Below are 72,089 nucleotides of genomic sequence, written 5' to 3'. Positions count from 1 at the left end.
CTGAAGGTTCTATAGGAAGTATTGTAACTTTCTGTTATTCACTGTATTCCTTCTTTGTTGAAAGAAGTAGACCTCTGAGAAAGAGGGTATTGCCCTTCTCTGTTGAGAGAAGAAGACCTCTGTGAAAGAGGGTGTTGTCCTTCTCTGTTGAGAGAAGAAGACCTCTGTGGAAGAGGGTGTGCCCCTTCTCTGTTGAGAGAAGAAGACCTCTGAGGAAGAGGGTGTTGTACTATTTATCCGGTGACTCGGATGTTATAGTGGAAAGCTCAAGTGGTTTGCTTGGGGACTGGATGTAGGTCAGGGTTTTGACCGAACCAGTATATATTTTGTGTTTATGTGTTGTGCCTTTATTGCATCATTTTTTTAATTTATCGATCTGTTTAGTAATTCCCTATTCACCCTGCCCCCCTCTAGTGGAATTTCAAATCGTGATGACATTGTGAGTCAAACTATTACATAAATGTGCAGTGCAGGAAACAGGAAACTCTTACGCAATAGATTTTGACATCCAAAATGGTTTAATCGATCCCAAATATTGCTATCATAGAGGATGGACCTAAACGCAGATGTCATATACTTGTGTCTGAAAGCTCGGTGAATCTAGATGGTAGTGGTGAATGAAGGTTATGAAACTGATAGGGAGGTAGCAAATGGGCGAGACATGATATTCACTGACATGGGCTTCAGATCACGTAAATGACACCCCTATTTCCAGAACCCGCAATCATGGAAGTTAAATTCGACCCAAAAAAAATGTAAGATCACTTTATTTGCACAACGACGCTCTTAAAAAGAATGAACTCCTTCTTGGTGTGGCCCATTGGCAATCACAGGACCGGACATTAATATTTAATCAGATGAAAAGAAAACAATAAAGATAAAAAAAAAGGATAATGCATCAATGATACTACAAACTAGGTTTACATAATGGACTTAAAGGGGGGCTCACGGCTCTACTGCAGGATCGATTGCAGAGGAAGTAGCCATTCCTCCAAGTATATGCGATGAAAATGGGATTGAAATAAAGGAAATAAACTGAACAAATATTATAAACAAGAATGAAATAAAGAAAATAATGAGAATTATTGGAAGATAATGTCATCCAATTGAATTTCACATAAATGGAGATAAAATCCAGATATGCTATCAGGTATGGGTGAACCATGATTGTGCAGTATATAAACCGATCATTATGGCAGATTAGAGGATTTCAGACAGGAAGGGGGGGGGGGGGGGGGTTACAAGGGACAGGGTTCAACTTGAAATCGGATGCTATGATCAATAAACATAATACTGTTAGATGTTATCCTAGAATGCATAAATAAACCCAAATCAAAATTTACACAAATCGTATGGGATTTGGTAATACAAACAAAATAACGAAAATAGCAAGTTAATTACAGGAAATGAAAGAAGATGTTGGAACATAAATGTTCCTTTTCATATTGCACACTGATAGGTTGATTTGCCATAGGCAAATCAAACACTACCAAAAGTTCTTGAAGGAGATCGAAACAGAGATTTAAGAGGAAAATTTAAAGAAAATCAAACAGAGAGGTTTTATCGTGGTTTCGTGGAAATCCTGAAGGATGGAGAAGAGGGCTTTCTTTAGGAGCTTCAAGGGGAAGGTTGAAGACGATGAGCAATTGTAAGTGTGTTCGGCCTTCAGTTGCTTGGTAAAAAAAAATAGAAAACACCAGGTAAAAACTGAAAGGGGAAGAAGAAGGAGAAGAGAGAAGTGGGAATGATGCGCATGGGAGGGTAGGAGATGGATCTCTTCTCCCCTCTGCGTGCTCCTCTTTTAAAGAGTGAAAAGGGAGATTGAGAGAGGGAGGTGGTTGAAGATGGAGGGAGGAAAATCCATGGGTTTGTTGAAGATTGGAGGTGGAAATAGGGGGGAAGGTGCGCGGGAGATGGCCGTTCGCCCTTTCTCAAATTTCCAAAAGAAGGATTCCCTCTTTTTTTGTAAAATGGCTCAAGATGAGGTTTTTGGCAAAATCTTTAAAAACTACTTATTTTCCTTGTAGTTTTTCTGATTTTTTTAATTTTTTGCAAGAATTTTTCCATTTTTTGTACTTTTGGAACAAAAATCTAAGTTTTTATACAAAAACAAAGATTAAACAAAAATTTTTTTTTTCTGAAAAATACTTACAAAAGTATCTTTTTGAGAATTTCAGAACATTTCTGGAAAATTTCTTCAGAAGAATGGGTTCGGACCCGAGTTTTGAGAAAATGTTCGAGTGTTAACACTCGAATCGAGAAATACAACGTGATGGATCCAAACGAATGTCGGATGGACTGTTCGAGCTATTTAAAGACTATTTTTGATATTTTCTGTAATTTTAATTGAAAATTTGGACAATGAAACTCAGATTTGGATCTGGACAATGGATCCAGATCCGAAATTGAGTCAAACATATGAAACGAATTTAATTTCAGTAAAACTTGAGAAATGAACTGGAATTTAGATTTAAAAGTGGCCCAATTTCTCAGAAAATGATATCAGGGGCAAAAAGGGAATATTTAAAAGATTTTGAAAATTTTGGGGTGTTCACAGTCATTAAGCCCTAAGTATGAGATGATCTTTCCCTATGTTTTTTAAAAAAAAAAAAGGGAAAGGGAAAGGCATTAGACGGCTGCCCCTTTTCACACCTCTCTCTCTCTCTCACTCTCTCCACTCTCTTGGTTCCCCTTTGGCTCTAGCTACAGCCATCATAGCCACCGTTGTTGCCATCACCTCTCAGCCCCCAAATGCTCCTCCAACCAGCAGCTGCAATCATCATCTCCAACAAGTCCAGCCATCATCTCCGGCAAGACCTCCATTGTTGCAGCTGATACTTCATTTGCAGTCGTCCTTATCCTCCATCTCCTTCAACAAAGTAGTAGCATCACCATCTTCAAATCGGCGCTACAACCACCTCAACGTAGCATCCTCTTTGCAGCCGGATCAAGTGCAAGCCTAAACCCAAGGTAAGACCCCTTTGACTTATTAAACTCTTGTTTATTTTTCCTTTTTGATCTTGATAAGGTTATCGGATGAGAAATTTCATCCGTTCCATGGATGAAGTTTCTCGTCCATGGCCAACATTGAATAAAATAGTTCATGACTCCCTGATTTTTCTTTTTCATCTCTTTTATTTGGATTTATTTTCTAGTTTTACAGCTGCATTAATCATTTAGTTTAGTGTTATTAATATTTAATGTTCAGTTTGTAATTTGTTTTATTTATACATACAATACCATTGTTATTTTATGTGCTAATTTTTGTTCATAAATTGCAAAAATTTTAGTTTAATTAGGTTCACTTGTTGTTGATGTCATGCCGAAAATTCGAACTGATTCGAATTCTTAAATTCCATAAATTAAATCAAATCCTAAATCGGGTTCTAAACCCTCCAGAAATTTCAATTTTTGTCTTAGCAGACAAGAACCTATGGGATCCCCTAGATGAAAGATCTGAATCCTCTCCTAAAAATTACAATAGATTCATGGTGAAATCTACTAATTTTTTGAAAATTTTAAGATCTGTTAAAGTAGATTTACTTTCTGCCAAAAATTAATTTGCCCAGCCCCATGGGAAAATCTCGATTTTCCGTTGTCAGGGTATAGACAGACCCTAATGCACTGAGTCCGCTCAACCCATAGCTTTTCTGCAAACACTTTCAACATGAAAGTTGTTCATGACATATTTTTTTGTCATTTCCCAAAATTTGGGAATTTTTGGAATTGTCTCAGTATTTTTCCCAAAAATGTCTTTTTTGTCTAACAGATTCCAATATTTAAAAATTCCAGAGATTCGGGTCTCTGATAACAGTGTAACCTTTTCCAAACCGTAATCCGAATCCCAATGATGTGAAAATATCAAATCTTCCTTTGTCTGTCAGAGACAGTTTTCAACATTTTTACCCATTTCTCCATTTATCTGCTATTTTTCCCTCATTTTCTCCCGAAACCTGTCTGTTTCCCCCAAATCCTAGAGTCGCCGGATTCCGATCCGACTTGCCGGAGCTGTATAGCTCCGACCATAGGTCAAAACCAGAAAATGTAAAAGGAAAAAATCTTTTCCTAACTGTCCTCTGTCACTCCATAAAATTTGGGAATTTTTTATGGAAGTTTGATATCCGAAATCCCATTTAGGATCAACATTTTAGGCAAAATTTTGATTTTCTTAGGATTTTAGCTGTTTTCTATATTACGAAAATATAAAAAAAATAGATTTTCGAGCTCCATTCTGTTTTTAGGGTTAGTTTAGGTATCCATGACAAATTTGGCTCAATTCCAAGTTCATTTGATTTACATGTTAGTTTATCTTTAAATTCAGAAGCGAAAATCAAGCGAAAATCAAGTTAGAATTGATATTTTATGATATTTTTATCATTTTAGGGTTTTATTCATGTAAATAAGCATATAGAATCATATTAAGATTAATTTCAATATCATTTGCATTTCATATTTTCCATTTTTGCAAAATTTATTTCAAAAAAACCTGGTTTCAAGGCCATAGTCTTGTTATCAGGGGTATTTTGGTCATTTTGTCCTAAATTTTGAATTTCCAATTTTTAATTTCATGAATTTTCATGCATATCATCATATTTCATCATATTATGTTTGATTTATTTCATTTGATTTTCAAAAATTCCAAAATTTACAAAATTTCTTTCAGAAAACCCTGATTTCAAGGTCATCAGGGGCATTTTGGTCATTTTGAACCCAATTTCAAATTTCCAAGTTTATTTTCAAAATTTATTCATTATTTATCATATTTATATCAAAGGGGGTATGATTCTGGGTTTATATCTGAATAATATTCGATAATTTCTAATATTTTCGGATAAATTCAGAAGAAACCTATATTTCTGTGCTAACATGTTTTCTAGTTTTGCAGGAACATTCAAGAAGAAGATTTTATTTATTATTTTATTTTAAGTTCAATGTAATATCAAATGTAATCATTTGGAATAAGAGTTACATTTTCTGCTTAGAATAGGACTGCATTGTATATAGTTTAATTTCAGCAAAATTTCAATATCTGATGTATGATTCAAGTGCATTTATTTCAAATTCACTATGGTTGACACAAATGGCACGTGCACAAGCTTTTATGGAGTTTATAAACTTGGTGGAATTTGTATTTTTGGCCATAGTCAGAATACGAATGAAACCTAGATTTATGATCTTCGTATTAGCCACATTAAGCCTACACTCTTAGGCTAACTTAAAAAATGCACTGCATTTCTCAAAGTTTCACAAGGATTTCCCAATTACTCAATTAAAATTCTCTTTCAAATTCGTATTCATTCATTCATCTCATTCAAATTGCATTATTTTCAAATTCATTTTCCAATTTCAATTTCAGATAAATCAATTTTCCCAAAAATTTCCAAGTTTTTCTTAGGATTGGATTTTCTCAAAATTCTAAGTTTTCAAATGAAATTTCAAAGCATTTCCCTAGTTCAAATCAAGATTTTCCAATGTTTTTAACATTCTCAAATTTCAAAATCTCAAGTTTTCAGAAATCGATTTTCTCAGATTTCCCATTTTCCTGAAAATCTATTTTCTATTTCAAAAAATCATTTTCTAGTGAACTTTCTGACGTTCTCAAGATTCTCAAATCCATTTTCTCAGAAAAGCAATTCCAAATCTCAAAATCAATTTTCCAAGATTCAAGTTTTCCTGAAAATTCATTTTCCAATCCAATTTTTGATTTCCAATGAAATTCAATGATTTTTCCAGGAATTCCATTTTCAAGCACTTTTTCAATCATTTTCCAAGTACATCTTTAATTTTCCAAAGCAAACATTCATGTTTCTCAAACTTGCATTATTTTCAAAATTCCATAGCACATGCCTGATTCTTTATGCATTATAGGAAAATAGAGCATGATTTAGATAATTCAACTTAGTCAAAGCACACATTTGATTTTTGGTTCGATTACCCCTGGTAAAGGCTCCAGGAACGGTCGAACCTCGTACCGACAGGCGGATCCCATTCCATAGAATTTTCCCGCAAAATTTCAAAACGGAGGCAAGTAATTTTCAAAACTAATTTTCAAAACTTTGGTCCAGTTTGACTCGCGAAATTCGTTTCTCTGTCGCAAGAGAAGGGAAAAATTTTGCGATGATAACAGGTTTGGCGACCGTGATGGGACCTGTCTTCGTCTGATCAATTGTGTGTTTGACTTAGTTCAAATTTATGAATCATGTTTTATGAACTGTCAGCTTTTATTTTCTGATATCATGTAAACCTAGGAGCCTAGACTTCAACCCAGCTGACATGAATTGCATGTAGACTAGGCATGGTTTGGTAGGACCAATTGAGGAGAACTATTCATGCTCACTTAGACTTAGGTCTGAAATACAACACTCCTCAATCTAGGATTTGTATGAAAACAATGTTTGCTTCTTCAAAAAAATTCAAAATCTCTATCTATTTAGGTTTTAGAGCCTCTGTTTGCTTGCATGTGCTCATGTTTTTAAAAACCACCCCACCTATGTCTACCCGGTCTTCACGTTGCTGGGCTCTCTTCCAGAACCATAGTTCGAGACAGAGCCTCACAACTGGGCCACTTATTTGGGCTAACGCCCCCTGCCACGTACCAAGGGTCATAGTCCAATGTATATCGGTAGGCGCTCAAGGATGTTGGGAAAACACAAGCCTAGAACCGGAGATGAATTTTATGCCACGTACATCGAGCATCGACTCGAGTATATCAGCATAGCATGATTAGACACAGCTGATCTGAGTCTAGAGTCAGGATTAGGGTCCTAAAGCTCTTTCAAAATTGATGCATTTAGAGTCAGCTTCTTAGGGAATGTTGTATGTGCATAATTGTTTGTGATTGAATGTATGATATTCATTTCCATCTTATTTTCTCATATTTTCCTCAGTTTTTTCAAAATACTGGATAATTTTCCAAAATACTTCATTTTCCCATTTATGAAGCATTTCTTTGTAAACCCTGGACGATTTTTCCAAATTATCCACTTTTTCTTCAAAACTCCAGGTGATTTTTCATTCTTTCATTCCTCTGGACTTTGAATTTTCAGCATTTCACTTTATTCTGCATGCAATTTTCAAAATTCTTGTATTTTTCCAAAGTCTAATTCCAATCTTCCTATCTTTCAGTCTAATGGCATTCATTCAGTTCGATTTTGTCTTTCCTAAAGGTCACATCTCCTACGAGGTGCAGTAAAGTCTTCCCGAGCATCGAGCTCTCAGCACCGGACCCTTCTTCCCCCGGTGGTACTACATTTGGTTCAAAAACTTCTCTCATATGTTTCCGGACCACTTGAGCGATTGCGGGTTGGAACTGGCATCCGCAGTGGAAAAGTTGATAGTCAACGACAATCTGATCCATTCACTGGCAGAGCGGTGGAATCCGCGCACTTGCATGTTCTGGTTCCCGTGGGGCGAGATGACCCTGCTGATGGACGAATTTTCAGAGATCATGGGACTGCTCGAGCCAGCCGGTCAGCCTAGAGATCCATTGGAGCAGCAATTTCTGATCAATGTCAAGGGTCTGGACCCTAAAGATGCTTTAGCTCGCATGACAGAGCGTAAGTCTTGGCCACTGATTGAGGAAAATGGAAATGAATATGTGAAACTGATCGAGATCTACTGACAGTATGGGGCATTTGCAGAAGTCAGCTCATTATCCAGAACAACTCAAGAAAGAATTCAATATGCGATGGTTGTATGCACTGAAGGGCTCATTTTTTTTCTAGATATACATATGTGTATGGCAAGCAGTTCAAGCTACTTGGCCCATTTTCCTATACCTACTACTATCCAGAATGATGCGTCAGGCAATTTTCTCAGAGACAGAAGTGTGTAGAAGCTCGACTACTATCAGAGGTTATGTCAGAGTTCAACCTTGCATCAGCGTAGTGGTATGGAACATACCATTCTGCCAGATGTGGTTGGGATTCTTTCATCATTCTCACTCTTTTCTCCAGTCCTCGTGTCTCTGCTGATTATAAAGAGTGGTGGCAAATTGTCTGTCCGCCCTCTCTTTTTCAAGTTTATTATTAATGCAATCATATTTTTCTTTCAATAAAGAAAAAAATCCTTCAATTTTCATTCTATCATGGTTTAACGACCTCGCCTAGGTGACAAGGCATATTTGCAGTTGTTCATTCTCCTCGCAAAGAATGGCAACACAATTGTCGTGACTCCAGCGGCGACCCAATCCCTAGTAATGGGATGTTCTTTCAATTATCTACCAAATTCTTATCAAATATTGTTCCTATATTCATTTCTATCATGAATCTTCATCATCAAAATATAATCATCCATCTCATTCTGCGGAGAATATCGGTATTTCCCAGTGGTTCAGATCTATTCAAGCAAGAAGACACCACTATGTTAGTACATCAGTGATTTTAGAAGCAGGCAAGAAGAAATGGATTCTCCAAGATCTTCCAGAAGACAGAGTCTGAATGATAGGGATGACATTGATCCTTCTACATATCTGATGTTCAAGAAAATGATGATTAGGATGATGTCTGAGCAAGCTGAAGACAGTCTCAGAAAGGCTCCCATCAAGGAAAAGACATCTGTCTCCTTCTCTCAGAATATCTCTGGCAAGAGCAACAAGTGATTTGACACGTGTCTGCCCGATATTTTATTCTCGCCGATGTCCTCTATCATCGTGAATTCAGTTCTGAATATTCCAGATTTCTAGACGAAGATGAAGCCAAAGAAGTCGTGCAGGAGGTACACGAAGGCATTTGCGGTGGTCACGTCGGCTACCAAACTCTTATCAAGCAAATCATCCGGGCAGGATATTATTGGAAGACTATGCAGCAAGATTGCTATCATTTTGTGAAGAAGTGTGTTCTATGCCAGATACATGCACCTTCTATTCATGCGCCAGTAACATATTTGCAAACTGCTATCTCTCCATGGCTATTTTCTATGTGGGCCTTTGATGTGGTAGGCCCTATCACTCCTTCTGCTTCAAATGACCACAAATAATTTCTTGCCGCAACAGAATATTTCACCAAATGGGTAGAAACAGTCACTCTACGCACAGTAGAAGGTCGACACGTGGTCTCATTCCTCCACAAGAATATTCTATGTTGTTTCGGCATACCGCATGATATTGTGTCAGACAATGACAGTCATTTCAAGAATGAGAGAATGAGGACATTTTGCTCAAAGTTCAGAATCCATCATCATTTTTTTGCTCCTTATTATCCTCAAGGGAATGGTCAAGCAGAGGCCACCAATAAAATTCTGACTAGAATCCTAGAGCGAACTTTGGAAACAGGCCGTGACTAGCATGAGAAGATCCATGATGCATTTTGAGCATACAGAGCCACCATTCGAACTCCAACTAATGCTACTCTGTCAGAACTTGTCTACAGAATTGAAGTAGTACTACCTTTACATATTCAAAAACCTGCTCTGAAACTTTCATCACTTCTAGAGCCGCCACTTGATCAGTATCAGCAACAGCGGCTAGTATAGCTTGATTTGCTTGATGAAAGGAGGCTCAGAGCAGCAGAGCACGCTCAATCATATCGGTAGAGGGTAGCCAGACAATATGCAAAATTTGTCATTGAAAGGAAATTCTGAGTCAATGATCTAGGGCACAGATCAACGGCCTATCTCAAGCACCGCCTGGGTGGCCAATGGTTGCCGAATTGAGAAGGGCCCTATGTTGTCGAGGAAGCATTACCCTGCAATTCATATCTGCTCATCAATGCCGATGGTGTGGAATTATCAGACCCTATCAATGCTCAACATTTGAAAATTTTCTATACTTAAATTCTCTATTCCATCCTTTGTAATTCCTTAATATATTTTCTTCAATAATTGTCAAATTCTTCTTTCCCAGTTACACTAGGGCATTATTTTGAAAATTATCTTCAAAATGTCCTGTATGCAGGCAGGATCACACAAATCTCTTATTTTGCATGCATGTGCACCCATTTACAGCATTTGCATGCATTCATTCGCATTCATCTGCATCAATTTGCATTTACATCAAACTTCCCCTTCAGGTTAAGGGATAAACCTGAGTTTCCCATTCAGGATAAGGGATAATCTTGAGACATCGACAAATTCGTCCAAAAGTCATCACAAAGATGAAGATTGAAAATCTCCTATCATGACCAACAAACACTTTTCAAAACATCAATTTTTTTAAAAAAAAAATTGACCTACGAGTCAAGTCCTTTATCAAAACCATTTTTGTCAATCTTGTCAAAATCAACCTTCGGGTTAAGCCTTCCAAACCCAGTTTAACACCTGGTCCTTCCAAACCCAGTTTAACACATGGTCCTTCCAAACCTAGTTTAACACCTGGTCCTTCTAAACCCAGTCTAGCACCTGGTCAATCCAAACCCGATTTAGCATCGGTCCTTCCCAAAGTCCAATCTTTGAATTGGTCCTTCTAAACCCAGTTTAGCACCTGGTCCTTCCAAAACCCAATTTAGCATCGGTCCTTCCCAAAAACCAATCTTCGAATTGGTCCTTCCAAAATCCGATTTAGCATCGGTCCTTCCCAAAAACCAATCTTTGAATTGGTCCTTCCAAACCCAGTTTAGCACCTGGTCCTTCTAAACCCAGTCTAGCACCTGGTCCTTCCAAACCCGATTTAGCATCGGTCCTTCCCAAAGTCCAATCTTTGAATTGGTCCTTCTAAACCCAGTCTAGCACCTGGTCCTTCCAAAATCCGATTTAGCATCGGTCCTTCCCAAAAACCAATCTTTGAATTGGTCCTTCTAAAACCCGATTTAGCATCGGTCCTTCCCAAAAATCAATCTTTGAATTGGTTCTTCCAAACCCAGTTTAGCACCTGGTCCTTTTAAACCCAGTCTAGCACCTGGTCCTTCCAAACCCGATTTAGCATCAGTCATTCCCAAAGTTCAATCTTTGAATTGGTCCTTCTAAACCCAGTTTAGCACCTGTTTCTTCCAAAACCCGATTTAGCATCGGTCCTTCCCAAAAACCAATCTTTGAATTGGTCCTTCCAAGACCCGATTTAGCATCGGTCCTTCCCAAAAACCAATCTTTAAATTGGTCCTTCCAAACCCAGTTTAGCATCTGATCCTTCTAAACCCAGTCTAGAACCTGGTCCTTCCAAACCCGATTTAGCATCGGTCCTTCCCAAAGTCCAATCTTTGAATTGGTCCTATTAAACCCAGTTTAGCACCTGGTCCTTCTAAACCCAGTTTAGCACCTGGTCCTTCAAAACCCGATTTAGCATCAGTCCTTCCCAAAAACCAATCTTTGAATTGGTTGTTCCAAACCCAGTTTAGCACCTGGTCCTTCTAAACCCAGTTTAGCACCTGGTCCTTCCAAAACCCGATTTAGCATCGGTCCTTCCCAAAAAATCAATCTTCGAATTGGTCCTTCCAACACCCGATTTAGCATCGGTCCTTCCCAAAAACCAATCTTTAAATTGGTCCTTCCAAACTGAGTTTAGCACCTGGTCCTTTTAAACCCAGTTTAGCACTTGGTCCTTCCAAACCCGATTTAGCATCGGTCCTTCCCAAAGTCCAATCTTTGAATTGGTCCTTCTAAACCCAGTTTAGCACCTGGTCCTTCCAAAACCCGATTTAGCATCGGTCCTTCCCAAAAAATCAATCTTCGAATTGGTCCTTCTAAAACCCGATTTAGTATCGATCCTTTCCAAAACCAATCATTGAATTGTCCCTTCCAAAAACCCAGTGTTCGTGCTGGTAATTTTTCAAAAAACCAGTGATCGTGCTGGTAATCTTTCAAAAACCAATGTTCGTGCTGGTAATTTAAAAAAAAAAAAAAACAAACCAGTTTTGGTAATTCTTCAAAACCCAGTGTTCGTGCTGGTAGTTTTCCAAAACCCAGTGTTCGTGCAGGTAATCTTTTAAAAACCAGTGTTCATGCTGGTAATTTTTCAAAAAATCCAGTGTTCATGCTGGTAAAGTTTCAAAACCCAGTGTTCGTGCTGGTAAAATTTCAAAAATCCAGTGTTCGTGCTGGTAAAATTTCAAAAATCCAGTGTTCGTGCTGGTAAAATTTGAAAAATCCAGTGTTCGTGCTGGTAAAATTTCAAAAATCCAGTGTTCATGCTGGTAAAATTTCAAAAATTTAGTGTTCGTGTTGGTAAAATTTCAAAACCCAGTGTTCGTGCTGGTAAAATTTCAAAAATCCAGTGTTCGTGCTGGTAAAATTTCGAAAATCCAGTGTTCGTGCTGGTAAAATTTAAAAAAAAAAAACTCAGTGATTATGTTGATAATTTTTCAAAAAACCAATGTTCGTGCTGGTAATTTTCCAAAACCCAGTATTCGTACTGGTAATTTTTCAAAACATAATGTGTGCACTGGTACATTTTCAAAATCCGGTGCTCACAATGGTACACTTTAAAATTCAGTGTCCAAATTGATCTATTTTTCATTTAGGATTCGAGTTCCGACTCAAATTTCTTTTCCTTCCAAATTGATCTACTTTTCCTTCAGGATTCGAGTTCCGACTTAAATTTTTTTTTCTTCCACAATGGATCTAGTTTTCCTTCGAAGATTCGAGTTCTGACCCAAGTTTTCTTTTCCTTCTGAGTTGGTCTAGAAAATTAGAGTTCTGACTCAAATTTTCTTCTAAATCCAATTCAAATGTTTAGAATCGGTCTAGAAAATTACAGTTTCAACTCAAATTTTCTTTCAAATCCAATTCAAATGTCTAGAATCGGTCCAGAAGATTAGAGTTTCGACTCAAATTTTCTCCCAAATCCGATTCACTTAGCTTTTCTTTAAAGGTTTGAACTCCTACTCAAACTTTTCTGCAATTTAGTAATTTGTCTAGAAGATCCAAGTTCCGACTCAAATTTTCTTTCAAAACCCAATTCATTTAGTTTTCCCTTGAAGATTTGAAATCCGATTTGAATCTTCCTTCAAAACCCAGTTTAGCACCTGGTTCATTTAAAGCCCACAAGTTGAAGCCTTCCTTCTTAAACTACGGTCCCTAGGTTAAATCCATATGGAATTGATAGTTTGTAGGCTGAATCTCTGCTAAACCAATGTGATTTGCAGGTTGAACGCCTGTCAAACCAATATGGTTCTTAGGTTTAATCCCTTTGGAACCAATCTCATTCTCAAAAATTTGATCTGTGGGTTGAATTCCTACTTATCCCTGGTTCTTAGGTTGAACCCCTTCGGAACTAATCCCACTGCCAAAAATTTGATCTGTAGGTTGAAGTCCTCCTGATCCAATATTCTTTACAGTCCTTAGGTCGAACCCCTTTTGGATTGGTATTTTTCAGAAATGTGATTTGTAGGTTGAAGTCCTTCTGATCCAAGTTCTTTGGTTGAATCCCTATTGAACCCATGTCGTTCCTAGTGAACCAATATCATTCTCAATTGAACCAATGTCGTTCTTAGGCTGAATCCCTATTGAACCCATGTCATTCCCAGTAAACTAATTTCTAATTTTGACCTTCGGGTCAATCAATTTCCAAATTCAAGCCTTTGGGTTACAATCTTACCAACATCAGTCATTTTCCTGCCTTCGGGTTACAACTTTATCAATATCTATCACTTTCTAAGCCTTTGGGTTACAACTTCATCAATGTCAATCAATTTCAAATCATCAAATTCAATCTTTCAATCAAAATCCTGCTTTCGAGCTGGTCGGTCAACAAAATCCTGCTTTCGAGCTGGTCGGTCAACAAATCCTGCTTTCAAGCTGGTAAGTCAAAACAAAACCTAACTTTCGAGTTGATCTTTTATTGAGTCTTTTCAGGACTTAATTTGGTCAGGGATTGTCAATTAAACCTCAAGCAATTTCTTTCACCAAGGATTTCAAGAACATTTTGTCAATTTGTCATTAAATATTTGTTGATTTCAAAATCTTTATTGCACAAAAATATTACCTCTGAATACCTTCAGTATTACTTCTGAAAAGACAAAGCTTTCGCGAAAAAGGATTCAAAATTCAAAATCTTTTTATTGGCCAACCAAAAGGATGAAGAATAGATCCTCGATATGGCCAACAAAGAAAATTCAATGTTGTTGCAAAGCCATAAGTGATCGGTATTGATCGCAGTCAATAGGACATTTTTAAAGATCATTCTTGGAAAATAAGGTAGTCGAAATATCCTGGGAGACACAGAAAAATCCATTCAATTTCCATATCTCCTCCATCACTTAAGCTACAATTAAATATCTGCAAAAGGGATCTCTCAATTGTCGTGAAGATGAAGACGAATTATGCGAGTTAGACCCCTGGGGCCAAAGAAGATTTGGATCATCTCCGAGATGAAGAAGTTTGTGACGGATCCTTCCAGAGAAAGTTCAGATCACCGTCAAGATGAAGGCGATTGCGATGAGCCTCCCGACAAACCCTAAAGGATATTTAATTTCTGCTATCATCAAGAGATTTCCCAACCAAAGAGCCAATGACCGTCAATATAATCCCTGAGAGAAAAGAAGGATCGAAGCATCTCTGAGATGAAGAAGTTTGTGATGTACCCTTCCAAAAAAAAAAGAGAGAGAAAAGTCAGGACATCTCCAAAATAAAGGATGATGTAATAAATTTCCTAAAAACCCAAGAGAGCTCTAATTCTGCCAGAAAGAAAAAAAAAAGTGGGCAGAAAAATCATCATGAGAAAAGAATCCCAGGATATCAGACTGCCGAATCTGCCAAAGAATCCTCTTTAAATTTTGTAAAATTCTATTATCAATATTCTTTCACCAATTGCTTTCACAATATCAATAATACTCTCTTTTCTGTTCATATCAAGGAAATTGATAGCTTCCTTGAAAGAAAGTCAATTGCAAGCAATTTGAATTCGAATTTTGATTCTATGGAGTTAAGCCCAATCGGAGGTAATACTTCAGGTATAAAAGAGGGAATATTTTCGCACCAATGTGTATCACTTTCAATTATTTTGAATCAACAATAAGTTTTAACATTTTGACAATATTTTCTAGTTGTCCTAGCATGAAGCGAGAGCTTGAGGTTCATCTTCGGCACATCCTGACACCATTTGTTATCCCTTTTAGGACTTGATAACGGGAGTTTTCAAGATTCTTTCCCTTATGTTGGTATAATTTGAGCGCCTGGGTTCTCAGATTCGCACATTTCCCTATGTCCCCACTGTCCCACCATAGACAGTCCAATTTTGGCTTGAGGTTAAGCCACCAATCATTTTCTCGCAAAAGGTCATCAATTTCAAAAGTTATTTAGTCTCAGCAATGAGGCGCTCAAAATCAAACCCCTTTTCAAGCTTTAAAGACCCCAATTTCATCCTTTTGTAAAACCCCTATCGGATTCATTGTGCGGAAGTCCGAAGGTTCCATCATGGGTTCTTCTTTCGAGAATCCCATCATTTCATTACCCGATCAGGTTAAGGGTATAAACCTGAGCCTCATTTTGATCAGGTATTTCATTTTCTACCTGATCAGGTTAAGCTTATAAACCTGAGCCTCATTTTGATCAGGTATTTCATTTCTCGGTCAGGTTAAGGGATCAAACCTGAGCCTCATTTTGATGAGGTATTTCATTTCTCGGTCAGGTTAAGGGATTAAACCTGAGCCTTATTTTGATGAGGTATTTCATTCCTGGTCAGGTTAAGGGTTAAACCTGAGCCTCATTCTGATGAGATATTTCATTTCCCGGTCAGGTTAAGGGTCAAACCTGAGCTTCATTTTTACACGAGGTATTTCCCGTCCCATCCAGGTTAAGGGCAAAACCTGAACATCACTTCTTTGAAGTAAAATTTTCTTCTTCATTCTTCACTTCATATCTACTATTCTCATCAGGACTAATCTTCATAACCAGTCAGATCCTTCTAACTGGGGTACTTTTATATTCCAAATTGGTGTGTTTTTCTTTGCCACTAAGCTCGTTCTCAAGCCGCCTTAGTAGCAAAGAGGGGCATCTGTAAACACCCCAAATTTTCTACACTCATTTCAGACAACCCTCCTCGTGCAGTACCAACCCTGTTAGGTCAGTATAGGAGTCAAGCCTCGAGTCAGTTTCAGAAAACTATCACTTTACCCATTTTCACTAGAAAAATCACCATTTTACCCTTAGGTCATCCCGAACCCCAATCAGTTAGAGTCAACCAAGCTCATTGGTCAGTTCAGGACAATTAGAATATCAGTCATTTCAAGCTCATCTGAGCTCACAATAAACAAACCATTTCATTTCTGACAATTCCTGCCAAAATGGGATCATTTCTTCAGAAATGAGCTCATTTCTCACTCAAATCCAAGCTAATTGTCTCTAAATCAGTCATTCTCAGTCAGTCATATTCTCCTGAGTCTAGCTTGAGCTCACCAGAAGTTCAAGTGCTTTGGTTTCAGTTCAAAACCATTTTCAAGTGTCTAGGAGCCCATTTTAGCCCATTTCAGCTCTTTCAGCTGAAATTGAGCTGAGTTCAGTCAATTGAACTAGTGTTCGAGCTTCGATTTTAGCTTATCTCAGTATTACTGACCTTTGTTCTAGCTCAAACTTAGCTCAGATTCGTAATTCACTTCACTCCAGTGATCATTCCGTACCATTTCTCTAAAAATGGCAACTTTTCTTGAAAATTTAGTCGGAGAGTTCAGTTGAGTTCTGAAACTCTAGAATTCAGCTCAATTCAACTCATTTTAGTTCAATTCAGCTCAAACCCCGATTTTCAATGTCACTCTAATCCAGTAGAGTCCAAAAAACCATTTCTCCAGCCAAATTTTATCAGTTTTTATGCTTTTTAAACTGGCACAGCTGCCAATCGGGGTCTAACATCCAAAATTCTTCATTCAAGGTCTGTATTTTGCATGTCATTTCTCATCATTTCATATCATTTCTCAGCATTTCATAACATTTCATTCCATTTTCGAAGTCCAGAACTCTAGTTTTATAAATTTTAATCTAGATAGAGTTTTAAAAGCTTTCAAAAATCAATTTCAAACCCTGGGTTTCCAAAATTGACATTTTTTTACCCCAAAATTCTAAATTTGAAAATATTTTCTCGAGAAAAATAATCTGGATTTCTTTCAAAATTAAATTTTCAAATTCTACACTAGATTTGCTTCGCAACGAGGTATTAAACTTCAAAATTCAAGCTTGTTTCAAAAATTGCCAAAAATAGCTCGTTTCGTCTGAGAATTTTTCTAAAAAGACTATTCTATCCCTAAGATTCTCAAAACGAATTTCAAATTTGAAAAATAAGCCCACTCTGAGATGGTTTATTCATTTACATTTCCCTTTTATTAAAAAAAAATGTGTTTCTTTTCAATTTTCTTTTTATTTGTTTGTTTTTATTTTTTATTTTATTTTGTGAGGTGGGACCCACCAAGGTGGTCAACCAAACCTCCAGCCCCCTCTCCCTTCCTTTCTTTCCTTTTTCATTTTCCCATTCTCTTTCCCTTTCTTCTTCATTTCTTTCCTTTTCTTTTTCTTCTTTCTTTCCTTTCTTTTCTTCCCTTTCTTTCTTTCTTCCCTTTCTTCCTTCCTTCCTTTCCCTCTTTCCCAGCCATTCACGTAAAGGGGCTCCCCTTTTTCATTGTGTCATTAAGCCCTAAGTATGAGATGATCTTTCTCTAAGTTTAAAAAGAAAAAAAAAACGGGAAGGGAAAGGCATTAGACGGCTGCCCCTTTTCTCTCTCTCTCTCTCTCTCTCTCTCTCTCTCTCTCTCTCTCTCTCTCTCTTGGTTCCCCTTTGGCTCTAGCTACAGCCATCATAGCCACCGTTGCTGCCATCACCTCTCAGCCCCAAAAACTCCTCCAACCAGCAGCTGCAACCATCATCTCCAGCAAGTCCAACCATCATCTCCGGCAAGACCTCCATTGTTGCAACAGATACTTCATTTGCAGTCATCCTTATCCTCCATCTCCTTCAACAAAGTAGTAGCATCACCATCTTCAAATCGGTGCTACAACCACCTCAACATAGCATCCTCTTTGCAGCCGGATCAAGTGCAAGCCTAAACCCAAGGTAAGACCCCTTTGACTTATTAAACTCTTGTTTATTTTTCCTTTTTGATCTTGATAAGGCTATCAGATGAGAAATTTCATCTGTTCCATGGATGAAGTTTCTCGTCCATGGCCAACATTGAATAAAATAGTTCATGACTCCCTGATTTTTTCTTTTTCATCTCTTTTTTTTGGATTTATTTTCTAGTTTTACAGCCGCATTAATCATTTAGTTTAGTGTTATTAATATTTAATGTTCAGTTCGTAATTTGTTTTATTTATGCATACAATATCATTGTTATTTTATGTGTTAATTTTCATTCATAAATCACAAAAAAATTAGTTTTATTAGGTTCACTTGTTATTGATGTCATGCCAAAAATTTGAACTGATTCGAATTCTTAAACTCCATAAATTAAATCAAATCCTAAATCGGGTTCTAAACCCTCCAGAAATTTCAATTTCTGTCTTAGCAGACAAGAACCTATGGGATCCCCTAGATGAAAGATTTGAATCTTTTCCTAAAAATTACAGTAGATTCATGGTGGAATCTACTAATTATCTGAAAATTTTGAGATCTGTACAAGTAGATTTATTCTCTGCCAAAAATCGATTTTCCATCCCTTTGGGAAAATCTCAATTTTCCTTTGTCAGGGTATAGACAGACCCTAATGCACTGAGTCCGCTCAACCTGTAGCTCGTTTGCAAACACTTTCAACACAAAAGTTATTCATGACATATTTTCCTGTCATTTTTCAAAATTTGGGAATTTTTAGAATTGTCTCAGTATTTTTCCCAAAAATGTCTTTTCTGTCTGACAGATTCCAATATCCAGAAATTCCAGAGATTTGGGTCTCTGATAACAGTGTGCCCTTTTCCAAACCGTAACCCGAATCTCAATGATATGAAAAGATCAAATCTTATTATGTCTGTCATAAACATTTTCTCATATTTTCAGCCATTTTTCCATCTGTCTTATATTTTTCCTATATTTTCTCCCGAAACCTGTCTGTTTTCCCAAATCCTAGAGTCGCCGGATTCCGATCCGACTTGCCAGAGCTGTAAAACTCCGACCATAGGTCAAAACTAGAAAGTGTAAAAGGAAAAAATCTTTTCCTAACTGTTCTTTGTCACTCCATAAAATTTAGGAAATTTTTATGGAAGTTTGATATTCAAAATCCCATTTAGAATCAACATTTTAGGGAAATTTTTGATTTTCTTAGGATTTTAGAAATTTTTCATATTATGAAAATACAAAAAAAATAGATTTTCGAGCTCCATTCTGTTTTTAGGGTTAGTTTAGGTACCCATGCCAAATTTGGCTCAATTTCAAGTTCATTTGATTTACATGTTAGTTTTTTTTTAAATTCAGAAGCAAAAATCAGGCGAAAATCAAGTTAAAATTGATATTTTATGATATTTTCGCCATTTTAGGGTTTTATTCATGTAAATAAGCATATATAATCATATTAGGATTAATTTCAATATCATTTGCATTTCATATTTTCCATTTTTGCACAATTTATTTCAAAAAACCCTGGTTTCAAGGCCATAGTCTTGTTATCAGGGGTATTTTGGTCATTTTGACCTAAATTTTGAAATTCCAATTTTTAATTCCATAAATTTTCATGCATATCATCATATTTCATTATATTATGTTTGATTTATTTCATTTGATTTTCAAAAATTCCAAAATTTATAAAATTTCTTTTAGAAAACCCTGATTTCAAGATCATCAGGGGCATTTTGGTCATTTCGACCCCAATTTTGAATTTCCAAGTTTATTTTCGAAATCTATTCATTATTTATCATATTTATATCAAAGGGGGTATGATTCTAGGTTTATATCTGAATAATATTCGATAATTTCCAATATTTTCGAATAAATTCAGAAGAAACCTATATTTTTGTGCTAACATGTTTTCTAGTTTTGCAGGAACATTCAAGAAGAAGATTTTATTTTCTTATTTATTTTAAGTTCAATGTAATATCAAATGTAATCATTTGTAATAAGAGTTACATTTTCTGCTTAGAATAGGACTGCATTGCATATAGTTTAATTTCAGCAAAATTTCAATATCTGATGCATGATTCAAGTGCGTTTATTTCAAATTCACTATGGTTGACACAAATGGCACATGCACAAGCTCTTATGGAGTTTATAAACTTGGTGGAATTTGTATTTTTGGCCATAGTCAGAATACGAATGAAACCTAGATTTATGATCTTCGTATTAGCCACATTCAGCCTACACTCTTAGGCTAACTTCAAAAATGCACTGCATTTCTCAAAGTTTCACAAGGATTTCCCAATTACTCAATTGAAATTCCCTTTCAAATTCATTCATTCATCTCATTCAAATTGCATTATTTTCCAATTCATTTTCCAATTTCAATTTCAGATAAATCAATTTTCCCAAAAAAATCTAAGTTTTTCTTAGGATTGGATTTTCTCAGAATTCTAAGTTTTCAAATGACATTTCAAAGCATTTTCCAAGTTCAAATCAAGATTTTCTAATGTTTTTAACATTCTCAAATTTCAAAATCTCAAGTTTTCAGAAATCGATTTTCTCAGATTTCCCATTTTCCTGAAAATCTATTTCCCATTTCAAAAAATCATTTTCCAGTGAACTTCCTGACTTTTTCAAGATTTTCAAATCCATTTTCTCAGAAAAGTAATTCCAAATCTCAAAAATCGATTTTCCAAGATTCAAGTTTAGCTGAGAATTCATTTTCCAATCCAATTTCTGTTTTCCAATGAAATTCACTGATTTTTCTAGGAATTCCATTTTCAAGCACTTTTCTAATCATTTTCCAAGTACATCTTCAATTTTCCAAAGCAAACATCATGTTTCTCAAACTTGCATTATTTTCAAAATTTCATAGCACATGCCTGATTCTTTGTGCATTCTAGGAAAATAGAGCATGATTTAGATAATTTAACTTAGTCAAAGCGCACATTTGATCCTTGGTTTGATTACCCCTCGTAAAGGCGCCAGGAACGGTCGAACCTCGTTCCGACAGGCGGATCTCATTCCACGGAATTTTCCTGCAAATTTTCAAAATGGAGGGGAGTAATTTTCAAAACTTTGGTCGAGTTTGACTCGCGAAATTTGTTTCTCTCTCGCAAGAGAGGGGAAAAATTTTGCGATGATAACAACCATCCACCCTCTCCAAGGTGAACCGTTTGTGATTGGGGCGAAGCATGTTTATCTTTCTTAGGCTCATTATTTAGTCATACCTCTTAACGAGGATTTTATGCCTCGTGGTTCCCACGGGGTACGCAAAACGAGGACTTAGCCTGCCCATCCACGTGCTCAGCCTCACACGGCCAACAAGAGCACATCGCTCGTGAAAGCGATCATAACACTATATTATTTCTTTTCTAAATTAGGGTATAGTCACATGTGAGTCCACTCACGACAAAAGGGCCTTTGCCCAGAGACTCCAATCGAGTCCAAACACAAATCATATTCATTCATACCCTATGGTGTTTAAGTTTCAGCCTTTTCATTTCATGAAGTAAGTGCACCTTGTGCACTCACCAATGTCTAAAGCAATGTACCAGTCGAGGTATGCACTACTCAGTACAAGTGTCAGGATGTGCCACGTGCAAAGTGTAATAATACCACATGCTTTTTATCATTTGCACAAACATAAGGAACAGAGGCATTATGCAATTTCATTTCTGAGAGACAAGAAAATGTGCAAGCAAGTATACAGTTTCATGCATATGAAATTTCATCAATTTTCATCACTCAAGTAGTTGACACTAAATCATTAATATTGGCACTTTGTATAACATGAAATTATTCTCGTAGGGAAAATTCATGATTTGGTGTACTTAAGTGTTGAGATTGAATTTAACAATATTCCCATACGTATGGGAATTACATTCGCATTCCAAGCTGGATCGTCGTTCTTGCAGGAGAAAAGATGCAATCGCGACACGAAAGACCATCATACTTGATTCAACACAATTATGTGTTACTGAGGGAATCTGGGATATTCTCAACTTATGGGAATAACATTAGCATTTCCACGGTTTGGGGTGTCGCGCCTGCGGACGCAAAACAAAACATTTGACAAGACGATTGTAAAATAAACACTATGCAACTCATACCATTTCGAAGTGTAAAAATATTTGTGGAAACACTTGGATGGGACACAAGAGTGCCACGTGTCCATTCGGTCGCACCAAAACACTCAACTATGTGCATTAACTTATATATATATATATATATATATAAAAGTTATGAGGCTCACCTTATCGATATATATATATATATATAAAAGATTACCCGAAACTGGTGCATCCCAAGGCATGTGTGCGCATGCCAAATACCCTAACCGAATTGCGAAAGGGTGTGGGGCAAGACAAAACATGTGTCTGGACCAACACAGGTCCGGCTAGGGGTATGGTTTTTGTGCTGAAGAAAATGAAAAGGTCATTAGTACGGACAACTGACTAGATGGGGTAACGAGGCTGCAGGGATTCTGGCAATGGAATCGCGTACACGCTGCCAATGCGGGCCTACAGAAAAGTGCAGGTCTGGTCCTCCGGACCAGACTGCTGAATCCACCAAGGCCACTTGTGATCATGCAAAACTTTTCCTCTCGTTCCTCTTTTCTTTCTCTTCGCCTTTCTAGCCTCTATTCCCTTTTTAAAGGGGAATAAAAGATAGAAAAGAAGAGAGAAAAGAAAAGGAAGAAGAGAGAGGAACTCTTTTGCAGGGTCTCATCTGACCAAAATTTCGAAAAATGTTTTAAAATCACTAGCCTCTGATTTGAAAATCTGCGGAAAAAATGGAGAGACGGGATTCGCTCGTCGGTACGAGGTTCGATCGTTCCTGGCGCCTTTACCAGGGATAATCAAACCAAGGATCGAATTTATGCCTTTTGCTTTGCTAAAATATCATTTAAGAATTTATCCTAAGTCTAGATGCACAAAGAATCATGCTTGTGTGAATGCAAAGATGTATGCTCTTTTGAGAAAGATGATTTTGGAAATTTCCAAGTGTTTCTGAGATGAAATGGAGTGAAGAAATAGTTTTTGAATCTAACTTAGAACTTTGAGATAGATCTTGGGAAGATTTTTGGAGTTCTAAGCTTTGAAATAATCAGAGTTGGAGAAATAAATCTTAATTTTAATGAAGAAAAGGGGGATTTTTAAAGCTGAGATAAAAAAGGAAAAATGAAGCTTCAAAGTCAAAAATGGGTTTTGAATTTGAATTTTGAATCTGGAATGCTAGATGGATTTGGATCTGAAGTATGAAAATGGAACTTGGATCCGAAGTCTGGAATCCAAAATGGAATTGAATCCGGGATCTGAAATCCTAAATAGAATTGGATCTGAGGTCTGGGATCCGAAAATGGAGTTGAATTCGAAATCTGAATCCTAAATTAAACTGGATCCAAAGTCTGGAATCCAAAATGAAGTTGAATTCTAGAATCCTAAGTGGAATTGGATCCGAAGTCTGGAATCCAAAATAGAGTTGAATTTGATATCTGGAATCTGAAATGGACTCTGGATCCGAAGTCTGAGATCCAAGATAGGGTTGGATTTGAAATCTGAAATCCTAAATTGAATTGGATTCGGAGTGTGGAAAAATGAAGTTGAATTCTGAAATTTTAAATGGAATTGGACCCGAAGTCTGGGATCCAAAATGGAGACTGAATTTGGAGATCTGGATCCAAAAGTGGAATTGGATTCTAAACTTAAAACCCAAGGTGGAATTTTGATCTTTTGAAGATCCGAAATGGAACTTTTGAAGAGGGATCGGGTTTTTGAAAACCCAGATTGAATTTAAAACTTAGGAAAAATCAAATTTTGAGACTTTTAGAATCAATCTCAAAACTTTGATTTTAAATTAAGAATCAAGACTCAATCTTTAGGTATGACTTTGCAGATGAAGAATAAGTTTGATTTTGAAGTTTGAATTTAGAAGATGAATCAGGAATTTCAAAGTTAAATTGAACTTTGAAATTTGATTTGAATTCAGAAATGGAATTTTGAATATAAAAAATGAATTTGAAATTTCAAAGTCAAATTGGACTTTGAAATTGAAATTTTGAATCTTTGAAATAAGATAGAAGAATGAATTGAAATAGAAATTGAAGATTTGATATCCAAGATCACTTGGATTTTTGAAAAAGAAATTTGAAAATATGATGCAATTCTTTCCTAAATGATGAATGAATTTAAAAAGTTTGAAATTGGGTTTGAAAAAAAGCATATTTCATTCTTTTAGTGAATTAAAATAAGATTAAAAATATAATACATCCTTGACTATGGTCATTGAATGTATTATATAATAATCATATTTGAATTTAGGTGAAGAATAAAACATATTTTGGTGCTTTTATAGAGTTTTAAAATGAAATTAACTCTCAATATATCCTGACTATGGCCATTGATATATATTTTGAGTAAATTTCAAGTTAAACTCTGATAAAAGAAGAAAATATTTAAAATATGATGATTTTTGAAGAGAATACAGTGTGAATTCAGTGTTATTCCATAAAAGATGAAAATCCAAAGTTTTGTTCACACCCTGACTATGGCCATTGATGCAAATCATCAACTTAAGATTTAATCACCTCCTATTAGAATGATGTGTGTGCCATTCGTGTTCCCACTTGTGAAATTTTGCAATAAAAGATAAAAGGATATGAAATAAGCATTTCTAGAAAGTGTACATGCTCATACATTCTAATCTAGCGCAAGAAATATAAATTCTCATTATATCTAGCTATTACATCATTGGATGGAATTCTGACAATCAAGATTTCTAATGAAGAAGAGAAGCATGGATTATCCATGCGTTCCTACAAAAGGGTTAATATAGGGCAAAAGACTATATGTAGAAAGGAACGTAAATGCATATGAATATATCTATCCTAATGTGAAATACATATATGAAATATTCTAAAAATTGTATGTATATATATATACCTAGATATGATGCCTATGTTAGTGAAATGATGCCTATACACTTGTAATAATACATTGGACAAATACTCCTTTATAAGAGGTATATTGTTTTACAGCGGACAGGAAGAATGCGAAGGCAGCTGAATATGGAAGGTAATGAGATGTGTTGTGTAAGGCAGTGAGTATGCAGCAGGGTCTGTTGGCCTGCAATATGGGTAGCAAGAGTGAATAGTGCCTATTGTATGCATGCGTATAGTAGAAAACAGAAAAATGAGAATAAGACCATAACATAGCATAATGATTTCAAAATTTTGGAATGCTGATAAGAATGAGGAACATAAAATGGAATATACATATTTGAAATGTGAGATACTACAGCTAATGGGGTATTGATGCGGGTGGCAATAGTGTAGGGAATCATAATAGTAGTAGAGATGGCAGCTGCTGCGTTAGTAGGCAGATGTCACAGTAATTATACCAATGCATTGCCATCATACAAAGCATCTAATAAATACATCAGGTGGCAATGTGGATATGCGTCAGTGAACCGATGTGCTGAAGATGGGCAATGTACAAGTAATCTTTTTAATGTGGCTATGTACAAATGTTGCTAGATGCTAGTGAAATGAAGTATATGCTAGTATGGAATGTACATATATGATTAAATACAAAATACAGAAGATACATGTGCAAAAAAAGGGGGGGGGGCTGTGAAAATGTGATGAAATACATATATGTGCAGAAGAGATGATGTTGTTGTAGATAGTGACCAACAAAATGAGGTTTGTACACCAGCCGTAAAAATGTACCTATACAGAAGATGGCGGGTACTGTTGTGCAGCAAGTGGTTGGAGCTAGGTGGGCATTGCCATGCCTGAATGAAGGGTGATAATGCAAGGCTAGGCTAGCTATGATTGAAGTAGCAATGTGTGGTAGCTGGTAGGAAATGTACCTAGGTGCAGCTACTGTGGGTTGCAAAAGGGGTTCATGAATATTGCTTTCAAAGGAATTGATTCTTCTATTTAACAGGAGTAAGAGTCTTTTTGCTTGCTGAAAAATGGACATAGGGAATATCAGATTTTTAGCCAACTATGGCTTGTGGCCTAGTTGCAGTAGATGTCCTCAAGGAGCAACCTCAGAAGTATCATTCAGCCTAATTTTTGTGATAACCATGCTTTTCCTGTAACCATCTCCCTTGCTAATGGATTAGATCAACCAGAGTGGAGACTTAAACAGTCTGGATACATATATTCCATCAAACACACAGTATATGAAATTCTTGGCAGTATAAGTTTAACTTGTAACAATTTGTAGAAAAGCACAAACCTGATATAAAATAAAACAGTAGTTCATCAAGGAAACCCAGTCATGTTAAATTTGACAATGTATTTTCATCTACAACAGGTGGATATTGCTGAAATATGAACATTCAGTCCAATATGAGATGCAAGTATTAATGGATGGATAATGATCTGTATCTGCAGATCAATCAATCAATTAGGTGACAAATCGGCTTCAACAAAGCTGGATCCACTTAATACTTCGAGTTCTCGAATCACAGTTTCAGCAATATGATAAACCATCTCTAATTATGACCAATCAAACTGCAACAGGACAGGTTTCAGCCAGACTTTGGTGATTCGAACCCACACAGCATATATATATATATATATATATATATATATATATATATATATATATATATATATATATATATGTGTGTGTGTGTGTGTATATACATATATATGTTTTGTTTTGTTTTTTTTTTGTCTTTTTTTTTAACTTGAGGAACAAAACTGATATCAGTTTAACACAGAAAGTGGGTAACAAATTGATTTCACAAGCTTGAATATGGAGTGGCAGGTTGGACCTGCAAAACAAATCTATTAGTAACTCGACTTCAATAGATTAATCAGGCCAAATGATTACTTATAGCGTGACATGGTCGAGTAGCGAATTGGCTCCTCCAAAAATATTTCCCATGGTAGTTACACATTGTACTGCAAACTGATTTTCAGAAAGCCTTGGGACATTTCACAGTGAATCAAGATAACTCTACATCCAGTTAAAGTGATCTTTGTATAACCAAATGATGAACCATACTTGACCATGGCAAAGCAATTCATATGTTCACTCACTAAGAGAGTCAAGTGATCAAATCCGGTAAATTACTGAGCCTGTTTGGAGATGATATTGCACTGGTGACATACATTATAATCATGAATCGATGAAATATAAGCTAACAGATGAAAAAGCAGAATATACAGTGGGCAAGGAATGTTGCCTATGCTACCTTATTCCCTAAAAAAAATGACAATGCCTTCATCAATCACGATTTTCTTGTAGGCAAGCTTTCAAAACTCAACTTGTGAACTTCCCAATACTTCAAACACTATAAAGCATTAAAACTCCTAAACAGAAAATGTAGTCCCGGCTACAAACTCGAACTTTATTTGTAAAGAAAACCCAAAGAAACCGTGGGTATTACTCAAGCTTGGTAGATGTGAGGTGACAAAATCCTATGCATATTGAATGAAATAAGGACAAGGAGTGGATATATAAGGGACATCATCATGAAAGGTAAAAAAAAAATGATGTTATGCCTCTGCTATCGAATTCTTCTTTCAATGCAGAGTTGGGAAAGCACGAATTCGCAGACCTATGGTCATCTGATTAACTCTTAATGGACCATGAGTTCACCCAATATACAAGATCTGATATGCACAATTGTAAGGACATTATATCAAATGTCAGAGGGTTACAAACTTAATTTATGAATTGACCTTCATATGAACTTGGTTCCTATAAGAGTTTAATGCTGATGCTTATATCAGGCAGTAGACATGCGATGCAAGAGGATTGATCTAAAAGATGATGTGATAATGAATATTTCGGCAGACTATGAAATAATCACAAACACTTAGCAATGTAATGGAATCGAATGAACTTCGATTTTAAGAAACGAGGTATGATGCTGGAAGGACACTGAGCTAAAACAAGAAATAACGAAAAAAAAGAGAAAAAAAGAAAAAGAAAATGAACAAGATGCAATGAAAAATAACCCAGCGCCAAGGAGTTGAAATGCCCTCCTGAGTAAATTGGATGCTTAATCTTTAAACCAGATCTTCTTCTTTTGCAGGGAATCAGGAATCCCATATACACTTATCAAACAACTCTAGATCATCACCTGCTAAAGTGATCACACAATGACAATGGCTTTGCAATGGACTGAGCTACCTCTAATTTAATACATGTTTGCGCGACATCAACTGATTCATTGACATACCATCGGCATCAGGGATTTTCATATCCGATCTAGGACCATTCATTCGTTGGTGATTCTCCGAAACAAGAAATCGAGACTGAAGCATAATTAGAACAGGAATTTGGAGAAGATGATTAAAGCGGAAATCAGTCATCGAGAGGTAATAAATAAAAAAAAATGAGAAAATAATCAATGGAATAATAAACAAAAAAACAGAAGGAGATGTTGGAATATAAACTATTCCATTGATGTTGCAATTGGTAGATCGGTCCCGCTATATGCGGATTGATCTCACCATGGGTGCATTAAAAGAAAGAGAAAAAAAAATAAAGAAAAGCCGAAATCAAAGTAAGGAGGTATTTATAGGGAATCCAAAAATGGTAGAGGAATTCTTACCTAGTTTTCGCAGGGGTCTTGAAACGAAAATGAGAAGCTCCCCTTCGTTCTACCGTGAAGATCTTCTATTCGTATTTGAAAGAAGGATCTGGCTTGCAGAAGTTCTGAAGAAGGGCGTTCTCCTTTTTGGTTTGGTCTTCTATTGAAATTTTGAAGGATGGGTAAAGAGGTGAAGAGCGGCTGAGCAGAAGAAGAAGAAGATGGAGAGATTGAAAATGGATTCAAAGGAATAATAGCACGAAGATGGATGATCCTCAGGGCTCCTCCCTGCGTCCTTTTTATAGAAGGAGAGGAGGGGATGATAGTTGGGGATCAAGGGTGGATGAAGGAAGATGAGGCGATCGGAGGGTTGAGGAAGGATGGGGATTTTGTTGGAGATGAAGGGTGGATGGATGGACCGATCGATCGGGGGAAGGCGCGATAGAGAAGCTTCCAGAGGGAGGGTGAGATAGAGAGAGGGCCGAATTCCCTGATTTTTCAAAAACAATGCGTTAAGAAAAGGTTTTCTTTTAAAAAGGGTTTTTAAACTTTACCTTTTTGAAATTTTCTTTAAATTTTAAAATTTTTGTTCTTTTTTGTTGTATTTTTTCTATTTTTTTTGTTATTTTGGGAATAAAATCCTAAAATCTAGGCAAGATCTAAAAGTAATTTTTTGTATTTTTTTTAGGAATATTTTACAAAAAGAGGAGTTTTCTGAGAAAGTTTTTGAAATTTTCTCAAACAACGGGTTTGAATCCAAAATTTGCAGAGATATTCGAGTTTTTGGACCTCGAGTTGAGAAATATGAGACATTGGATCCAAATGGATACCGGATCGACTGTCTGAGCCCTTTTAGAAATTATTTTTGGTATTTCTATAAATTTAATTTAAAATTTGGATAACAAGGCTCAGATTTGGATTTAACACTGGATCCGGATCCGAAATTGAGTTAGATACAGAAAATGGATTTTGATTCTAGTAAATCCGAAGAATAACTGAAATTTAGATTAAAATTCACTTATTTTCCTCAGAAAAATGGGGCCAAGGGCAAAAAGAAAATATTTGCAAAATTTTGAAAAATTTGGGGTGTTCACAGATGCCCCTCTTTGCTACTAAGCCGGTTGAAGGCCGAGCTTAGGGGCAAAGAAAACACTCCAAATTTTGAAAAATGCCCCAATTAGCAGGTCTGAACTGGGTGTGGATGATTTTGCTTTTGAAAAGACATGGTTTCTCAGGCTTAATACCTTATCCTGAATGGTTTTGGGGAGACGAAATCCTCAAAAATGATATGACTGAATAACAGAAATGAGAAAATCGTGATGGGACTTTGGGTAAAGGTCCCAAAATGGTGGAGAATCAGAAATTTGATCAAGTCTTATGGGTGAGACAAAATCAACTTTTTGGAACGAGTCAGGTTTAGCCCTTAACCTGGATGGGACAAAGATATATCAAGGTGAATTTTAGGCTCTACCCTTACCTGAATGGGAAAGGAATACATGAAGATCTTGATGGGACATTTCTGAGAAAAATGCCTCATGAGATGAAGCTCAAGCATGATCCTTTCTAGATGGATATAGAAAGCATGGATTCCTTTGTGGAGAAAACCATGATGGGATTGGGAGGACTGCCTCATCGAAATGAGGCTCAGTTTTAACCTAAACCTGAACTGAAGGTACCTCGTGGAGCGAGATTCATGCTTAACCCTTATCCTGAAAGGGACGACCCTACAGAATCCTTGAACGAAGAAACCATGATGGGACAAAAAGAAATGCATCGCCAAAATGAGATTCAGGTTGTAACCCTTGACCTGAGTGGGGGACCGTACGAAATCCTGGGATGAAGAAACCGTGGTGGGACTAGAAAGGATATCGAGTCGAAACGGGGTTTAGGTTTAATCCTAACCTGAATGAAAAAATACCTCGTGGGGCGAGGTTCAGGCTTAACCCTTAATCTGAAAGAGACGACCATACAGAATCCTCGGATGAAGAAACCATGATGGGACCTTCGGAGTTTGGAAGAACAAAACCGAAAGGGGTTTGCGAGAAGAGGAAAATGGGGTTCCCTAAAGCTTGGAAAAGAGATGATCTTTGGCGCCTCATTGCTGAGACTGAAATCAGCTTTTAAAAGACAGACGACCTCTCGCAGAAGGTTTGGGTGATACCTCGAGGAGCGAGGTAACAGGTTCAATCCTTAGCCTGAATGAATACAGAATTATCGAGGAGTGAGGAAACTGTGATGGGACCTCTAGACTTCGCACAACAAGTCCAAGAAGGGTTTGCAAAAGGATGAAAATGGGGTCCCTAAAGCTTGAAAAGGGGTTGATCTTGGGCGCCTCATTGCTGAGACTGAAAATAGCTTTTGACAATAACAGACCTTTTGCAGAAAGTTTAGGTTTTTCCCTTATCCTGAGCGAGAACTGTCTATGGCGGGACAGTGGGGAACACAGGGAAGTGTACAGATCTGAGAGCGCTCAGATCAGACAGAAGGAAAGGACTTTTCAGTCCTAAGGAGGGATGACGTCAGGATACGTCAAAACGAACATCAAGTTCTTACTTCATGTTGGGATAACGAGAGAACATTGTCAATAAGATGTCAAAAATTGTAGTTGATTTAGAATAATTGAATTGTGCTCATATGTGTAAGAATATCACCTCTTTCTACCTAGAGTATTAACTCCAATTGGGCAAACTCCGTAGAATCAAGAATCAAATTCAAATTTGTTGCCATTGAGTTTTTTCAAGAAAGACAACAATTTCCTTGATATGAAAAGAGAGGAAATATTCTTAGCTTCATAAAATCAATTGAGTGAAAAGATATTGATAAAATAATTTCACATAGATAAAGATGATTCCTGGCAGTTTCGGGCAGTTTGATATCCTGGGGTTTTCCCATGATGATCTTTTTGCACTCTTTCGAATCATGGAGCTTTCTTGGGCTTTTACATCATCCTTCATTTTGGAGATGTCCTGACTTTTCTCTCCTTTTCGAGGAAGGGTACGTCACAAACTCCTTCATCTTGGAGATGCTCCGATCCTTCTTTTTCTTTCTCAGGAATTATGTTTGATGATATTGGCTCATTGGTTGAAACTTTCTAGATGATAGCAGAAATCAAATATCTTTTAGGGTTTGTCGGGAAGTTCATTGCAGTCGCCTTCATCTTGGCGGTGATCTGAACGTTCCCTAGAAGGATTCGTCACAAACTCTTTCATCTCGGAGATGATCTAAATCTTCTTTGGCCTCAGAGATCTAGCTCGCATATTCGTCTTCAACTTGACGACAATTGAGAGATCCCTTTTGCGGATATTTGATTGCAGCTCAGATGACTTAGGAGATATGGATTGGGTAGGTTCTTTTACTGCCCAGGATATTTTCACTGTCTTACTGCCAAAAGAATGACCTTTAAGAATGTGCCATAGCTATGATCAATATCAATTCACTCATGGCTTTTTAACATCATCGATTTTTTCCTTTTGTTGGTTATATCGAAGATTTTTTTTCCATCCTTTTGGTTGACCAACAGAAAAAGCTTGAATTCAGTTCTTATTTTGCAAAAGTCTTGTTCTTTTGGAGATAATACTGACGGTAGTTTAAGGTAATTCTTCGTGTGATGAAAGCTTTGAGATCAACAATGGATTTTTATAGCAAATTGGCAAAGTATTCTAGAAATCCTTGATGAAAGAAATTGCTTGATATCGAATCAACACGTCCGTGACAAAATTCTCCTCTCTTTTTCCCCAAAAAGAGAGACTCAGGCTTAACCCTTACCTGAATGGGAAGTTGAAAATACTCCTCTCTTTCCCAAAGAGGAGATGTTTGCAAAACGGAACTTTCGAAGAGAAATTAAGTTTTCGTCAAAACTCCCTATCTCTAGGCTTCTCTTATAGAAAGGCGACCGAAAACAAAGTTTAAGAAAGTATCACAGAGGAACGAGTCCATCACACTCTCCCTAGAAGAGGGTCTTCTGTGAAGGGGTTGGCCAAAGATGAGAAAAACGGGGGCCACAAAAGAAACGAGCTTTCGTCGAAGCTCTCCCTGGAAAAAGGGTTCTTTTGTGTAAAGTTGGTTGTTGTTTTGCAAACTATTCGCGAAGAAAGTGAGTCCCTTTAAACTCTCCCTGGAAGAGGGTCCTTGCGAACGAAAGATGGTTGCATGCGAAAGGAACGAGCTCCCTCGAACTCTCCCTAAAGAGGGTCCTTCGGAAGAGAAAAAAGATTGATTTTTGATAGAATGGTAACTCGAAGGCTGAAATCAAGATTTTAGAGCTTGAATTGTTGATGATTGGTTAGTACAAAGACTGAACTTGGAGGGCTAACTGATCAGTCAGCCAAACACTAGCACGAGCGCTAGATGTACCAGTACGAGTACTAGATTTTGAAGATGTACCAGTACGAGCACTGGGTTTTGAAAAACACACTAGTACGAGCACTGAATTTCAAAAATGCCCCAGTACGAGCACTGGGTTTTGCAAATGCACACTAGTACGAGCACTGGGTTTTCAAAAGTGCACACCAGTACGAGTACTGGGTTTTGAAAATGCCCCAGTATGAGCGCTGGGTTTCAAAAATGCACACCAGCACGAGCACTAAGTCTTTCAACGGAGAGTTGAAAGAGAGATCGACGTTCTAAGATACTTGAGAATTGAGCAAGAATGATTGTCGGTGTTTCAGGATTATCCCTTATCCTGAAAGGGAAGTTCAGGTTTGTCCCTTAACCTGAAAGGGGATGCAAGAAAAAACTTTGGTCCAATAAAAGCATTGGAAAAACGGGAAATCCGAGTCAGAACTCGAAATCGCGAAAATGAAAGATAAAGAGGAAAACCCAAGTCGGAACCCGGTTTTTCAAAAGTAAAAGAATGAATGAAAAAAATCAAGTTTTGAGAACTCGAATTTTCAAAGGAACGATCGGTTACAACACAAGCGTTGAATTCGATAGGAAGTCCGAGTCGGAACTCGGAACTCCGAAAATAAGAAATATATACAAAAGGGGAAAACCCGAGTTAGAACCCGTTTTTTCAAAATAAAGATAAAAGAGAAAATCGAGTTTTTGAAAACTCAAATTTTCAAAGGAACAATCGGCTCCAACACTAGCGTTGAATCTGATAGGAAGTCTGAGTCGGAACTCTTAACTTTAAACGAAAAGATAAAAGGGAAAACCCGATTCGGAACTCGGATTTTGAAAAATAAAGATAAAATGGAAAATCTGAGTGTGAAAACTCGAATCTTCAAAGGAACGATCGGTTCCAACATGAGCGTTGAATCTGATAGGAAGTCTGAGTCGGAACTCGTAACTTCGAAAATAAGACTATATACAAAAAGGGAAAACCCGAGTCGGAACTCGGTTTTCTCAAAATAAAATATAAAAGAGAAAATCTAGTTTTTGGAAAACTCAAATTTTCAAAGGAACGATCGGTTCCAACACGAGCGTTGAATCCGATAAGAAGTCTGAGTCGGAACTCGAAACTTCAAACGAAAAGATAAAAGGGAAAACCCGAGTCGGAACTCGGATTTTGAAAATAAAGATAAAATGGAAAATCTGAGTGTGAAAACTCGAATCTTCAAAGGAACGATCGGTTCCAACATGAGCGTTGAATCTGATAGGAAGTCTGAGTCAGAACTCGTAACTCCGAAAATAAGACTATATACAAAAAGGGAAAACCCGAGTCGGAACTCGGTTTTCTCAAAATAAAAGATAAAAGAGAAAATCTAGTTTTTGGAAAACTCGAATTTTCAAAGGAACGATCGGTTCCAACACGAGCGTTGAATCCGATAAGAAGTCTAAGTCGGAACTCGAAACTTCAAACGAAAAGATAAAAGGGAAAACCCGAGTCGGAACTCGGATTTTGAAAATAAAGATAAAATGGAAAATCTGAGTGTGAAAACTCGAATCTTCAGAGGAACGATCGGTTCCAACACGAGCGTTGAATCCGATAAGAAGTCTGAGTCGGAACTCGAAACTTCAAACGAAAAGATAAAAGGGAAAACCTGAGTTGGAACTCAGATTTTGAAAATAAAGATAAAATAGAAAATCCGAGTCAGAAAACTCGAATCTTCAGAGGAACGATCGGTTCCAACACGTGCGTTGAATTCGATAGGAAGTCTGAGTCGAAACTCGAAACTTCAAACGAAAAGATAAAAGGGAAAACCCGAGTTGGAACTCGGATTTTGAAAATAATAAATATATACAAAAGGAGAAAACTCGAGTCGGAACCCGGTTTTTCAAAATAAAGATAAAAGAGAAAATTGATTTTTGAAAACTCAAATTTTCAAAGAACGATCGGTTCCAACACGAGTGTTCAATCCGATAAGAAGTCCGAGTCGGAACTCAAAACTTCAAACGAAATATAAGAAGGAAAAACCCGAGTCGGGACTCGGATCTTTTATATATAAAAAAATAAAACAAAAAACCTGAGTCGGAAGTCAGATGGGAAGGAAATGATTCCAACCCGGGAATCGGATTCTGGCAGAATTGACAAAAGGCACGAATAGATTCCGACGATTATGACGAAGACGAGAAACTGATTCAAGATCCTTGACCCAAGATGGCCCAAGATTTGAATTTCATTTATGATTGTTTCGAGGATTATCCCATATCCTGAAGAGAATTTGACAAAATCGAAAAAGATTTATAGAGATTGATAAAGAATAAAAAGAATTGATTAAAGAAAAGAATCAATAAAGTTAGTGAAATTAACAATAAAAAAAGATTGGTAGAAATTTGAGGGAAAATTGATGATAGGGAAAATTAATACATGCCACCCTGTGTTGGGATGTCAAAAGTCAAAACCTAATGATACGTTGTGGCAACTTGCTATTGAAGAATAAATAAATAATAACAATGATGAATGATGATCTGATAACCGAACCTATGGGTCGGTTTCTTATGGACATATGAATGTCAAGCGAGTGTATTGAGGGTCATGCATAGACCATCAAAGTTATGATGTGAATCCACATGGAAAAAGAAAATATAATATGGTTGCCCGACTGGTTTAAAGGCACCGGGGCATCCGTGCTTGACTGGTTTAAAGGCACCGGAGCACTTTGGGTGGGTTATGCAATCAATATGACAAAGGTTTGGGACTGGTTTATACACCTTGTTAAAATGACTAAGGTTGGAAATTCTACTGCTATGATAGTAGAAGGAAGTTGGGGAAATGCCCCATACTTCGGGAACATAATTAAATGAAAAGATTAACCCACTCAGATTCGGGCTTACCTTGGAGAGGGTAGGTGGTACAAAACTCCGGGGACATGTGTTTATCTGTTTCGAGCTAAAGTGACTCGATGGTCCCCAGTCCTCGGAGTTGGGGGGAACCAGACTACGAATATGTCCTAGGTGGTAGCTCTTTGTTCTTCTGTAGAAGTTAGGGATGCATCCTATTTTGGTTTTGGCCTTTAGGAGGTTCTCTCGGTCACTGACCGCTCCCTTGGGATTTCAGTCTCAGTTAGAATGTTCGGGTTAACAAAACAACTTTGAATAATATACCCCCGAACGTTCTCTTCTGTGATGGTTGCCTTGGCCTGTGTGTACCCACGGGATAAGAAAAGATAAACAATTAGAACAGCTAGGTATCACAGTGAGTGGAGTTACTAAAGAGACAATTCTATATTCTTTCTAGCATGCTTTATGTTCTTAGCGTGTGATGAAATGCAAATCCTGAAATGTGTGGATATGAAGTAATTGTGATGAAATGCAAATCCTGAAATGTGTGGATATGAAGTAATTGTGATGAAATGCAAATCCTGAAATGTGTGGATATGAAGTAATTGAATTCATATTGTGACCATTACCTGAAAGTGGTGCATGTTACTGTTATTATTGTTGCATAAAAGCTTTACTTGCTTAATTATAGCTGTTGCATAACCTGCTTACTTACTTAGATGTATGTCTGTTATTGCTATTGCATAGTCTGCTTTCCGTGCTTTGGTATATGCTAAAGATTCACACTTGACACTCACATCACCTACTTGACACATGATATACCTGCAAGAAAAATTATAGTAATTCCTACTTAGACGTGGTAGTCTAATTCCAATCAAATTACTATTTTTTAGGTAAAGAATAAAGTTTATGAGCGGCTGCAGGATGAGGCATCGGATCGAGATTTTTGGATTTATTGTTTCAGGGATCGCTTGGGTTTATTGTAATTTTAACTGTTCATATCATTTAAAACTCTAATTTTAGTTTTCATTGATATTGAAATAAAATGAATGTTTTGGGTTTTATCTCCACGGTAATGTTCCAAAATGTTTAACCCCATATCAAAGATACCAAGGTTTATTGTTTCCGCTATTATAAAAAAAAAATCCTCTTAAATTTGGGTTAAAATTTCGAGACGTTACAAATGGTATCAGAGCTTGGGAACAATAAATCAAAAATCACGGTCGTGCCACACCCTGCAAGTGCTCTGTGAGTATGAGTTATTTTGTTTTGTCATTTATCATGTTACTTGTTCTTATTATTGTGATGCCCATATTAGCATATATGTAAATTCACTTCTACAATTGATCAGTTTTGACCTATTAGGTGAATGACACCTCACGCCTACAAATGATTAGCTTTTAGGTTGTTTACTTATCACATCTATAAATCATTAGTATCAACCTATTAGGTGGAAGATGTAGTTGCAGTATAGATGACCTTATTATGATTGTATGAATGGATTTAGCGTGCTTGCATAGCTTGATTGATGCGTGTATCATAGATATCTGAGTAAATTTCTTTGTAGATATGTGCATGTGTTTCACGGTGAAATAATCAAATGTGATATGAGATAAGAATTATCAATGCTCATGAAATGATCTAGATATTTTAGATTGTAAACACCCCAAATTTTCACCCTCATCCAGTACTTACATTTCATGTGTCATTGCATATCATTGCATGCATTCGACATACCATTTCATTGCATCGCATAGCATTGCATGTCATCCCATTTCATTTTCGAGATCCAACCCTCCTGTTTTCAAAATATTTAATCCAGATTCGGGTTTAAAAACTTTTCTTTCAAAATCAATTTTAAAACCTGGGTTTTTAATCAACATTATGTCATTTGCCAACCCCCAGGACCTTATATTTTGAAGTATTTTCTCAGAAAACAATCTGGATTCATTTCAAACTCAATTTCAATTGATTTCAATTCTCAGATGAGGCCCATTTAGGTGGTGTCGCTTCTGGATTCCTTCACTTATCAAAAATCTCAAAAAAATCTTACAGTCCTAATTGGATCAGGACACTTTTTTTCCAGAGTCTTAGTCGGATCAAAACTCTATTTTTCACTACCTTTTTACCTATTTTTGAAGAAAACCTTTCAAAATCTTCTGTTTTGGCCAAAATTTCAGAGTCCTAGTTGGATCAGGACTCTTCTTCAAGAGTCCAGTCAGATCAGGACTCTTCTTCGGAGTTTTAATTTGATTGGGACTCTAATTTTTTACAAATATTTAATCTATTTTCAATCAAATCTTTCAAAATGAGTCAGAAACTCAGAGTTTTAGTCAAAACAGGACTCTGTTCAGAGAGTCCTAGTTGGATCAGGACTCTGATCCTGATTTTAATTTTGAGAGGATCTTTTAGAAATCTTTCAATCTACCAAAACTATTACACTTTTATCAAAGAATTTCAAAATTCTGAGATTTTATCTCAGAGTCCTGATCAAATCAGGACTCTACCCCACAGTCCTGATCGAAGTAGGACTCTATCCAAAATTGATTTTCTCACTTCATTTTCCTTGGTTTTCAAAAGCTTTGCTTAAATTTCATCATTTGCTTATCAGAAAACTAAAATTCTTAGAATTCTGATCGAATCAGGACTCTTTCTCAGAGTCCTAATCAGATCAGGACTCTAAACCAAAACTTCAATTTTATCCTGTTTTTAACTGTTTTTCAAAATTCTCTCATTTGATTTCTCAGAAAATCCAAAAATTAAAAGTCCTAGTTCAATCAGGACTCTGTCCTTAGAGTCTCAGTTGGATCAGAACTCTGTCTTATTTCAATATTCGTTATTGTTTTCACTGTTTTGACAAGTTCCTTTATTTGTTTTTCAGAAAATACCAAAAAAATATAGAGTTTCAGTCCGACCAGGACTCTGTCCCAGAGTCCTAGTCCAGTCAGGAGTCTGTTTTTATTCCATTTTTTTTATTTCCATTTGTTTTAAAAAATTAGGTCATTTTGTAGAGTCCAGTTGATCCAGGACTCTATTTCAGAGTCCTGATTGAGTTAGGAGTCTAACCCTGACAGTATTTTCTGACTTATTTCATCATTTTTTATAAAATATTTTCAAAAACTCCTTCATTTGGCTTTTAAAACCCAAAATCTCAGAGTCCTATAAATCCAGGACTCTAGCCCAGAGTTTCAGTTCGCTTAGAACTCTATTTTCAAAACTTTGAATTTCAACTGTTGATTTTAACCCTTTTTTAAAGCCATTTTTAGTATTTATTTCAAGTTTTTCAAAACTTTGATGTGGGGCCCACCCCGTTGGCGCCGTATCTAGAGGAGTTCTGACTCAATCAAGACTCTGTACCATTTCAAAACTTTCAATCTCAAAGTCCACTTTTGAATTTCTTTTCAAAAACCTCTCATTTTCAAGTTTTAAAATCGTTTTTGAAAATTCAAGTGGGGCCCACTCGAGGTGGCGCCACATTTGAAGAAGTCAAGGTTAGACTAGGGTTAGTCATTGTCCTAGTTAGCTTAGGGGTTTAGAGGAGTCAAAATCAATTTTAAAAATCCATTTTATTTAACTTTTAAACCATTGGTTTTTAAAGGTTTTAAATTCAGGTTTTAAAAACCAAATGTGGGTCCATACTAGGTGGTGCCACAATTGCCTTGGTACGTGTGTACCCACGGGATAAGAAAAGATAAACAATTAGAACAGCTAGGTATCACAGTGAGTGGAGTTACTAAAGATACAATTTCATATTCTTTCTAGCATGCTTTATGTTATGAGCGTGTGATGAAATGCAAATCCTGAAATGTGTGGATATGAAGTAATTATGATGAAATGCAAATCATGAAATGTGTGGATATGAAGTAATTGTGATGAAATGCAAATCCTGAAATGTGTGGATATGTAGTAATTGACTTCATATTGTGACCATTACCTGAAAGTGGTGCATGTTACTGTTATTATTGTTGCATAAAAGCTTTACTTGCTTAATTATGGCTGTTGCATAACCTGCTTACTTAGTTGTATGTCTGTTATTGCTATTGCATAGTCTGCTTTCCGTGCTTTGGTATATGCTAAAGATTCACACTTGACACTCACATCACCTACTTGACACATGATATACCTACAAGAAAAATTATAGTAATTCCTACTTAGACGTGGTAGTCTAATTCCAATCAAATTACTATTTTTCAGGTAAAGAATAAGGTTTATGAGCGGCTGCAGGATGAGGCATCGGATCGAGATTTTTGGATTTATTGTTCCAGGGATCGCTTGGGTTTATTGTAATTTTAACTGTTCATATCATTTAAAACTCTAATGTTAATTTTCATTGATATTGAAATAAAATGAATGTTTTGGGTTTTATCTCCACGGTAATGTTCTAAAATGTTTAACCCCATATCATTACTTGTTTCCGCTGTTATAAAAAAAAATCCTCTTAAATTTGGGTTAAAATTTCGGGACGTTACAAATGGTATCAGAGCTTGGGAATAATAAATCAAAGATCACGGTCGTGCCACACCCTGCAAGTGCTCTGTGAGTATGAGTTATTTTGTTTTGTCATTTATCATGTTACTTGTTCTTATTATTGTGATGCCCATATTAGCATATATGTAAATTCACGTCTACAATTGATCAGTTTTGATCTATTAGGTGAATGACACCTCACGCCTACAAATGATTAGTTTTTAGGTTGTTTACTTATCACATCTATAAATCATTAGTATCAACCTATTAGGTGGATGATGTAGTTTCATTATAGATGACCTTATTATGATTGTCTGAATGGATTTAGCGTGCTTGCATAGCTTGATTGATGCGTGTATCATAGATATCTCAGTAAATTTCTTTGTAGATATGTGCATGTGTTTCACGGTGAAATAATCAAATGTGATATGAGATAAGAATTATCAATGCTCATGAAATGATCTGGATATTTTAGATACATATAGGATTTGAGTCCTGCGTGCATAACTCAAACTACGTAGAAGTTACGAATCTTGAGGTTTAGTTGATTCTTGATATATACAAGATCTCATTGTGACTCATGCTTTGATTACGCATGCTTCGAGGTTAGATTTGAAAAATGCAATGTTCCTGGTGGCAATGATATGATGCATAGGATAATAGGATTTTGTATGATATGATTGAAATGCCACATGATCTGAAATTTTGAAAGCAGGCAAAATACGCATAAGTTCAATAGTGAACTATGGTTTATGGAACCTTATTGGTGAAAGGTGATTTTATGACTTATGTGCCATATGAAGTGATGTGATGCATATTGACGATATGAATGTTTGTGCCCATATTGGTGGCTACCGACATTGAGAGCAGTCATTTGTAGTATCACTATTTTGAAACCTGTTAAGGACCTTTTCAGTAAAGGATTATTTGTGAGGGTGTGTATCACCAAGATCAGGTAATTCGACTAGAGCGGTAGATCTCCGTGAGGTAATACATTGTTCAAGAACTGGCAGCCGCAAGATGGTAAATTCCTGTGAGGAAGTGTATTGTCCAAGACCGGGTATACCATCTAGGGCGGTAATTCTGTGTGAGGTTGTATGTTTCCTAGACCAAGTGATCCGACGTGGATCTTGCTAATCTTTAATTAATAAAGAGTTATGGTAAATTAGGAGAACTTGCTGAAATTGACTGATATAACCAGTTAGAGATCAATAGATTTGGCTTTTGTTATAGCAGAATTGGATCATTATTTATTTTAGATCTTGATACAATGTTATGTTTATGTCTTTCGTGGATATATGAGCCATTCTGTGAGAGAATTATGTCTTGAGCGAAATCTCGATTGGAGATAACTAACCGTGCAAAACCTTGAGAAATAGGAATAAGTGGAGGTTATTCAGGATAAAAAGTCCGTTAGAAATAGTAATGGTTATGATAAAGGAAAATTTCATACAATAATCTAGAACAAGCTAAAGGAATAACAGGTGGCGTCTATCATTCGTGACTGAACAAGTAGAAAGTAGTGAACGTACACTCTAACTGTCTTAGGTTAGACTTTCTTGGGATTTAGTACGTTTTTGCCATCAAAAGAATCATGTATGAATTTTGCCGAGACCAACTTGTAGCTCCAAACTTCTCTCAGAAAATCATAGTGTGTTGTCCTGATCCTTATATGTGGGGTATATGTTGGGAGCTCACGTACATATATACATCCTTGTCGATGCCAATTTCCTCAAACTACGATCTCTACGGGAATCCTGCAACGAAATTTCGAGGACAAAATTCTTTTTAGGGGGAAAGGATGTAATACCCGCGAATTTTATCCGGTAAATAAACTTGAGATTTATGTTCTTGAACTGAATATCAGATACTTTTTATTATTGTATGTGTTATTTGTATTCGAATATCGGATACTCTATTTGGATCTTCAATGTTGGATACCTAATATCCTGATTAGAACTCCGATATTCCATTCGGATCTTAGATATCGGACCACGAACCTTAAATTGAATATTTAATGATAGATTTTGGTCAAATGGATTGGATCCTCGAAGTTTAAATCAAATTTTTTTTATTGATAAAATTTTCTATATTGGGTCTACAACGCTTTAGTGGGATTGATATAGCCTAGGCGATGTTCAGATCCATAACATTGCATTTGGATCTTCGACATCAGAACTTCAATATAAATTTGGATCCTTGTATGGAAACCGTAAGGATCAATGTATATTTAGTTGGATCCATAGTTCCAAATCATATAATTAAAACTTCAGATTCCTGGATCCAGATTTATTAAAAGGATCCATAAAGGAACCATATATATATAACCATACAAATATATATGTATATATAATAAAATAAACATATCACGTGGATCTGTAATTGGATCTATTTGGGTCTGATATTCGGATCCACTCCGCAGAGTTGTCGTGGATCCATACTACGTCTGGATCCAAGGTCTCGGACTCGGACCCGGGGCCATGCCCCGTGTAAAGAGGTAAGTGAAAAAAAAAAAAACAAGAAAAAAAAAACAAAAAAAAAAACAAAACAACAACAATAAATCGTGTTAGGGTTCATTTTGAACCCTAACACGTTAAGTGAAGGCTTCTGGGTGCGCAGCCGCCGAGCGAAGGGAGGAAGGTAACTGCTTCCTTCCGTTTCGGGGCCACCCTCCTTAATTACTCCCCTCCCACACCTCTCTTCCTCCCACTTGCCTCTTCTTTCTCCTCCCACACTCACTGTCTCACTCTCCCTCTCGACCCGAGCTCGCCAGCAGGAGCAACCGATGCCGGCGATCTCCCTGACTGCGACAACCACCTCCTCGTCGTCGGAACAGGTAGATTTTCCTGTTTTTTTTTTCTTTTGGGTATTCTGTGGGTCGAGTATGGGGTGCGGGGGCAGTGAATCTACGAGTGCAGTGAATCCCAAATCCGACAATAAATTTTGGGGATTTAGGGTTTAAGCTACCGAATATTCCAGAATCTCCGATTTGAGGATTTTGGAATTTCAATAGTAAAGAGATAGAGTGTTTGGCATGGATTTAAATCTGGGGGAATCGAGTTGCTATTCGGGATTTCACGGTGAACCCCAAACCGAAACCCCAAATCGTTGATTTGAGGGTTTTGTAAGTCTGTCAAAGAAGTATAAAAAGGAGTTTTCTATTCCTGCTGTAGGATTTCTGAAATTTTTCTTTTGGGTATTGACTGTGTTCGGTCATGTTGGGGTGGGTCGGATGTCTATTAAAAAGAAAAAAAAAGGGTGTTTGAATTGTCTGATAGGGGCATATGCACTGGGCTCGTGCTTACATGGAATTCCCTGCCTTGATTGTTCCTGAAAAGCTCATTCTTCTCAGACAAAATGGGGGTTAGCCGATTTGCTCTGTTAGATTTTTGTTAAGTTGCATATATTCTTCAGATTGCTAGACATGCCCGGTCATACGTTAGGCCATTTAGATGATTTCCTGAAGGTTCAGTTTTTAATTTCTTATTGAGTTGAAATCATTACAAGGAACCTGATTTTTTTTAGTTACGCGTTGTAGCTCCAGTAACTTCCCCGATTTAGTGGCTCCGAAATCCATCTGTTTATCCAGGGGTTAATGGTTATAGTTGTGATTTCTTTTGCTGATTGTCGTGTGTGGGTGAATACGTTATTAAATGCTGTAAAATTCCCTCCTTTTTGTGCTGTGCATATCATGGGTATGGGTTACACATGGGATTTCCCTGCCTGGTCGTTTCTCAGGGATCTTGCCTCGTAGACTTGATAAATTAATTTCTTCTAAACTGGTCATGAGTGAGTAGATCTGTACCGTGATTTGTCTTTGCTATGCACACTATGCCTGTTTATGTTGATCCTCCATGCCTGTAATTAAAATTTGTCAAGGTTAAGCTTCAGATAACTGCTATCTTCTCTAGTTGACATCAGAATTGCTTTACACATTGAACTGAACATCGTAATCATCTGAATTTGTTTCCTCTAAGTGATTGAATTTAATTCACAGTATGTAAATAAGTTAGTTTATCGATCAATGGAAAATCTACTTGGAAATCAAATGTTATCACTGGTTCCGCTAATGGGACTAAACAAAAAATTTGTTCGTTCTTGTCATCAATATTAATCTATGTTGTTGTTTTATCACATGATTCTGGAAATTTAGTTTGATTAGCCCTGTATATGATATATGTGATCTCTGATCAATGAAATCTATAGGTTCATAACAACATGTGTAGGGATTAGGAATCACCAGGCTTATTTGTGGGATCGTTAAATTTATTTGAAACATCTTATGTCTCAGAATATACATACCTGGTTGAGGCTTCCTGATCCGTGCGCGGGCATAGGGAATATTCTCATGTATTTGAAATTTCTGTTATGCGTAATCTGTTGCGGGAAAAATCCCGGAAACATGTATAAATGAGAATCTAGTTGGATTTATATTAAGTTGAAATTCAAGTTAACATTTACCTGCATTTTCAGTTGATATGCAAATCCCTAATTAGATGCCTATAGGTTGATGTTTGGTTCCATATAAAGCTGCATATTAGTTAGATGCTCAATGCCTATGTAACTGTATAGTAAGTGTATGTTCAACTTCGTACAAAGCGGCATATCAAGCTGATTTTCAATGCAAACTTAACTCCATATTAGGTTGTCATTCACTGGTACCTGAAGTCATATATTAAACTAATGCTCAAGTGCATATTTAGCTGCATAGTAAAATGATATTCAATTTTTAATACTAAGTTGCATAATTTAGTATGTTCAAATGCATATTTCTTAAAACGTTCCAATGCCCATTAAGTGTATATCATTTAGCAGGTTCTAATGGCCATTAAGATGCTTATTCTCCAATGTTCTTATGCTTGTTAAGTTGTATATTTTTCTGAAGTACTATTGCCTAACACTACATATTTGCTGAAAGTATCAAATGCCAACTAAACTGTATATCTTGTGGAATGTTGAAATGAGAATGTGTTTGGAGAAAAGAATCTAGTTGCATTACCAAATATCTAAGATTACACTGCATGCTCAATAAAGGAAACCAACAGTGTTTGTGCTTGTTTGGCGGAGCTTTTAATACATGCCACCCTGTGTTGGGATGTCACAAGTCAAAACCTAATGATACGTTGTGGCAACTTGCTATTGAAGAATAAATAAATAACAATAATGATGAATGATGATCTGATAACCGAACCTATGGGTCAGTTTCTTATGGACATATGAATGTCAAGCGAGTGTATTGAGGGTCATGCATAGACCATCGAAGTTATGATGTGAATCCACATGGAAAAAGAAAATATAATATGGTTGCCCGACTGGTTTAAAGGCACCGGGGCATCCGTGCTTGACTGGTTTAAAGGCACCGGAGCACTTTGGGTGGGTTATGCAATCAATATGACAAAGGTTTGGGACTGGTTTATACACCTTGTTAAAATGACTAAGGTTGGGAATTCTACTGCTATGATAGTGGAAGGAAGTTGGGAAAATGCCCCATACTTCGAGAACATAATTAAATGAAAAGATTAACCCACTCAGATTCGGGCTTACCTTGGAGAGGGTAGGTGGTACAAAACTCCGGGGACATGTGTTTATCTGTTTTGAACTAAAGTGACTCGATGGTCCCCAGTCCTCGAGGTTGGGGGGACCCGGACTACCAATATGTCCTTGGTGGTAGCTCATTGTTCTTCTGCAGAAGTTAGGGATGCATCCTGTTTTGATTTTGGCCTTTGGAAGGTTCTCTCGGTCACTGACCGCTCCCTTAGGATTTTTGTCTAAGTTAGAATGTTCGGGTTAACAAAACAACTTTGAATAATATACCCCCGAACGTTCTCTTCTGTGATGGTTGCCTTGGCCCGTGTGTACCCACGGGATAAGAAAAGATAAACAATTAGAACAGCTAGGTATCACAGTGAGTGGAGTTACTAAAGAGACAATTTTATATTCTTTCTAGCATGCTTTATGTTCTTAGCGTGTGATGAAATGCAAATCCTGAAATGTGTGGATATGAAGTAATTGTGATGAAATGCAAATCCTGAAATGTGTGGATATGAAGTAATTGTGATGAAATGCAAATCCTGAAATGTGTGGATATGAAGTAATTGAATTCATATTGTGACCATTACCTGAAAGTGGTGCATGTTACTGTTATTATTGTTGCATAAAAGCTTTACTTGCTTAATTATAGCTATTGCATAACCTGCTTACTTACTTAGATGTATGTCTGTTATTGCTATTGCATAGTCTGCTTTCCGTGCTTTGGTATATGCTAAAGATTCACACTTGACACTCACATCACCTACTTGACACATGATATACCTGCAAGAAAAATTATAGTAATTCCTACTTAGACGTGGTAGTCTAATTCCAATCAAATTACTATTTTTCAGGTAAAGAATAAAGTTTATGAGCGGCTGCAGGATGAGGCATCGGATCGAGATTTTTGGATTTATTGTTCCAGGGATCGCTTGGGTTTATTGTAATTTTAACTGTTCATATCATTTAAAACTCTAATGTTAATTTTCATTGATATTGAAATAAAATGAATGTTTTGGGTTTTATCTCCACAGTAATGTTCCAAAATGTTTAACCCCATATCAAAGATACCAAGGTTTATTGTTTCTGCTGTTATAAAAAAAAAATCCTCTTAAATTTGGGTTAAAATTTCGGGACGTTACAAATGGTATCAGAGCTTGGGAACAATAAATCAAAGATCACGGTCGTGCCACACCCTGCAAGTGCTCTGTGAGTATGAGTTATTTTGTTTTGTCATTTATCATGTTACTTGTTCTTATTATTGTGATGCCCATATTATCATATATGTAAATTCACTTCTATAATTGATCAGTTTTGACCTATTAGGTGAATGACACCTCACGCCTACAAATGATTAGCTTTTAGGTTGTTTACTTATCACATCTATAAATCATTAGTATCAACCTATTAGGTGGATGATGTAGTTTCATTATAGATGACCTTATTATGATTGTATGAATGGATTTAGCGTGCTTGCATAGCTTGATTGATGCGTGTATCATAGATATCTGAGTAAATTTCTTTGTAGATATGTGCATGTGTTTCACGGTGAAATAATCAAATGTGATATGAGATAAGAATTATCAATGCTCATGAAATGATCTAGATATTTTAGATTGTAAACACCCCAAATTTTCACCCTCATCCAGTACTTACATTTCATGTGTCATTGAATATCATTGCATGCATTCAGCATACCATTTCATTGCATCACATAGCATTGCATGTCATCCCATCTCATTTTCGAGATCCAACACTCCTGTTTTCAAAATATTTAATCCAGATTCGGGTTTTAAAACTTTTCTTTCAAAATCAATTTTAAAACCTGGGTTTTTAATCTACATTATGTCATTTGCCAACCCCCAGGACCGTATATTTTGAAGTATTTTCTCAGAAAACAATCTGGATTCATTTCAAACTCAATTTCAATTGATTTCAATTCTGAGATGAGGCCCATTTAGGTGGTGTCGCTTCTGGATTCCTTCACTTATCAAAAATCTCAAAAAAATCTTACAGTCCTAATTGGATCAGGACTCTTTTTCCAGAGTCTTAGTCGTATCAAAACTCTATTTTTCACTACCTTTTTACCTGTTTTTGAGGAAAACCTTTCAAAATCTTCTGTTTTGGCCAAAATTTCAGAGTCCTAGTTGGATCAGGACTCTTCTTCAAGAGTCCAGTCAGATCAGGACTCTTCTTCGGAGTTTCAATTTGATTGGGACTCTAATCTTTTACAACTATTTTATCTATTTTCAATCAAATCTTTCAAAATGAGTCAAAAATTCAGAGTTTTAGTCAAAACAGGACTCTGTTCAGAGAGTCCTAGTTGGATCAGGACTCTGATCCTGATTTCAATTTTGAGAGGATCTTTTAGAAATCTTTCAATCTACCAAAACTATTACACTTTTATCAAAGAATTTTAAAATTCTGAGATTTTATCTCAGAGTCCTGATCAAATCAGGACTATACCCCAGAGTCCTCATCGAAGTAGGACTCTATCCAAAATTGATTTTCTCACTTCATTTTCACTGGTTTTCAAAAGCTTTGCTTAAATTTCATCATTTGCTTATCAGAAAACTAAAATTCTTAGAGTTCTGATCGAATCAGGACTCTTTCTCAGAGTCCTAATCAGATCAAGACTCTAAACCAAAACTTCAATTTTATCCTGTTTTTAACTGTTTTTCAAAATTCTCTCATTTGATTTCTCAGAAAATCCAAAAATTAAAAGTCCTAGTTCAATCAGGACTCTGTCCTTAGAGTCTCAGTTGGATCAGAACTCTGTCTTATTTCAATATTCGTTATTGTTTTCACTGTTTTGACAAGTTCATTTATTTGTTTTTCAGAAAATACCAAAAAAATATAGAGTTTCAGTCCGACCAGGACTCTGTCCCAGAGTCCTAGTCCAGTCAAGAGTCTGTTTTGAAGTCTGTTTTTATTCCATTTTTTTTTATTTCCATTTGTTTTAAAAAATTAGGTCATTTTGTAGAGTACAGTTGATCCAGGACTCTATTTCAGAGTCCTAATTGAGTTAGGAGTCTAACCCTGACAGTATTTTCTGACTTATTTCATCATTTTTGATAAAATATTTTCAAAAACTCCTTCATTTGGCTTTTAAAACCCAAAATCTCAGAGTCCTATAAATCCAGGACTCTAGCCCAGAGTTTCAGTTCGCTTAGAACTCTATTTTCAAAACTTTGAATTTCAACTGTTGATTTTAACCCTTTTTTAAAGCCATTTTTAGTATTTATTTCAAGTTCTTCAAAACTTTGATGTGGGGCCCACCCCGTTGGCGCCGTATCTAGAGGAGTTCTGACTCAATCAAGACTCTGTACCATTTCAAAACTTTCAATCTCAAAGTCCACTTTTGAATTTCTTTTCAAAAACCTCTCATTTTCAAGTTTTAAAATCGTTTTTGAAAATTCAAGTGGGGCCCACTCAAGGTGGCGCCACATTTGAAGAAGTCAAGGTTAGACTAGGGTTAGTCATTGTCCTAGTTAGCTTAGGGGTTTAGAGGAGTCAAAATCAATTTTAAAAATCCATTTTATTTAACTTTTAAACCATTGGTTTTTAAAGGTTTTAAATTCAGGTTTTAAAAACCAAATGTGGGTCTATACTAGGTGGTGCCACATTTGGACTTTCTAGGGTTTAATTAGGGATTAATTAGAGTCCCACCTAGGCTATAATTCTCCAAAAAATCGTTCTCCCCTTCATTGGATTTATTAGAAAGAGTTCTAAAAAAATAAAACTCCTTAATTAACCCTAATTAAGGAGGTTTTGAAAACCTATAAATAGGGGACTTCAAGACGTCAAAAGGGGCTCTTTTTCTCTCAAATTTTCGTGGCCTCTCTCTCCTCTCCAGCACCTCCACCTTCCTCCATTGCAGCTGCAGCACCAAGGTGAGTTTATTTAATATTATTTTATTATTATTTTATTAGTTTTTATGATTTTCAATAGATTTCACCATGGAAACTCTTGTGTTCATGGATTTAACCATGGATTTCATCCAAGAACCCCAAAATCGACCCAAGAAGATGATCTAACTCAGTTTGAGGGTGATTTCAAGGATTTTAATCCATTAGAATCGATGAGAGGTACGTTTTTCATGTTCTTAACCGACGAAACGTGAGATTTACCCGTTAAATGGGTTAAATCCATGATTTCAAAGGTGAAAGCAAATTTCAGCCATGGATTCCCTGTATTTTATTTTTTTCTTTGCTTATTCATGTTTATTACACGTTTTGCAGCATAGAAATAATTTTTATTTTACTGTTTTATGGTTTATTTTATTGTTTTTCATTAGTTAATGCATATTTTCTCAAGTTTCTTAGATTTCTGTGTGTTTTTAGTTTAGAACAGAAAAGAGCATGCTGTTTCGAATTGAAATATGTGTTGTTTATTTCTGATTTTTTGTATATGTGATGCATGCATATGTGATCTACTGTAAAAAAATCAGAGATTTGGGACTTTGGGAACCCTGTCAGAAAAATCAGACATCAAATCGGGTTTTTAAAACTTTAAAATCATTGTTAAAATCAAGAGGGTAACTTGCTGTGATGATAGTTTTCTCATATTATATCCGATTTTAGATCTGTAAAGTGCCATGGATTCATGTTGATTGGATCTGTCTACTGCGAAATTTTCAGAATTTTTTCTTACTGTTTAGTATTTTTCCTCTGTCAGAGACTCTGATTTTCAATTTAAAACTCGTTAGGGTTTTCCAAAACCCTAATCAGATTTGTGTTGTTTATAAATCTCAAACTACAGATCCGATTCATGATCTGTAAAAAATGAGTATTGTTATTTTTCTGTCAAATGTTTATTGTTAAAATCTCAGATATTTTGAATGAGTTCTGCTAATTATCCCGGAATTTTCAATTGAAAGTATCAGTCAGGACCAAAGTTAAAATCAATATATTCAAGTCCGGATTGTCGGATGGGTATCTCCCTGGTTTTAAAAGCTTTTTCATATCTGTAAAAAGGAAAAGTTTTTTTTTCCTGTCTATTTAATCTCTGTAAAATTTCATAGATTTTCATGGAGGTTTGACCCCTGGTTTGGGTCTTGGACTGAGACTGGTTGGTGAACTAGGTCAAAAATATCATATTTTTAGGGTTTGATGCTATTTTCGGATTAATTTAATGCCAAAAAAATATTGTTATAATTATTATTTGATATTAGGGTTATAACAAGTGTAGGTACCAATTTTGAGGATTTTTAGAATCCGTTTGATGCTTGAATGGCTTGAATTGCAAAACAGGGCACCCGAAGAATTCCAAAACACTGCAAAAATCACAAAATTTGTGATATTCTTGGATTTTCGTGTATAAGCATATATTTTTAGGGTTTAATCATATTCATAATCATATTAGGATGATTTAGGTTTAATTTGATGCTCATTTGATTTCATTTAGTGCATAAAACCTAAGTTTTACCAAAATATTTTCTAAAAACCCTGATTTCAAGGCCATAGTCTTGCTATCGGGAGCAATTTGGTCATTTGACCTAAATTTCGAAATCCCTAACCCTAATTTTCATATTTTTAAGCATGTCATATCATATTTAGTTTAGTATATTTTCATTTGAACTTCAAAAACTTGCATTTTATCAAAATATCTTTCTAAAACCCCTAATTTCAAGGCCACAGTCTTGTTATTAGGGGTATTTTGGTCATTTTGACCCCAATTTCAAAAGTTCATATCTTATCTTCCTTATTTATTCAATTTTATTTCATACTTTATCATTTTGATTTAATGGAATCATGGCAAAAAGGCTTATATCTAGCAAAATCCAACAATTTTCTGATATTGCTAGATAAATCTAGAAAAGCCAACATATCATCACTAACAAAGTTTTCTAGTTTTGCAGGTACATTGAAGACTTTATTTTTCATGTATTTAAATTTCAATAGTGATGTAAACTAAATTAAACTTTGGAATAAGAATTTATATTTCCTGCTTAGCTTAGGCAGCATTGCATATAGTTTATTTTTTTAAATAATGTTAATGTGTGATGGATGATGATTCATGCATATTCAAAGTCACTATGGTCTACACGAATGGCACATACACTAGCTTTTATGAAGTTTATAAACTTGGTGGAATTCGTATTTATGGCCATAGTCAGAATATGAAGGATATCTAGATTTATGATCTTCACATTAGCCACATTCAGCCTACACTCTTAGGCTAACTTCAAAAATGCACTGCATTTCTCAAAAATACAAAAAGTATTTCTCAATTCCTCAAACCCATATTCATTCATTTCATGTATTTGCCAATTCCAATTCAAATCTCAATTCAAAGAAGTTCCTTTTCTCAAATTTTTCTAAGTCTTATTCAAAAATCGATTTTCTCAAAATATTGATTTGCCAATGATATTTCAAGTATTTCCCAAGTTCCAAATTCGATTTTTATAAGTTATATTTTCAATTTCAAAGTTTGAATTCAAAGAAATCAAGTTTTTCAAAGTTATTTCATATTTCTCAAAATCGATTTTCACAAAATCCGTACATTTCTTCAGAAATCGATTTTTACTTTTCTCAGAAGTACATTTCAAATCCCAATTCACAATTTTCCATGTGATATCTATTCTAAGTGTTTCAGTTATTCAAAGCAAACATCATGTTTTCAAATATGCATTTTCAGAAAATTCATAGCACATGCCTGATTCTATGTGCATTTAGAAATTAGAATATGATTTAGACAAGTTGAATAGAGCAGAGCAGTAGATTGATCCTTGGTTCGATTACCCCTGTTAAAGGTGGAAGGAACGGCCGAACCTCGTACCGACAGGCGAGTCCCATTCTTCGGAATAATCCCGCATTTTAAAAACGGAGGCGAGTTATTTTCAAAATCTTTTTCAAAGGTCAGTTTGATTTGCAAAAAGTTAAAAAAAAATTTGCGATGATAACAGGTTTGGCGATCGTGATGGGACTTGTCTTCGCCTGATCAATTTAATGCTCTACTTAGTTCAAGTTGTCAAAATCGATTTCCATGGAATGTCAGCTTTGCTTTATGATATCTTGTGAACCTAGGAGCCTAGACTTGAACCCAGCTGACATGGAATGCATATAGACTAGGTATGGTTTGGTAGGACCATATTGAGGAGAATTATTCATGCTCACATAGACTTAGGTCTAATACAACACTCCTCAATTTAGAAATTGTATGAAAACAATGTTTGCTTCTTCAAATATTTCAAAATTCTATCTCTTTAGGACTTAGAGCCTTCTGTTTGATTGCATGTGCTCATGTTTTTCAAAAATCACCCCACCTATATTGTCTCGGTCTTCACGTTGCTGGGCTCTCTTCCAGAACCATAGTTCGGGACAGAGCCTCACAACTGGGCCACTTATTTGGGTGAAAACCCCCCTGCCACGTACCAAGGGCCATAGTCCAACGTATATCGGCAGGTGCTCAAGGATGTTGGAAAACATGAACCTAGAACCGGAGAATTTGATTTCATGCCACGTACATCGAGCCTTGGCTTGAGTATATAGGCATAACTGGATTGGACACAGATAATCTGAACCTTAGAGTTAGGATTAAGGTCCTACAGCTATTTCAAAATTTGTGCATCTAGAGTCAGCTTTTAGGGAATGCTGTATGTGCATACTTGATTGTGTAGGATGTGTTTAAATGTGTTAAAGTCATTTCTTTTTTATTTTCCATATTTTCTAAAATACTGGACGATTTCCAATCCATGTCCATATACTGTCCATGTTTTAAACCCTGGACGATTTTTGAATACTCCATTTTATGAAATATTAAAACCCTGGACGATTTTCATGAAATTCCTCTATTTTCTTCAAAACTCCAGGTGATTTCCCATCTTTCCTTTCTTCTGGATCTCGAATTTTCTGCTTCATTTTATCCTGCCTGCAATTCTCTTTCAAAATTCCTGTATTTTCCCAAGTCTTATTCCAATTTTCTATGTCTTCCAGTCTGATGGCATCCAGTCAGCTTGATTCAGTCTTCCCTGAGGGTCACATCTCCTACGAGGTGCGACAAAGTCTTCCCGAACATCGAGTCCTCAGCACCGGATCCTTCTTTCCCCGGTGGTACTATTCATGGTTCAGGAACTTCTCGCGTATGTTTCATGACCATTTGGACGATTGTGGGCTAGAACTGGCATCCGCGGTGGGAAAGCAGACAGTCAACGACAATTTGATCCATGCACTAACAGAGCGGTGGAATCCGAGCACTTCTACCTTCTGGTTCCCGTGGGGCGAGATGACAGTACTGATAGATGAATTTTTCAGAGATTATGGGATTGCCCGAGCCAGCCGGTCAGCCTGGAGATCCATTGGAGAAACAGTTTTTGATCAATGTCAAGGGTCTGGATCCCCGAGACGCTTTAGCTCGCATGACAGGACGCAAGTCTTGGCCATTGATAGAGGAGGATGGAAACGAATATGCGGACCTGCTCGAAATCTACAGACAGTATGGGATATTCGTAAAAGTCAGCTCGTTGTCCAGCACAGCTCGAGAAAGAATTCAGCATGCGATGGTTCTGTGCACGGTGGGATTGGCTTTCTTTCCCGATGGATAGAATTATATGGATATCAGAATAGTTCAGCTTTTAAGGAGGTGGGGAAGTCGACAGACCAGCCGCCTCTCGATAGCCATGGCCGCACTCGCTTTTTTATACCGAGGCTTGACACGTTTCGCACTCGAAGAATCAATTCTAGTCGAAGGGTGCACCTACGCGTTGCAATCTTGGTTCCTCCGGCATGTGCCAGTCCGAGCCAGTTCATTCAGATACAATGGAAAAAAGCTTTTGCCAGTTGCGCGATACCGGTTCTTGATCGACAACCTTCAGGAGGAAGAAGTCGTATGGGATTACTTTGATCGTTAGGAAGCGCCTCCCAGATATACCTACGCTTATGGCAAGCGGTTCAGGCTACTTGGCCTGTTCTTCTGCGCATACTATCATCCAGAGCAGTGCGTCAAGCAGTTCTCTCAGAGGCAGAAGCGCGTAGAGATTCGTCCACTAGCAGAGGTTCTCCCAGAATTCGACCTCGCATCAGATCAGTGGTCCGGAGCATACCATTCTGCCAGACATGGCTGGGATTCCTTTGTCAATCTTACTATTTTTTCTGGTCCTCGTGTGTCTTCTGATTTTCCAAAGTGGTGGAAAATTGTCTGTCCCCCTCCCCTCTGTCAAGTGTATTATTAAAATCATATTTTCAATAAAATTCCTTTAATCTTCATTTCACTTTGGTTTGACGACCTCGCCTAGGTAACAAGGCATATTCTCAGTTGTTTATTTTGCAAAGAATAGCAGCGCAATTGTCGTAAACTCCAACGACGACTCAATCCCTAGTAATGGGATATTATTTCAATTGTCTACCAAAATTCTCAACAAATATTCTTCTCCAACCAAACTTCCTTCAAAAGCCTAATCATCAGTTCTACCTTGCGGAGAGCATCAGCAACATTCAGGAGAACATTTGTGATACTCGATAGTTTATACAAGATCCGAAAAGAAAACCTCATCAATCGAAGGTGTGGCATACTCGATCCCTTCAGAAGAGGAAATAGACTCACCTCGATCAGCTAGAAGTCAGGGTCAGCAAGCAAAGGATGATGTTGATCCCCAGATATATGCTATGTTCAAAGAGATGATGACCAAAATGTCGACAGAACAAGCTAAAGCTAGTACAGAAAAGATCCAGGTCAAGCAGAGGGCAAAAGGCCGGTCAGCCAAGAAAGTTTTAAAACTATCCAAGAAACATATCCAACACGAGGATACATCTGATGAATCAGAATCAGTAGTTGGCACTGATGAAGAGTACGAAGTCTGGCAAGCACTTCAAAGATCCTCTCATAGACAAGGGACAGTCTATAAATTGAAAGATCAAGCAATGGATGATCCAGTCCAAATATAGCTGAAGGAAATGTCCAAGATGATTAAAGATTTGCAAGCTCATGACAAGGGAAAGAAGGTCTTCAGGAACAAAGATTTCCATGATGGCATCACCTCCGTCAAGAATAATCAAGATTCAGAAAAGAAGACAAAACACATCTTCTTCGTTGATGCCAATCGCAGTGATTGCAAAAATAACAAAGGCAATCATACAAGTTAGAAAGAGAAATCTTTAAAGCAGAGTGAAAAATTGAGTCAACAGAAAGAAAAGAAAAAGCATGACGGTTGGGGTTACGATCGCGAATTCACTCCTCTAGATCAGCCCCTCGAAGAGGACCTTGAATACATGCTGAGCCAAGGAATGATTAAGCTTCCAAGAATTGCTAATCCTCTGGTCGCCCTAGGGAAATGGAAAGACTGCTTCTGCAAATTCCACCAAACAACGGGGCACGATATTGAACATTGTTTTGTCTTTAAGAATATCGTCCAAGATTATATCGACAAGAATTTCTTTGTTAAGGGTGAGAAAGAATACCAGTCGACTGTCTTTGCCAAGTCTCAGCAGAAATCAAGCACTCGGCAAGAGGTACAACATGATGATCGAAATCAGGACCGCAAGATGGCCCCTTTGGATCAAATATTTGAAAGCTTTTTGGAATACATGCTCGCGAAAGATACAGTAAGATCTCCGAAGGCTCACTTCACTCTTTCTGCCAATGATAGCAAAAGCAATAAGAAGAATCATGATCACTATTCAGAGGGATCCAAGGGCCAAAAAGGAAAGTTCTCCAACAATGATAGGCCTCTTCAATCTAGTCCTCAGCATAAAGAGAAAGATCAAGAAAATCCAAAGCGCAAGGATTGGAGTACGGATCGAAAGTTCACCCCTTTGGACCAGACGCTAGAGAGTGTTTTGGAATACATGCTCGCGAAAGATATGATCCGTTTACCTAAAGCAACTGATCCCGCAACAATCATGGGCAGATTCAAAGGAAAATTTTGCAAATTTCATCGGGCAGTGGGACATGACACTGAGAATTGTTTCATCCTGAAGAATATCATTCAAGATTACATCGACAAGAATATCCTTATTGAAGATGAGAAAAATACCAGTCGACCATCCTAAGCAAGTTTCTAAAAATTGACAATGTCAAGACTATGTCACTTTCATCGTTTTATCATTTTAAAAGGGACAATACAGTCCCAGTTCTTCTCTCAATTTGTCATTTTCCTTCAATGCATCAATAAAGTGGATTATTTTTCCCGCAAGCACCGGTGCCACCTTTTATTCTCCTTCTCTATAAAATATTCTTTTATGAGGAATGACCTCTTCAGAGTCTTTTCTGAATCAATCAAAAGCTAGTTGTCGTGCCACCTTCAGAAAGCGTTCTTCGAACATCAATCATTTATCCTTTTGTTCAAAATATTCTTCCCCCATTACACTAGGGCATTATTTTGAAAATTGGCTTCAAAACTCTCTGTATGCAGGCAGGATCAAATAAATCTCTCATTTTGCATGCATGCGCATCCATTTACATCATTTTGCATTCATTCGCATTCATCTGCATTCGTCCGCATCAATTTGCAATGAACCACCCATTCAGGATAAGGGATAAATCCTGAGACCCCAGCAAGTCATCCAAGTCATCGTCAATTGATGACTCTTCAAAACCCAGTGCTCGTACTGGTAATCCTTTAAAACCCAGTGCTCGTACTGGTAACCTTTTAAGACCCAGTGCTCGTACTGGTAACCTTTTAAAACCCAGTGCTCGTACTGGTAATCCTTTCAAACCCAGTGCTCGTACTGGTAATCTTTTAAAACCCAGTGCTCATAATGGTAATCTTTTAAAACCCAGTGCTCGTACTGGTAACCTTTTAAAACCCAGTGTTCATACTGGTAATCTTCCAAAATCCAGTGCTCGTACTGGTACTCTTCCAAAATTTGATGCTCGTACTAGTTGAACTAGTCCCAAATGTCATCTTTATACTTATCAACTTTTCTTTTCTTTAAATGTCTTGAATTGGTCTAGAAGATTCGAGTTCCGATTCGAATCTTCTTCCAAATCCAATTCAGAATTGGTCTAGAAAATCCAAGTCCCGACTTGAATTTTCTTACAAATCCAATTCGTATAATTTTCTTTCCTCTAGATTCTAGAATTGGTCTAGAAGAGTCGAGTTCCGATTCGAATATTCTTCCAAATCCAATTCAGAATTGGTCTAGAAAATCCAAGTCCCGACTTGAATTTTCTTACAAATCCAATTCGTATAATTTTCTTTCCTCTAGATTCTAGAATTGGTCTAGAAGAGTCGAGTTCCGATTCGAATCTTCTTCCAAATCCAATTCAGAATTGGTCTAGAAAATCCAAGTTCCGACTTGAATTTTCTTCCAAATCCAATTCGTATAATTTTCTTTCCTCTAGATTCTAGAATTGGTCTAGAAGAGTCGAGTTCCGATTCGAATCTTCTTCCAAATCCAATTCAGAATTGGTCTAGAAAATCCAAGTTCCGACTTGAATTTTCTTACAAATCCAATTCGTATAATTTTCTTTCCTCTAGATTCTAGAAATGGTCTAGAAGAGTCGAGTTCCGATTCGAATCTTCTTCCAAATCCAATTCAGAATTGGTCTAGAAAATCCAAGTTCCGACTTGAATTTTCTTACAAATCCAATTCGTATAATTTTCTTTCCTCTAGATTCTAGAATTGGTCTAGAAGAGTCGAGTTCCGATTTGAATCTTCTTCCAAATCCAATTCAGAATTGGTCTAGAAAATCAGAGTTCCGACTCGAATTTTCTTTCAAATCCAATTCGCTTAGCTTTCCTTTACAAGTTTGAACTTCTACTCAAACTATCCTGCGAGTTGGTATAGAAGATCCGAGTTCCGACTCGAATTGTCTTTCAAAATCCAATTCATCTAGTTTTCCTTGTAGAATTGAATTCCGATTCGAATCTTCCCTCAAAAACCCAGTTTAGCACCTGGTCCATTCAAAGCTCACAAGTTGGAATCATTCCTTCTTAAGCTATGATCTTTAGGTTGAATTCCTATGCAATTGATAGTTCGTAGGTCGAACCCCTGCGGGACCAAGGTTGTTCTCAATTGAACCAATGTCGTTCTTAGGCTGAATCTCTATTGAACCCATGTCGTTCCCAGTGAACCAATGTTGTTCTCAATTGAACAAATGTCGTTCTTAGGTTGAATCCCTATTGAACCCATGTTGTTCCTAGTGAATCAATGTTGTTCTTAATTGAACCAATGTCGTTCTCAATCGAACCAATGCCGTTCTCAATTGAACCAATGTCGTTCTTAGGCTGAATCCCTATAAAACCCATGTCATTCTCAGTAAACCAATTCACAATTTCGACCTTCGGGTCAATCAATTTCCAATTTCCAATTATCAATTTCCAATTTCCAATTATCAATTTCCAAATTTCCAATTTCCAATTTCCAATTTCCAATTTCCAATTTCCAATTTCCAATTTCCAATTTCCAATTTCCAATTTCCAATTTCAAATATCAAATTTCAAAATTCCAATTTCCAAAATTTGACCCTTTTGGTCATCCAATACCAATTCCAACAATTTTCTCTTGCGAGAGACCCTTTGTATAGGGAGAGTTTGAGGGAGCTCGTTCTTTTCGCATGCTTTCCAATTCGTTCACTTAGCCCCTTTTCAGGGAGAGTTTGAAGGGACTCGTGTCTTTGTGAATCGTTTGCAAAACAAAATTCCAAATTTCACACAAGGAACCCTTTTTATAGGGAGAGACTCGACGGAGACTTGCTTTCCTTGTGGCCCCCCAAATTTCAGACTAGGCCATTTCATCATGAATGACCCTCTTTTCAGGGAGAGTGTGATGAACTCGTTCCTTCATGACCAATTTACCAACCTCACCAATTCCGGCCCCCTTTCTATAAGAGAAGCCTAATGTTAGGAAGTTTTGACGAAAGCTTAATTTCTCTTAGAAAGTTTGTTTTGCAAATACCTCCTCTTCAGGGAAGAGAGGAGTAATTCCCAATTCTAATTTCTGAATCTTCTCCTTTGGGGAAAGGAGAAGAGAATTTTTGTCATGGATGTGTTGCGTTGTGCTTCAAATGCTCGCTTTCACAAAAGGATTTCAAGAAAATTTTGCCAATTTGTCATTAAATATTTGTTGATTTCAAAAATCTTTATTGCACAAAATTATTACTTCAGAATACCTCCAGTATTACTTCCGAAAGGACAATGCTTTCACGAAAAAGGATTCAAAGTTCAAAATCTTTTTATTGGTCAACCAAAAGGATGAAGAATAAATCCGCGATATGGCCAGCAAAGAAAATTCAATGTTGTTGCAAAGCCATGAGTGATTGATATTGATCGCAGTCAATGGCACATTTTTAAAGACCATTCTTGAAAAATAAAGCAGTCGAAATATCCTGGGTGATACAGAAAAATCCACTCAATTTTCATATCTCCTCAATCACCTAAGCTACAATTAAATATCTGCAAAAGGGATCTCTCAATTGTCGTCAAGATGAAGGTGAATTAAGTGAGTCGACCCCTGGGGCCAAAGAAGATTTGGATCATCTCCAAGATGACGGAGTTTGTGACAGATCCTTCCAGGGAAAGTTCAGATCACCGTCGAGATGAAGGCGAGTGTGATGAGCCTACCGACAAACCCTAAAAGATATTTGATTCCAGCTATCATCAAGAGATTCTCAACCAATGAGCCAATAACTATCAAGATAATCCCTGAGAGAAAAGAAGGATCGGAACATCTTTGAGATGAAGGAGTTTGTGACGTACCCTTCCCAAGAAAAAAAGAGAGAAAAGTCATGACATCTCCAAAATGAAGGATGATGTAATTCCCAAAAAAACCAAGAGAGCTCCAATCTGCTAAAAAGAGATTGCAGAAAGATCATCAAGAGAAAAGAATCCCAGGATATCAGACTGCCAAATCTATCAAGAATCTTCTTTAATTTTGTGAAATTCTTTTATTAATATTCTTTCACCAATAGCTCTCGCAATATCAAGAATACTTTCTTTCCCGTCCATATCAAGGAAATTGATAGCTTCCTTGAAAGAAAGCCAATTGCAAGCAATTTGAATTCGAATCTTGATTCTATGGAGTTAAGCCCAGTCGGAGGTAATACTTCAGGTAGAAAAGAGGGAACACTTTCAAAACAATGTGCATCATTTTAAATTATTTTGAATCAACAATGATTTTCAACATTTTGACAATATTTTCTAGCTATCTTGGCGTGAAGCGAGAGCTTGAGGTTCATCTTTGGCGCATCCTGACATCAGTTGTTATCCCTTTTAAGGACTTGATAACGGGAGTTTTCAAGAATTCCTTCCCTTCTTTGGTATAATCTGAGCGCACGGGCTCTCAGATTCGCACACTTCCCTGTGTCCCCACTGTCCCACCATAGACAGTCCAATTTCGACTTGAGGTTAAGCCACCAATTTCAGCAAAAGGCAATTTCAAAAGTTAATTAGTCTCAGCAATGAGGCGCCCAAAATCAATCCCTTTTCAAACTTTAGGGACCCCAATTTCCTTTCTTTTGCAAAACCCTTATCGGATTCATTGTGCGGAAATCCGAAGGTTCCATCACAGTCTCTTCTTTCGAGGATTCCGTTCATTTTCTGCCCAATCAGGTTAAGGGTATAAACCTGGGCCTCCTTTGATGAGGTATTTTATTTTCTGCCCAATCAGGATAAGGGTACAAACCTGGGCCTCCTTTGATGAGGTATTCCATTTTCTGCCCAATCAGGTTAAGGGTATAAAACCTGAGCCTCCTTTGACAAGGTATTCCATTTTCTGCCCAATCAGGTTAAGGGTGGTATTTCATTTTCTACCCGATCAGGATAAGGGTATAAACCTGAGCCTCCTTTGATGAGGTATTCCATTTTCTGCCCAATCAGGTTAAGGGTATAAACCTGGGCCTCCTTTGATGAGGTATTCCATTTTCATTTCCCGGTCAAGTTAAGGGTCAAACCTGAGCTTCATTTCTACACGAGGTATTTTCTGTCCCATCCAGGTTAAGGGCAAAACCTGAATCTCACTTCTTTTCGAAGTAAAATTTTCTCCTTATTCTTCATTTCATATCTACCATCATCACTTGAACTAATTCTTTCATACCCAGTCAGATTCATCTAACTGGAGCATTTTTAAAATCCAAATTTGGTGTGTTTTCTTTGCCACTAAGCTCAGCTTTCAACCGGCTTAGCAGCAAAGAGGGGCATCTGTAAACACCCCAAATTTTCACACTCATCCAGTACTTACATTTCATGTGTCATTGCATATCATTGCATGCATTCGGCATACCATTTCATTGCATCGCATAGCATTGCATGTCATCCCATCTCATTTTCGAGATCCAACACTCCTGTTTTCAAAATATTTAATCCAGATTCGAGTTTTAAAACTTTTCTTTCAAAATCAATTTTAAAACTTGGGTTTTTAATCAACATTATGTCATTTGCCAACCCCCAGGACCTTATATTTTGAAGTATTTTCTCAGAAAACAATCTGGATTCATTTCAAACTCAATTTCAATTGATTTCAATTCTCAGATGAGGCCCATTTAGGTGGTGTCGCTTCTGGATTCCTTCACTTATCAAAAATCTCAAAAAAATCTTACAGTCCAAATTGGATCAGGACACTTTTTTTCCAGAGTCTTAGTCGGATCAAAACTCTATTTTTCACTACCTTTTTACCTATTTTTGAAGAAAACCTTTCAAAATCTTCTGTTTTGGCCAAAATTTCAGAGTCCTAGTTGGATCAGGACTCTTCTTCAAGAGAGTCCTAGTTGGATCAGTCAGAAACTCAGAGTTTTAGTCAAAACAGGACTCTGTTCAGAGAGTCCTAGTTGGATCAGGACTCTGATCCTGATTTTAATTTTGAGAGGATCTTTTAGAAATCTTTCAATCTACCAAAACTATTACACTTTTATCAAAGAATTTCAAAATTCTGAGATTTTATCTCAGAGTCCTGATCAAATCAGGACTCTACCCCAGAGTCCTGATCGAAGTAGGACTCTATCCAAAATTGATTTTCTCACTTCATTTTCCTTGGTTTTCAAAAGCTTTGCTTAAATTTCATCATTTGCTTATCAGAAAACTAAAATTCTTAGAGTTCTGATCGAATCAGAACTCTTTCTCAGAGTCCTAATCAGATCAGGACTCTAAACCAAAACTTCAATTTTATCTTGTTTTTAACTGTTTTTCAAAATTCTCTCATTTGATTTCTCAGAAAATCCAAAAATTAAAAGTCCTAGTTCAATCAGGACTCTGTCCTTAGAGTCTCAGTTGGATCAGAACTCTGTCTTATTTCAATATTCGTTATTGTTTTCACTGTTTTGACAAGTTTCTTTATTTGTTTTTCAGAAAATACCAAAAAAATCTAGAGTTTCAGTCCGACCAGGACTCTGTCCCAGAGTCCTAGTCCAGTCAGGAGTCTGTTTTGAAGTTTGTTTTTATTCCATTTTTTTTTATTTCCATTTGTTTTAAAAAATTAGGTCATTTTGTAGAGTCCAGTTGATCCAGGACTCTATTTCAGAGTCCTGATTGAGTTAGGAGTCTAACCTTGACAGTATTTTCTGACTTATTTCATCATTTTTTATAAAATATTTTCAAAAACTCCTTCATTTGGCTTTTAAAACCCAAAATCTCAGAGTCCTATAAATCCAGGACTCTAGCCCAGAGTTTCAGTTCGCTTAGAACTCTATTTTCAAAACTTTGAATTTCAACTGTTGATTTTAACCCTTTTTTAAAGCCATTTTTAGTATTTATTTCAAGTTTTTCAAAACTTCGATGTGGGGCCCACCCCGTTGGCGCTGTATCTAGAAGAGTTTTGACTCAATCAAGACTCTGTACCATTTCAAAACTTTCAATCTCAAAGTCCACTTTTGAATTTCTTTTCAAAAACCTCTCATTTTCAAGTTTTAAAATCATTTTTGAAAATTCAAGTGGGGCCCACTCGAGGTGGCGCCACATTTGAAGAAGTCAAGGTTAGACTAGGGTTAGTCATTGTCCGAGTTAGCTTAGGGGTTTAGAGGAGTCAAAATCAATTTTAAAAATCAATTTTATTTAACTTTTAAACCATTGGTTTTTAAAGGTTTTAAATTCAGGTTTTAAAACCAAATGTGGGTCCATACTAGGTGGTGCCACATTTGGACTTTCTAGGGTTTAATTAGGGATTAATTAGAGTCCCACCTAGGCTATAATTCTCCAAAAAATCGTTGCCCCCTTCATTGGATTTTTTAGAAAGAGTTCTAAAAAAATAAAACTCCTTAATTAACCCTAATTAAGGAGGTTTTGAAAACCTATAAATAGGGGACTTCAAGAGGTCAAAAGGGGCTCTTTTTCTCTCAAATTTTCATGGCCTCTCTCTCCTCTCCAGCACCTCCACCTTCCTCCATTGCAGCTGCAGCCCCAAGGTGAGTTTATTTAATATTATTTTATTATTATTTTATTAGTTTTTATGATTTTTCAATAGATTTCACCATGGAAACTCTTGTGTTCATGGATTTAACCATGGATTTCATCCAAAAACCCCAAAATCGACCCAAGAAGATGATCTAATTCAGTTTGAGGGTGATTTCAAGGATTCTAATCCATTAGAATCGATGAGAGGTACGTTTTTCATGTTCTTAACCGACGAAACGTGAGATTTACCCGTTAAATGGGTTAAATCCATGATTTCAAAGGTGAAAGCAAATTCCAGCCATGGATTCCCTGTATTTTATTTTTTTATTTGCTTATTCATGTTTATTACACGTTTTCCAGCATAGAAATAATTTTTATTTTACTGTTTTATGGTTTATTTTATTATTTTTCATTAGTTAATGCATATTTTCTCAAGTTTCTTAGATTTCTGTGTGTTTTTAGTTTAGAACAGAAAAGAGCATGCTGTTTCGAATTGAAATATGTGTTGTTTATTTCTAATTTTTTTATATGTGATGCATGCGTATGTGATTGATCTACTGTAAAAAAATCAAAGATTTTGGACTTCGGGAACCCTGTCAGAAAAATCAGACATCAAATCGGGTTTTTAAAACTTTAAAATCGTTGTTAAAATCAAGAGGGTAACTTGCTGTGATGATATTTTTCTCATCTTATATCCGATTTTAGATATGTAAAGTGCCATGGATTCATGTTGATTAGATCTGTCTACTGTGAAATTTTCAGAATTGTTTATTACTGTTTAATATTTTGCCTCTGTCAGAGACTCGGATTTTCAATTTAAAACTCGTTAGGGTTTTCCAAAACCCTAATCAGACTTGTGTTGTTTATAAATCCCAAACTACAGATCCGATTCATGATCTGTAAAAAGTGAGTATTGTTATTTTTCTGTCAAATGTTTATTGTTAAAATCTCAGATATTTTAAATGAGTTATGCTATTTATCCCGTTATTTTCAATTGAAAGTATTAGTCAGGACCAAAGTTAAAATCAATATATTCAAGTCCGGATTGTCGGATAGGTATCTCCCTGGTTTTAAAAGCTTTTTCATATCTGTAAAAAGGAAAAGTTTTGTTTTCTTGTCTATTTGGTCTCTGTAAAATTTCATAGATTTTCATGGAGGTTTGACCCCTGGTTCGGGTCTTGGACTGAGACTGGTTGGTGAACTAGGTCAAAAATATCATATTTTTAGGGTTTGATGTGATATTAGGGTTATAACAAGTGCAGGTACCAATTTTGAGGATTTTTAGAATCCGTTTGATGCTTGAATGGCTTGAATTGCAAAACAGGGCACCCAAAGAATTCCAAAACACTGCAAAAATCACAAAATTTGTGATATTCTTGGATTTTCATGTATAAGCATATATTTTTAGGGTTTAATCATATTCATAATCATATTAGGATGATTTAGGTTTAATTTGATGCTCATTTGAATTCATTTAGTGCATAAAACCTAAGTTTTACCAAAATATTTTCTAAAAACCCTGATTTCAAGGCCATAGTCTTGCTATCGGGGGCAATTTGGTCATTTGACCTAAATTTCGATATCCCTAACCCTAATTTTCATATTTTTAAGCATGTCATATCATATTTAGTTTAGTATATTTTCATTTGAACTTCAAAAACTTGCATTTTATCAAAATATCTTTCTAAAAACCCTAATTTCAAGGCCATAGTCTTAATATTAGGGGTATTTTGGTCATTTTGACCCCAATTTCGAAATTTCATATCTTATCTTCCTTATTTATTCAATTTTATTTCATACTTTATCATTTTTATTTAATGGAATCATGGCAAAAAGGCTTATATCTAGCAAAATCCAACAATTTCCTGATATTGCTAGATAAATCTAGAAAAGCCAACATATCATCACTATCAAAGTTTTCTAGTTTTGCAGGTACATTTAAGACTTTATTTTTCATGTATTTAAATTTCAATAGTGATGTAAACTAAATTAAACTTTGGAATAAGAATTTACATTTCCTGCTTAGCTTAGGCAGCATTGCATATAGTTTATTTTTTTAAATAATGTTAATGTGTGATGGATGATGATTCATGCATATTCAAAATCACTATGGTCTACACGAATGGCACATACACTAGCTTTTATGAAGTTTATAAACTTGGTGGAATTCGTATTTATGACCATAGTCAGAATATGAAGGATATCTACATTTATGATCTTCACATTAGCCACATTCAGCCTACACTCTTAGGCTAACTTCAAAAATGCACTGCATTTCTCAAAAATACAAAAAGTATTTCTCAATTCTTCAAACCCATATTCATTCATTTCATGCATTTGCCAATTCCAATTCAAATCTCAATTCAAAGAAGTTCCTTTTCTCAAATTTTTCTAAGTCTTATTCAAAAATCGATTTTCTCAAAATATTGATTTGCCAATGATATTTCAAGTATTTCCCAAGTTCCAAATTCGATTTTTATAAGTTATATTTTCAATTTCAAAGTTTGAATTCAAAGAAATCAAGTTTTTCAAAGTTATTTCATATTTCTCAAAATCGATTTTCACAAAATCCTTACATTTCTTCAGAAATCGATTTTTACTTTTCTCAGAAGTACATTTCAAATCCCAATTCACAATTTTCCATGTGATATCTATTCTAAGTGTTTCAGTTATTCAAAGGAAACATCATGTTTTCAAATATGCATTTTCAGAAAATTCATAGCACATGCCTGATTCTATGTGCATTTAGAAATTAGAATATGATTTAGACAAGTTGAATAGAGCAGAGCAGTAGATTGATCCTTGGTTCGATTACCCTTGTTAAAGGTGGCAGGAACGGTCGAACCTCGTACCGACAGGCGAGTCCCATTCTTCGGAATAATCCCGCATTTTAAAAACGGAGGCGAGTTATTTTCAAAATCTTTTTCAAAGGTCAGTTTGATTTGCAAAAAGTTGAAAAAAAATTTGCGATGATAACATAGATACATATAGGATTTGAGTCCTGCGTGCATAACTCGAACTACGTAGAAGTTACGAATCTTGAGGTTTAGTTGATTCTTGATATATACAAGATCTCATTGTGACTCATGCTTTGATTACGCATGCTTCGAGGTTAGATTTGAAAAATGCAATGTTCCTGGTGGCAATGATATGATGCATAGGATAATAGGCTTTTGTATGATATGATTGAAATGCCACATGATCTGAAATTTTGAAAGCAGGCAAAATACGCATAAGTTCAATAGTGAACTATGGTTTATGGAACCTTATTGGTGAAAGGTGATTTTATGACTTATGTGCCATATGAAGTGATGTGATGCATATTGACGATATGAATGTTTGTGCCCATATTGGTGGCTACCGACATTGAGAGCAGTCATTTGTAGTATCACTATTTTGAAACTTGTTAAGGACCTTTTCAGTAAAGGATTATTTGTGAGGGTGTGTATCACCAAGATCAGGTAATTCGACTAGAGCGGTAGATCTCCGTGAGGTAATACATTGTTCAAGAACTGGCAGCCGCAAGACGGTAAATTCCTGTGAGGAAGTGTATTGTCCAAGACCGGGTATACCATCTAGGGCGGTAATTCTGTGTGAGGTTGTATGTTTCCTAGACCAAGTGATCCGACGTGGATCTTGCTAATCTTTAATTAATAAAGAGTTATGGTAAATTAGGAGAACTTGCTGAAATTGACCGATATAACCAGTTAGAGATCAATAGATTTGGCTTTTGTTATAGCAGAATTGGATCATTATTGATTTTAGATCTTGATACAATGTTATGTTTATGTCTTTCGTGGATATATGAGCCATTCTGTGAGAGAATTATGTCTTGAGCAAAATCTCGATTGGAGATAACTAACCGTGCAAAACCTTGAGAAATAGGAATAAGTGGAGGTTATTCAGGATAAAAAGTCTGTTAGAAATAGTAATGGTTATGATAAAGGAAAATTCCATACAATAATCTAGAACAAGCTAAAGGAATAACATGTGGCGTCTATCATTCGTGACTGAACAAGTAGAAAGTAGTGAACGTACACTCTAACTGTCTTAGGTTAGACTTTCTTGGGATTTAGTACGTTTTCGCCATCAAAAGAATCATGTATGAATTTTGCCGAGACCAACTTGTAGCTCCAAACTTCTCTCAGAAAATCATCGTGTGTTGTCCTAATCCTTATATGTGGGGTATATGTTGGGAGCTCACATACATATATACATCCTTGTCGATGCCAATTTCCTCAAACTACGATCTCTACGGGAATCCTGCAATGAAATTTCGAGGACGAAATTCTTTTTAGGGGGAAAGGATGTAATACCCGCGAATTTTATTCGGTAAATAAACTTGAGATTTATGTTCTTGAACTGAATATCAGATACTTTTTATTATTGTATGTGTTATTTGTATTCGGATATCGGATACTCTATTTGGATCTTCAATGTTGAATACCTAATATCCTGATTAGAACTCCGATATTCCATTCGGATCTTAGATATCGGACCACGAACCTTAAATTGAATATTTAATGATAGATTTTGGTCAAATGGATTGGATCCTCGAAGTTTAAATCAAATTTTTTTTATTGATAAAATTTTCTATATTGGGTCTACAACACTTTAGTGGGATTGATATAGCCTAGGCGATGTTCGGATCCATAACATTGCATTTGGATCTTCGACATCAGAACTTTAATATAAATCTGGGTCCTTGTATGGAAACCGTAAGGATCAATGTATATTTACTTGGATCCATAAGAATTCAATTGGATCCATAGTTCCAAATCATATAATTAAAACTTCAGATTCCTGGATCCAGATTTATTAAAAGGATCCATAAAGGAACCATATATATATATAACCATACAAATATATATGTATATATAATAAAATAAACATATCACATGGATCTGTAATTGGATCTATTTGGGTCCGATATTCGGATCCACTCCGTAGAGTTGTCGTGGATCCATTCTGCGTCTGGATCCAGGGTCTCGGACTCGGACCCGGGGCCATGCCCCGTGTAAAGAGGTAAGTGAAAAAAAAAACAAAAACACAAAAACAAAAACAAAAAAAAAACAAAACAACAACAATAAATCATGTTAGGGTTCATTTTGAACCCTAACACGTTAAGTGAAGGCTTCTGGGTGCGCAGCCGCCGAGCGAAGGGAGGAAGGTAACCGCTTCCTTCCGTTTCGGAGCCACCCTCCTTAATTACTCCCCTCCCACACCTCTCTTCCTCCCACTCGCCTCTTCTTTCTCCTCCCGCACTCACTGTCCCTCTCGACCCGAGCTCGCTAGCAAGAGCAACCGATGCTGGCGATCTCCCTGACTGCAACAGCCACCTCCTCATCGTCGGAATAGGTAGGTTTTCCTGGTTTTTTTTCTTTTGGGTATTATGTGGGTCGAGTATGGGGTGCGGGGCCAGTGAATCTACGAGTGTAGTGAATCCCAAATCCGACAAGAAAATTTGGGGATTTAGGGTTTAAGCTACCGAATATTCCAGAATCTCCGATTTGGGGATTTGGGAATTTCAATAGTAAAGAGATAGAGTGTTTGGCATGGATTTAAATCTGGCGGAATCGAGTTGCTATTCGGGATTTCACGGTGAACCCCAAATCGTTGATTTGGGGGTTTTGTAAGTCTGTCAAAGAAGTATAAAAAGGAGTTTTCTATTCCTGCTGTAGGATTTCTGAAATTTTTCTTTTGGGTATTGACTGTGTTCGGTCATGTTGGGGTGGGTCGGATGTGTATTAAAAAAAAAAAAAAAAAGGTGTTCGAATTGTCTGATAGGGGCATATGCACTGGGCTCGTGCTTACATGGAATTCCCTGCTTTGATTGTTCCTGAAAAGCTCATTCTTCTCAGACAAAATGGGGGTTAGCCGATTTGCTCTGTTAGATTTTTGTTAAATTGCATATATTCTTCAGATTGCTAGACATGCCCGGTCATACGTTAGGCCATTTAGATGATTTCCTGAAGGTTCAGTTTTTAATTTCTTATTGAGTTGAAATCATTACAAGGAACCAGATTTTTTTTAGTTACGCGTTGTAGCTCCAATAACTTCCCCGATTTAGTGGCTCCGAAATCCATTTGTTTATCCAGGGGTTAATGGTTATAGTTGTGATTTCTTTTGCTGATTGTCATGTGTGGGTGAATACGTTATTAAATGCTGTAAAATTCCCTCCTTTTTGTGTTGTGCATATCATGGGTACGGGTTACACATGGGATTTCCCTGCCTGGTCGTTTCTCAGGGATCTTGCCTCGTAGACTTGATAGATTAATTTCTTCTAAACTGGTCATGAGTGAGTAGATCTGTACCGTGATTTGTCTTTGCTATGCACACTATGCCTGTTTATGTTGATCCTCCATGCCTGTAATTAAAATTTGTCAAGGTTAAGCTTCAGATAACTGCTATCTTCTCTAGTTGACATCAGAATTGCTTTACACATTGAACTGAACATCGTAATCATCTGAATTTGTTTCTTCTAAGTGATTGAATTTAATTCACAATATGTAAATAAGTTAGTTTATCGATCAATGGAAAATCTACTTGGAAATCAAATGTTATCACTGGTTCCGCTAATGGGACTAAACAGAAAATTTGTTCGTTCTTGTCATCAATATTAATCTATGTTGTTGTTTTATCACATGATTCTGGAAATTTAGTTTGATTAGCATTGTATATGATATATGTGATCTCTGATCAATGAAATCTATAGGTTCATAACAACATGTGTAGGAATTAGGAATCACCAGGCTTATTTGTGGGATCGTTAAATTTATTTGAAACATCTTATGTCTCAAAATATACATACCTGGTTGAGGCTTCCTGATCCGTGTGTGGGCATAGGGAATATTCTCATGTATTTGAAATTTCTGTTATGCGTAATCTGTTGCAGGAAAAATCCCGAAAACATGTATAAATGAGAATCTAGTTGGATTTATATTAAGTTGAAATTCAAGTTAAGATTTACCTGCATTTTCAGTTGATATGCAAATCCCTAATTAGATGCCTATAGGTTGATGTTTGGTTCCATATAAAGCTGCATATTAGTTAGATGCTCAATGCCTATGTAACTGTATAGTAAGTGTATGTTCAACTTCGTACAAAGCGGCATATCAAGTTGATTTTCAATGCAAACTTAACTGCATATTAGGTTGTCATTCACTGGTACCTGAAGTCATATTAAACTAATGCTCAAGTGCATATTTAGTTGCATAGTAAAATGATATTCAATTTTTAATACTAAGTTGCATAATTTAGTATGTTCAAATGCATATTTCTTAAAACGTTCCAATGCCCATTAAGTGTATATCATTTAGCAGGTTCTAATGGCCGTTAAGATGCTTATTCTCCAATGTTCTTATGCTTGTTAAGTTGTATATTTTTCTGAAGTACTATTGCCTAACACTACATATTTGCTTAAAGTATCAAATGCCAACTAAACTGTATATCTTGTGGAATGTTGAAATGAGAATGTGTTTGGAGAAAAGAATCTAGTTGCATTACCAAATATCTAAGATTACACTGCATGCTCAATAAAGGACACCAATAGTGTTTGTGCTTGTTTGAAGGAGCTTTTAATACATGCCACCCTGTGTTGGGATGTCACAAGTCAAAACCTAATGATACGTTGTGGCAACTTGCTATTGAAGAATAAATAAATAATAATAATGATGAATGATGATCTGACAACCGAACCTATGGGTCGGTTTCTTATGGACATATGAATGTCAAGCGAGTGTATTGAGGGTCATGCATAGACCATCAAAGTTATGATGTGAATCCACATGGAAAAAGAAAATATAATATGGTTGCCCGACTGGTTTAATGGAACCGGGGCATCCGTGCTTGACTGGTTTAAAGGCACCAGAGCACTTTGGGTGGGTTATGCAATCAATATGATAAAGGTTTGGGACTAGTTTATACACCTTGTTAAAATGACTAAGGTTGGGAATTCTACTGCTATGATAGTAGAAGGAAGTTGGGGAAATGCCCCATACTTTGGGAACATAATTAAATGAAAAGATTAACCCACTCAGATTCGGGCTTACCTTGGAGAGGGTAGGTGGTACAAATCTCCGGGGACATGTGTTTATCTGTTTCAAGCTAAAGTGACTCAATGGTCCCCAGTCCTCGGAGTTGGGGGGACCCTGACTACCAATATGTCATAGGTGGTAGCTCCTTGTTCTTCTGCAGAAGTTAGGGATGCATCCT

The sequence above is a fragment of the Nuphar pumila genome, chromosome 11, assembly GCF_984573655.1.
Source record: "Nuphar pumila chromosome 11, dmNupPumi1.hap1.1, whole genome shotgun sequence".
Taxonomy (NCBI): Eukaryota; Viridiplantae; Streptophyta; class Magnoliopsida; order Nymphaeales; family Nymphaeaceae; genus Nuphar; species Nuphar pumila.
This window is presented reverse-complemented; position numbering follows the sequence as displayed.